Source organism: Vanellus vanellus (genome assembly GCF_965231255.1).
Source record: "Vanellus vanellus genome assembly, chromosome: 3".
NCBI lineage: Eukaryota > Metazoa > Chordata > Aves > Charadriiformes > Charadriidae > Vanellus > Vanellus vanellus.
This window is the reverse complement of record NC_138907.1, coordinates 77,611,079-77,683,167: the sequence shown is the minus strand read 5'-3', so window position 1 is coordinate 77,683,167 and position 72,089 is coordinate 77,611,079. Positions and strand designations below refer to the sequence as shown.

General features: G+C 38.8%; 1 protein-coding gene across 1 annotated transcript; it reads left to right on the top strand.

The window, feature by feature from the left end:
- Window positions 1-28,861: 28,861 nt before the first annotated feature.
- On the top strand, window positions 28,862-71,836 carry CDC40 (cell division cycle 40; the record flags this gene model as incomplete). Its single annotated transcript, XM_082481428.1, has 15 exons — window positions 28,862-29,053; window positions 39,804-39,890; window positions 41,468-41,597; window positions 52,031-52,114; window positions 54,061-54,200; window positions 54,818-54,914; window positions 56,749-56,888; window positions 58,415-58,489; window positions 59,150-59,195; window positions 60,577-60,678; window positions 61,966-62,081; window positions 62,165-62,298; window positions 67,420-67,496; window positions 69,710-69,854; window positions 70,757-71,836. The coding sequence occupies 15 exons, from the start codon at window positions 28,862-28,864 to the stop codon at window positions 70,932-70,934; spliced, it is 1,743 nt and encodes a 580-aa protein (XP_082337554.1). The 3' UTR covers window positions 70,935-71,836.
- Between the last annotated feature and the right edge of the window lie 253 nt (window positions 71,837-72,089).

Sequence of the window (72,089 nt, the reverse complement as noted above, 5' to 3'; positions counted from 1 at the left end):
AGAGACTCCAGAAGAGAGAGAAAATGGAAACAGACTGCAGCTGCCTAACTCGTCATCAACCTATTTTTGATGGTCCTCAGGAAAGAATATGGTTGGGAGCATACTACAGAAATTGCTGTGGTGCCATTTCTGGATGCTGCCTTTCCAATAGACACAAGCAGGAATCTATGTCAGTGCCTTTGCTGTACTGCACATGTACAATAAGCACTGGTCCTGTCAGAAATATACAGGTCATGTGTGTCCTAAAAGTGAGCACATGACAAGAAGGTGACTGTGAGAAACATCCTGTAAGTGCCTATATTTGAAGCTATATGGCTCATACAGAAGGCATGGAGAAAAGCCTGTCTACGATAAATTTTGAGAAAAACAGAGGTCCTGTACAGCTAAAGGAATTTGTCTTACAATTCAAACTAAAAAGTGTACTAGCTTACAGAAAGAGACCACTTCTTTTGATTTCATTGCTAATTTGTAGACTACCTCCCTTAAGGCTTCTGTCAGTAAGCAAAATGTCCATTAGATGCCCACTGTTGACTAGTAATATTATCTTTGAATTTCATCAGTGAAACACCAAAGTGATGCTCCCTGCATGCTTTTCAGTCTTTTTTGCCATTCAAACTGTAGACTATAATAATAGAACCTTCTTCTGTCAGCGAAAAAACCAAACCAAAACACCCCACAAACACAACACAGTAAAAGCTCCTCCCCTCAATTACAACTACACTAGGTTGTCAAATTTCAGTGCTAGTATCCAAGTACCTCTTGAGAAATATGATGTTTATGTCTGCACTGTTCTGTAACCTGATATTTTGCCACTGTCTAAAATTAGATTTTGAAATGAAAATCTGAATGCCAAAAAATGAAAAATAAGAATTTTGAGATTAGGGCATAAGGAGTCTGGGGAGTTGGCTCTTCTTCCAAGCTTCTCACATTATGTTAATTTTAAGTAGTCCACAAAGATTCTCCATCCCTTTAGCTTTTTGATATGAAAGAAAACAGATAGTTCCCAAGTTTCTTACATGTTTTACTAAATCCAATTAAGCCCTGAAGTACATAAATATCTTTAAACAAAAGATGCTGCACAAACAGACTTCTTGGAAGACCATACAAACTGCAGAAATATTTCACAGTAAAGAAGAAACTAAATATTCAGGTTGTACTGTGTTTGAGTTTTTCTTTATAAAATAAGTATTTGCGATATAGAAGTTGCTAATATTTTCTATATCTTATTTTGAAAACTATGTATTTCTTTCTCTGTTAGGATAAGAAATATTCTGCTCATTTAAAAAAAAATAATTGAAATTCCATAAATATCTAGTATCTCTCTGCAGCAGTTGCTAATGCATCAAAAGCTACCTTCAAAATGATGCTACCCACACATAATGGTTACTCATTTAAACCAGAAAGAGAAACTTTAAAAAGGGTGAACACTATCTTTATACCAAGAGAAATTTAAAGAAAAAAACCCCAAAGAGTTAGAGGAGGCAAATGACAAAAATCACACTTGTGGTCATAGCCTGAGAACTTCAGCTTCTATTTCCGTACTGACAATAAAAGAAAATAGACTGCAGCCTGTGTGCTAACAAAGAGGTTTGTGCACGTGAAGCTTCCAACCAAAATGATTTTTCTTTCCAAAAGGTTTTAAGTTTCTATGAAGAATAATCATGCCAGCAACAGGTTTGCGATCCCAAAACATTGACTCAAAATTAGTAAATTTTCATGCTTTAAGCTTAGGAATTTCCTCAATTCATACATGCACAGGCACCTCCCATTACAGTGCCCAGCTCTCATGCACATCAGCAGCTACTTCTTTCATGCACCAAGACCCCAAATTCAGATGCCGTTAGCTGGCCTGATTAGCCCCAACAGCACTGCCTGCTGCTTGGGATCATAGATCACAGGAGAAGCCATCAGCCTGAGCATTGGTAGTGTTTTTTATAGCTATACCAGTCCCTCAGATGTTCTCACACTAGTCCCATATGAACATCCTCTGTTCAGCTCAGTCTGCTTCTGCTTCTCAGTCAACCTGCCGCAGTTTGGCTCTGTCTGCATACACTTTAATGCTTGCCTGTATATTAAAGTCTGTCTCGACTTTTGTTTTTTAAATTTTTATTCCATGTGTATTTATGTATATATATCTTACTGTTGAATGAATCTGGAGGTACTTTTATCTTTAAATAGATTTTATGTTCCACATCCCCAAACCCCAAACATCAATTAATAGCAATTCCTTCCTGTGCAAAATACTGGAAACAGAAGAACACTGAAAGAATTGTATGTCCTCAAAGCTTTGGTATGCTTTTGCTGTGGTAATTACTATCCTTTGTATCTAACTACACATGGTAAAACTAAATTCAGACCACATGATTACAATTTCACGCATAACATAGCTTCCCCTATGCACAATGTGAAACTGAATCAATCACCTGTATCTTCAAAATAGCAAAGACTAGTTAGTGTATTTTCCATACACTTGAACTTACATGGTGAAAAAAACTGTAAATTAAATTGGCATCCAGGGAATTCCCTAAACATCCAGACTAGGGATATGTTACGTTTTCTCATCTATGTACCTATAGTACCCATCTGGTGACATTTCAAAAGGCAGAGTTGGTTTTTATCTCTTTTCTTCCCCCCACTCCCTTTGTTGTAATGCTCACTTTTGCCTTTCTCCTAATGCCCTTTAAGGTTTCATCAGGGTGATTTTGGCTAATGAGAACATCAGTAACTGGGAAAAGACACCTCCTTTCCCCAAACTTAGAACTTTGGTGTAATATTAAATAACAAAAATGGACAAGCTGATCTGAAATCCCTTTACTACAGCAATATTTGATCCGTTCTCAGAGATTTCCATAATTTGCTTTGGCTGCTAAGCAACAAATTAAATATGATTTAGTATATTTAAATGCATTATTCCTCCTACTGCTTTTCTGACTGAAAAAATACAGTTATAATAATGCTCTTGTCACAGAGCAATAGTGTTGAGGAGAGGTCCTGCACTTCAGCAGGTGTACTAATTGTGCGCAAAAGAAAATGCATTTGTGTGCCCTGCAGTAAAAATTATGAAATACAGAGAACGCAATATCCTACAATCTATTTCCAGAGTCACTGTTGTCTGGATTGTCATGACACCTACAGAGATTACAATTTTGCCTAAATTAGCCAGCTCATGGCAAATTAATAGGCAAGACAAACATAAGATGGATAAGTAACTCCACCTGGGGCTCTCTGTTTGAAATCTACTAGCATATTGGGAATTCAGCACTCCATTCCAAGACTTCACACATGTGGACACTACGTTTCCAGCTGAGAAAAACAACTGAACAAAACCAACCTTCAGTATCAATCAAAAATGCCCCCTGCCCAGAAGTCAGAAGCACCACACTTACTAGTCTCTCAGCTGCAATAAGCTAATACTGTACCAAAGCACACAAAGACCTAAAACTGAATGTGGATTTAAGAAGAAGTGCAGAGAAATCACAACAGGCCTCTGTCTTCCAATTTACATGCACTACAAATTCAGAAAGACATTTTTTCAGAATGCAAGAGACCACTCATACCTGTGCACCTTCACCTTAAAACACGAAATTAAGTGCTGTCAAAGGTGGAAAATAACCTTTGAGTTTGGAGAAGGAGCACCCAGCTTCCTTTCACATCCTTAAAGCAACCATGTTAAATATGAATTTAAAGCAAGTAATAAGCATTTGGTGCGTGGGCAGGAGGCTTGCAATGCTACTACCAGCGTTTGTCATGTGTCTACTGAATATAAGCACTTTACGTCTTAATCTTGCAGTTTTAACCAATAAAACATTAACAAAACCATCTGAATCACAGGAAAGTTCTATTTGTGTACATCTCAGTATCTATTTTCCAGACGGAAACACTCTTGCATTGTTCATCAGTCACATTAATTTTCTGTGCATGCACTATTCAAATTATTTGCTATTAACTATGTTATTACTAGATGAACATAAGCCTGTAATAACAACTCTGTGAGGAATATTTTCTTTATTTATCCACATTGCTATGACAGATGCTTTTAATTTAAGTGCAATATTAAAAAAACTAAACTACTAGATTAGGTTGTCAGAAAAACTTTCAAGTTTTTTTCTTTTAAAATTTTAATGAACAAATTAACAAAAATTAATTCCTTCACACACAAATACATCAGACCTCATTCCTCCCCTTCTGTTCACGTGATATCTTCAAATGAAATACTTAAATATAAAAGTGGTGACCTCATTATTTATGTAAAAAGAATCCCAATATTAACTGTATTAATCAAAACTACGTATGTCAATACTTGTATTTTAAATATGTGGGTATAAAGCAGGTTTTACTGCAAATACCCGCAATGTGACTGTACCATTACTTTTGAAATATCTATCTACTTTCCCTCCTTTGAAAGCTGCTGGTATTTACATCCCAAAAAAGGAGGTATTTATTCATCTATAAAACAGATTCAACACATGTAATTATGGATGGACAGTCTACTGGGGTGACATCCTTGAAGGCCAACACAGACTAATACTGTGTTAAAGTGAGCGTGTAATCACTGCTAGTACTACTACTAAGAAATTTCAGGCACACCACTATGCAACGGTTCAGTAGCAGTAACTTCTCATCACTACAAAGATGAAAATGAAAATAGAAATGTTCCTTTTCTCCTTAATTTAAAAGTTTTGAAATTTGGGCTTTTTTCCTAAGTTAAAAATCTACAGAAGCCTTTCTTTGGGGACTGGGCCTTCAAGATGTTCAGGGCCATTTTTCACTTTGATGAATCCACAGATTGTAAGCAGAGCTGTACAGAATATCTAGTTCTGATCCTGTTTTGACATGGTAAAAGAAAAACCCACAACCAAACTTACTGTATAACAGTAAAAAGAGGGACACGGAGAAACTTGAGGAGTGAGTCATCTGAAACTGTGAAGTTCAGTTATAAGTACAAGGAGGTAGAATTGCTCCACACATCAGTACAGGCAGCCCTGCTGAGAAGGACCTGAGGGTTACAATGGACCCTAAGCTGAAGACAAGTGAACAATGCTTTTTCATCACACAGGACTACATTAGGAAGAAAAAGAATAAGACAGAAACAAGAACAAACAGATCAAGAAAAGTTACCATTCCCCTCTAGCTCAGCACTAGCAAGGCAATACCTAGATTTCTGGTTTTGGGGTTCTCATTTCAAAATGACTAGTCAGAAACTGGAGAGGGACCCTCTGGATGGTAAGGGACTGAGAATTCACAGCCTTCAAGAAGACCAGGCGAGCTAGATCATTTCGGCCACAAGGACTCAGGAGTGATTTAATAACAGCAAGTGACAACTACTGGATAGGAGTTACAAAGACAATGGAGTCAAACTCTTCTTGGTAGCAGCAGACAGTTAAAAGTGAATGTCCATAAATTGCAACTCAGAAGGTTCAGGCTGGACTTCTGGAGAAAATTCCTCCACAGGAGGGTAGTATAGGGCTGAAACTGGTTGTAGAGAAGCCTGTGGAAGCTCCATCCTCACAAGTGTCCAAGACTCATCCAGCCAAAGGTACCCGGCCTGGCTTAGTGCTAGCCATAGTTCTGAGTTGAGCAGCAGTCTGGACTAGATAAAGTGAGGTCCCTAGTCATCATGTCTATGGTTTTATCTTATGAAAAGACATTAAAACTCCTAAGGGATTAAAAGAACAGGCAGAGGCAGCTACAGAAAAATGAACCTAATTTTACTAGTGTTACGCTAATTAGCTATCTCCCCTTAAAGTAGTTGGATTCAATACAAAATGAAACAGGAAGTTTGGCATTACCACTGAAATAAAATGAGTCCTTTCACCTGAAGCATATAACATACACAGAAATTATCTGAACTAAACCAGTCCTGATGCTATATTAAAGGATTATCTTGTGAGAAGGATGTAATGCAAAACAAGCTCCCTCCCCTGCCCTCGCACATTACTTTAACTTTTTAATATAAACTATGTATTTCATTCTTCTGGAAAAATAAACTGTTACAGAAGTCTATTTGACACAGCATCAGATTCCTGATAACTTATACATGCAAACTGCTTATTTGATTTCAGAACAATTTCTTTCCACTGTCTTACAGAACTGACAGCATGAAATCTCATTTCATTTTAACTGTCACCCTTATTGCCTATTGTATGCCAAAATCTCCCATACCCAAGTCCATTAATAAAGCTTCCCCATCCATAATGTTGCATTTACAATTAAGAAGTTAATTTAAGGGATTAGGGAATAGGGCATCTCCATCTTGGAATGACATATTTGCCAGAATTATTTTCTTCTGAAAAAAACAGTCTGAGTTTAAGAAGAATAAGGACCATTTACAGCTATGATTTTAGAAAGAATGCTATAAATGTGTAGAATATTCATCGTAATTATTTCTGACAAAAACCCAACTGATATGTAAAGTCCAATTCCAAATCTACATAGATGCTTTATTTTCTTACTCTGCTAGTTTAAAACTAAACATACTGTGATGAAAATGGAAAAGATGATTTGCGTCTTGAAAGAAAAACCTCAGAAACTCCCTCCAGCTACCCAGCTTCCCTAGTCTACTTCTTTTTATAAGGAGCATAGAATCATAGAATCATAGAATCATAGAATCAGTGAGGTTGGAAGGGACCTTTAAGATCATCAAGTCCAACCATTAACCTACCCTGATAAAAACATCACCACTTCTAAACCATGTCCCTAAGCACCTCATCTACCCTTTTCTTAAACACCTCCAGGGATGGTGAATCCACCATCTCTCTGGGCAGCCTATTCCAATGTTTAATAACCCTTTCAGTGAAAAAATGCTTCCTAATATCCAATCTAAACCTGCCCTGACATAATTTGAACCCGTTTCCTCTTGTCCTATCACTTGTCACCAGGGAGAAGAGGTTAGCTCCCGTCTCTTTAAAACCTCCTTTCAGGTAGTTGTAGAGGGTGATAAGGTCTCCCCTTAGCCTCCTCCAGGCTAAACAACCCCAGATCCCTCAGTCGTTCCTCATAAGGTTTTTCCTCCAGACCCTTCACCAGCTTTGTAGCCCTTCTCTGGACACACTCCAACACCTCAATGTCCTTCTTGTAGTGAGGGGCCCAAAACTGAACACAGTACTCGAGGTGAGGCCTCACCAGTGCCGAGTACAGGGGGATGATTACTTCCCTAGTCCGGCTCACCACACTATTCCTGATGCAGGCCAGGATGGTGTTGGCCTTCTTGGCTGCCTGGGCACACTGCTGGCTCATGCTCAGCCGGCTGTCCACCAACACCCCCAGGTCCTTTTCTGCCAGGCAGCTTTCGAGCCACTCCGCCCCCAGTCTGTAGCGCTGCATGGGGTTGTTGTGACCCAAGTGCAGGACCCGACACTTGGCCTTGTTGAACCTCATACCATTGGCCTCAGCCCATCTGTCCAGCCTGTCCAGATCCCTCTGCAGAGCCAATCTACCCTCAAACAGATCAACACGCCCCCCTAGTTTAGTGTCGTCTGCGAACTTACTGAGGGTGCATTCGATCCCCTCATCCAGATCATTGATAAAGATATTAAAGAGAACGGACCCCAGCACCGATCCCTGGGGGACACCACTTGTGACTGGCTTGTGACTGGACACCAACTGGATTTAACTCCATTTACCACCACTCTCTGGGTACGGCCATCCAGCCAGTTTTTTACCCAGCGAAGAGTACACCTGTCCAGGCCATGAGCAGCCAGTTTCTCCAGGAGAATGCTATGGGAAAGATAGCATGATTCTATTGAAGTCAATTGCAAAGCTCCCTTGATTTCACAAGTGCTGAAATAGATTTGAAGAAAATTCTTGGGAAAGTTTTGTATAAATCTGCAGTGAATACTTAGGTAATAATTTGATAACCATTTTTTAATCAGTGTAGACAGAAATCCCTATCTTTCTACATCCAGCATGCAGGCAAAATTGTCTTGAGAAGAACAGAAAAATAATTCAAGCAAAACATAATTCAGCAAACAAAACCAAAAAGACCTCGGATGAGTATCCAATCCTGCTTACTGTAAGACTATAAAAATGCAGGGGGACATGAACGCAAGCACCATCAGCAGGGGCTGCCCAACAAAATCGGTATCACAAGAATTCTTGACAATCTACACTCTTACAAGCACCTTTCTGAAACTGACTGAGCCTACTTAAAATATTACATCCAAATAAAATCCATACTTTTTCAAAATAAAGACATAGAAGAGACACAAAGACAGGGTTCCTGCCTCAAGTTCAGTGTCAACAGTGCAAGAATTTTATATAACATGATATTAGCCTAAGTTAGTCATGAAGTTTCAGATTGTATAATGTTCTTAAAACCAGACATTACTGAGGCCTTGTGCAGATTGTTAACATAAGGCACCGAAGCTCCATACCCACACTTAAATAACTGGCTCTGCAAAATCTTGTGTTGCTATATTTAAGGAAAAAAGCATCTGCCAGAAGGCAAGATGAAAACCTAACTGATACTCTATGATTAAAGGATGAATGGCAATGACTAACAAGATATTAGTCTGACTGTCTAGATGTTCCTTTGACTAAAACAAATATGGCCCATAAAGGAGCTCTACTAATACTTATATGCCTTTTAGATCTGCATAGGGTTTCTAACCTCAAGTTGTAGTTTAACCTAGTTTTGTATCCCATATCCCTCTTCCTCCCTCATATTTTTGTAAGACTGTTTGTAAATTCAGGTGGTTTTCTTTTCATAAATGAGCCCCTGGTTTAGGATGGATATGTGCTTTGATCCTCTGCATGCTTAGTATCTTTTGTTATCTTTCTCTGCTTGATTTTCTCCCTCTACTTTCTGTTTTCAGTCACATTTTCCACCAATTATATTTGTATACAGGATTTTGTTTCCCAGGTGGTTATTTTCCTTTCCCTTACTGCTATTTCTTCTCAAATGTACATATCGGCATGTTAGAGCTTTCTTCCAAAGTTCCTTCACCTTTTACTTTTTCCTAAATAGTTTATCTGCACACCAGATTTATCTTCCTTTCTCTCTTTTCCAGCTCCCAGATTCACTTCCTTCTACTAATCTTCTATCCTTTAATTCCTCTCCACTCTCTCATTAACTTCAACTCTTCCCCATGTATACAATCTATATATATAAAGCTCTCTATCAACATTCAATAAATCAATAAAGAAAACCTTGAGAATATTACACCAATTTTAAAAAGGTCAGGGCTTTAAATAATTTAAGAGAAAAATGGGCATTTTTTAAAGTGAATTTTCCTAAAGGAAAAAATCACACAGAAGCCTCCGGTGCCCCTCAAACTAAGTAGGTATTTGAAAAATCACAAATGCTTCTTTTTTTTTTCTATTCCATCTAACTCCTCCTTACAGTTTCTTGCTGCACTGCTTCACCCATCTTATCTTGGTGATTAACTTCTATGCCTTCACAGATAATGCCATCTATTGATCCCATTCTTCCATACATCTTGCAGCTCTATCACACCAGGATGTGATCACACACAAATGTGAACATAATCAGTCTTATTCCATACTGAAAATAATCAAAAATCTGTTTTGCACACGTGGAAGACTGACCACAACAGGAGTTTCCTCATGTTTTCAAAACTGTTGACTTCTTGATGTAAGTAGGACAAATTGGTCATACTCCCCTTCTCATAATTTGTCATGGTATAGCTCTTCTCCAAAGAGAGATAGAAATTAAGTACATAAAACACTATTTGAAAATAAAACTAAATGTCAAATAAATGGATTCAAAGCATGACTAGTTTGTGTTCTTGTTTCACCCATTCAGATGAAAGAGAGGGAAGGGGTTTGTTGTGGTTTTTTTGACTACAGGCTTTCATTCACCTCTTACTTCGTTTTTTTCCTTTCTCTTCTTTAGTAGTCACCCATTTTCTTCCCAAAGACCTTTTGCAGCAGGCTTGGTAAAAGACCTTTGAAATCTCCCCATCCCATCCCCACTCACAGCCCACCTATGCCAGAAAACTAAGTAGTTTTAATAGCACAAGAGGCCCTTAAACCAAATTTTTTCAGCTTGTGATAAAACTTCTGTATTCATAGTCTGTAATTGGAAAGTAAAGGAGTATGAGAAAGTTTAGAGTCTGACCTTCCACTTTGAAATTTTCTAATAACTGCCAAGGGAAAAACACAAGTACACTGGCAAGCAAGCAAATATTAAGCTGCATTTTACTGGAATAATTATGTATTATTTGTAAAAAGCACAAGTTTATTAAAAGACAGACAAGATTTAATTTAAACATGCCAGGTGACATATAAGGATAGAACAAATTGAGAGCAGAGAGCTTATTTTGTACACCATCTTAGTAGATTTCAAGAGAATATTTTATTTTGCTAAATCTGGCTCATTCCAAAAAACTGTAATACTTTAAAAATTGTTTCCTGAGGTGCCCATATAAATTATATGTTACAGTGGTGATTTAGCAATATCCAGAAACAAGACTATTATTGCAGACAACAACACTCAAGGTTTCCTTTAATTTGGTGGCAGAATTTTTAAGACTCAGTTGGGAGCCTGAGCAAATTTCTTTCAGAACATAACTGCCTCACATGATCCTGGAACAGCTCACTGTTCATGCGAGTAATTTCCTCCGCTTATCCACATCCTCTTTTTTTTACCTGTTAAACCTCATTCCTAGTTATTGGTTTCTTTCAGTTTTGAGACAATAACAAGATGAAAACGAGTATTTTACTTCCTCAGTAACACTGCTGCCCAGGCTTTGAAGAGAGCAGAGAAGCTCTAAAAATTCTGTTTGGCTTTCACTATAACACCTATAAAAGCCATGAACTGTTACATGATATTTATATTTATCATAGTCGTGAATGGTCACACAGAAATGCTTCAGCATTTCACACACATATCACCTATCACCAAAGATGATTGGTTTCCCTGAACTTGTGCATGTGTCTTTATTTTACTAAACTATTACAATAAAAACGTCCACTCAGGATTATGGCTTTACTCTGTTCTCACTAAACTCAGTTCAGCCTAGAATTACAATGAAAGGACAAGCAATTTTTTTTTAACAGTAACTGCAAAGTTTTTGTTTAGAAAGGTATTTTCTCAAGTCCTAGGTATACGCAAATGTATTGGGTTAGTTAAAAATTTCTCTCCTGAGCAAGCATAATGTAAAAACAAACAGCCCCCTCAAAAAAACCACATACATGAGAGGTTAATAATTTAAAAAAAAATAATAATTTAGTATGTAACATAAGGAATTCAGAATTCTGACAGTAAATTTTACCTTCTCTTCATATCCCTAGCTCTTTAAATTATACTAGTTATTACAAATAAAACAAAATGTTTGTTGTCTTTACATTCTGGAATCTACTGGTCAAAACACGATTCCGTTGCTAGCATCTTGATATTGCCACAAATTTCTAGCTTACAGTTTAAAATTCAGCTGCTATTAAATGCAGTTTTTTGCTTAGGTACATAATGATGAATTGATGTCTATGAAAATAAGCACAGTACAACACATCTTATTAGCACTCCTACCTTTAAAATATTTGAAAAAGTGGTTAAGACTTACAAGTAGAGTAACAATGGAAAGAAAATTATGTATTACAATTTATAGCAATCAGAAAAAAAAAAAATATCCAAGCAATATCTTTCATTTACGGCTCATTATTTAGGCTGTTAAAATGATTAAGCCTTCTTCCACATACTTGCATGAAAGTGACCTGCCAATGTAAACAAGCATAGCTTGACACCTGCTGTAAGAGTTTGTAATTGGAATGCATTTACTTGCCTAGCCTTGTGTAGGATATCTACACATTAAAATGAGTCCTGCACGTAATCATTCTGCTTTACCACGCAGAGAAGACTTACCTCCACCACAAGAAGAGAACAAAGCACTTAGCTACCAGTTCACTTAGCAAGGAATGAAAAGGCAACAACTGTGAACAGTAACTTATTCCACAACTGAGGCTGTTGTCTCTTGCTCAAACTAGATACTACCTCAGCAAATAAAATACAGCAACTTTGTAGAAAAGAGAAGGAAAGGAGAGGAGAACGGTGAGATGAGGAAAAAAAAAAAATCAGAAGATAAATGGAATCTAGTGTTCATATGACACACAAAACAGACAAGGATAGTGTAGCACAGCTACAACATCTACTAAGAAGAGTTTAAATTATTGTGTCGCTTACATTTTTTATCTAAAAGCTCAAAAAGCAGAAATCAACATTTTGTCAATGTCTGCTAAAACATGCTGTCAACTTACATCAATTTTTATTGTTTGGAGGAGAGTTATTTTTAGAAGGATCTAGAAGAACTATATTTAGGAGTGAGTTAAACTAGCCTGTTCACATTGCACACTACTTCTTAATACTTCTGACAGTAGCTGTTGTCTTTCTTTTATGGCCACCTTCAAAAATATCCCATTAAGAAAACTACACTCTTGAGATCAGAGAGTAGAGTTCTAGAAGTTGTTTAACGGCCAAGTGAACGCAACTGCTATCCCAAGCAGTAATGTGGATTGCAAAGGTCGGCAAGGGCTGAAGTGAAATGTTCACTTCAATTAGTTTCTAATACCCGAAGTTCAAAATGTTCTGACAAAGAGTAACTTACGAATTCCATGAAACATCCATTACCTACATGTCACAACAGAACGTTAAAGTAACTGAAGGTTCTCCTGCTCTTAAAAAGCAGCAGTCGCATAACATCTGCGGAGATCTCTTTCTCCACGACAGCAGCTGTCAATCTGAGGGGCTTTTAATGTTGGACTGCAGCATACTCTAAGGGGTGGCCCCTTCCAGACAAGGCTCTCTCCAGGGCAGGTATGACAGACCATGGATGGCAAAGCTCTCAGGTAAGAAGAAAGGCATTAGCCAGCATTGTCTAAGGGAAGCTCATCTCTGCCCTTTAGAATAAAGCAATGGTTTTAGGTACCTTCCTTTCCTCACTGAGAACAGACAGCGAACCTATTGCCTCTCTGCATTCCTCATTCTCAGATGTGTTCTGTGGGTACGCACAGAGGTACGACACGGTAGGGACAGACTAACCAAGCCGGTGTTTCTCAAACTGCAGTAAACTGACTGCTCAGGAGCTTCAAGGAAAAAGGGTTGAAAATTGCTACTTTAAGAAAATGTTCTGTTTATATTCTAATTAGCTGCCTTACAGCAGTGGAGCTTTGCAGCACAACACCAGATACAGGGAAAAGAAATAGCAGGCACTGAAAATGCTGGAACAACACTGACAGGTGTTGATTTTTCTGCTCAAAGTTTCTCTGTTGCCTATAGAAACAGATCACCTTCATAAATTCATGCTCCATTGCAATAAAAAAAAAAAAGCTGATAGCAAATCAGTATTTATAGAGATGCCGTCTTTAGAAGACTGAAAGGAAAATGGTGTGACTTTAAGCTTCACTCGTCCAAGAAAGAACATAAGGTAACTAGAGTTTGGGTGAGGAAAAGTTTGTAATCACACATGAAACATGATTCTGCATTCTAACAATTCTTATTTCTCTACCAAGCCATGATATGACAGTTACTGGTCAGCTTCATTTTTACTGTCTGTCCCCAAACAGCATTCAAGATTACTAGTCTGCTATAAAAACAAACTTAAATTACCCACAATGCATCTAACAACTTTGCTTTGTTCATTACTGAAATATTGTGAGAAGGGGAGGGAATGTAAAAAAAAAAAAAATAAAAAAAATCAGTGTTTATCTTCAAGCATACTTCGTTTTACTCAGAAATGCACTAAGAAAGAGACACTATGACCTCACATACACAGGTATGTGTGTCACCTTTTATTTAACAGATACATTTTGCAGTACTGCTTTATTCTCACACACACACAGAGGAAACCCCAACAACTTGCTTTTATTTACATGTTGTGTCAACCAACTTTGCATGATATACCATTCAGTCAAATCTGATCATACCATTAAAGCGTAGATGTAATAATACATTTAGGGTATGTCTACCTGGACAGCTGAAGACAGCTATCTGTTAAAGTGTCTGGAAATGAGCCAGCACTGCCTCAGCCCCATCCTATGTCCACGGCAGTATGGACTGCCTTTCAGAGAAAAATCTTAGAATCATAGAATCGCTGAGGTTGGAAGGGACCTTTAAGATCATCAAGTCCAACCATTAACCTACCCTGACAAAACCACTTCTAAACCATGTCCCCAAGTACCACATCTACCCTTTTTTTAAACACCTCCAGGGATGGCAAATCCACCACCTCCCTGGGCAGCCTATTCCAATGTTTAATAACCCTTTCAGTGAAAAAATGCTTCCTAATATCCGATCTAAAACTCCCCTGACACAACTTAAACCCATTTCCTCTCGTCCTATCACTTGTCACCAGGGAGAAGAGGTCAGCTCCCATCTCTCTAAAACCTCCTTTCAGGTAGTTGTAGAGGGTGATAAGGTCTCCCCTCAGCCTCCCCTTCTCCAGGCTAAACAACCCCAGTTCCCTCAGTCGTTCCTCGTAAGATTTGTCTAGACTACCCACACACAGTATGATGTGGAAAGGGTACAATCTGAAATAAATCTATGGATGACAGTAAAGACAAGTAAATTTTATATTCCACCCCTTTTCTAGATTTCATCTATCAGATTCAAACCTATAAGCCAGTATCTTTATCCACAAAAAATGAACCCAGCTGTTTACATTCATTCCTTCAAAGAATGAAATAGATGTCCTTATTTTCTCTTATAAAAGTGGCCAGGAGAGAGGGTGCACATCTTTGATATTAGGTCTATCCCCTGCAAAGAAGAAACATCTTCCTTGGCTCACTGGGAATTCAAAAGCATATCTCCTACTTCCCGTGGGCAAGAATATAAACAAATACATATTAGAAAACTCTTCACCTTCTCTTTTCAGTTGTTCCACTAACCACACAACAATTCAAGATTCACAATAGCAGAAAAAAAGCAAGCATTACTGTATGACTCAGCGGTTAGGACACACAATACATCCTCCAGAGAGCCTTTCTGTATTTCATTTAATAATTGTCTAAAATTTTCTGTTATTACAACAAAAAAATATGCTACAAACTCAGAACACAGTCAACATCCTTAAAAACTACAGAAGAAATGTATGTTCTCAGGAGGTTTGACATTGTTATTTTCATTTTATTTGTTAGAAAAAAGTAGGCTAAACAGAACAAAAATCAAGGACTGATGATTTGCCTGACAATTTTTAGCCACAGTCCAAAGCAGCAAGTAGTTCACACCTTTTTTAAACGGTAAGGTCCACCATCAGTAACATTCAGTTACAGTTCCCAGCTTAAAGCCTAACAGTCTACCACCTTCTTCTTGCAAAACAAGATCCCTGAAGTCTGTGTTTTCTATCCCAAGGTCTCATATACAGCACATACCATATCTCAGTCAGCACTAGAACAAGGCCAAATCACTTTCTTTTTCCTTTAATTTTCATGCATGTTACACAGAAGAGACAAGAATGTACCAAAGTCTCAACCAAGCTGACGGGCATTAATTTCATTCTGCAACCTTCTGACAAAACCCAAGCTGCAGCAGATGGACTGAAACACACTGTGTATTAAACAGGACAAAAATTATTATTATTTTCTATTAATACTTGATACATTATAGCTATCTAACTGAAAGTATAAATTCGAAACTTCCTGAGCTTTAGGTTGATTTTCATAGTAGGGGAAACTTCCTAAATATTAACTGACAAGTAAGGTATCGTCTTAATATTGCTGGCTGTACTAAAGATTCAGTACATTAATTTCTCCAATGCTAATCAAAATTACCAAGAATTATTTTCCCGTATAATACATACTAGTCACATGAGACTCTGGAGCGCGATTTTTTGAATCTTTAGGAAAGCCTGAAAGTGACATCCCAGCAGAAGCGCACTAAAATTATTAAGCAGGAGTCCTGTATCATGATCTAATTCTCATTTCATCAACAAAAGACAATTTGTTATATAATTGACATAGCAAAACTGAAGTAACAGTGTGTGTAGGGGGGGATTTTTTTAAAGCCCATATTTTCTAAATAGGCTTTAATGTTGATATTCTTCAAAACACACTTCCATAATAAGCTTGATATGTTAAAATAAATGCAGTTTCAAGAAAAACTGAAGCACTAGACTTTGCAAGAGTATGACTTAAATTTGTACTTTTGACATAGAAAGCCTGGAACACAAGCGGCTGGTTTATAGAAGAGTTAAACAATATAATAGAAGAAGCTAATACCCATTTAGATCCATTAACTCCTTGTTTATCTGTGGTAGTATTAATGCTAGTTCTGATTATGAGCTTTATAACGCACAAGTCCGTCCACTGAAATTACTAAGTTTTGGCTTATATTTGCCTTGGACCAGAGTCAAACTGGATGCCAATTGCTCATCTGCCCAATTCATGTACCAGCTAACTATATTTAATAGGTAAATTTCTCTCCCCAGGGTACCCACTAATTACAGAATATATTTTTAAATCCTAACAGCTGCACAACAGCAAACAGTATTAGCAATATTTTCATTTTCTAAATATGTAATAATTACAATGTATTTCATTTTTACTAATAAACTTTCACTAACTTTGGATAACAAGTGATTTTGAAGCACTTGATTGCAACTACATCTATATAACAAAAACCACAGCATTTGTAAGAAAAGAAAAATGACTACATATCAGTAATTAGAATTTTTTTGTCCAATATAGAAATTAAGTTACAATTTTATCATTTTTATATAGATCTGCATGTCACTTATTAAATCTTATTTCCAAAGCTTGCATAATTCTACCCCAACTTAATACATGCACTACAGTGAGACCACCATGTACCAGTTATAAATTTTCATTAAGAAAAAAAAAACACCACTCTGAACAACATGTTTATTATCATTATATTCAAATGTTTCATTGTCCGTTTTCTACATCCTAAAATGTCTGCACTTTTTAAAGGGCTATAACTCTGCACTGAACATGCTTTTTTTTTTTTCAATAAGATTCCAAATATTTCAACATTCCTACAATCTTACAGAAATAAGGTCCTGTCACAATATATTTTTTTCTGAAATGTATCTTCTGAATTAAAGTACTGTTCCCAAGTACAGGTGAATCAGGCTTCTCCACAACCTTTTCAACAACAATGTCCACATGGTTCCTCATGTTCCAACAGGAAATCAAAACCATTTATCATTTTGACTGCAACTCAAGCTTTGAGATAGCTGAGTATTCTAAAAATAAGGCTAACAGATATGTCTTGGGATCTAAATGGACAATAATGGCTTGAAAATTAACATAAACCGCTAACCTCCAAAAACGGTACGGCATATAGGCGAGTTGCAAGTCAGAAAAAACATACGAAAAGCTTCATGTTGCAAGTCAGACTTCTGAAAAGTTGGGAAACCAAGACTAAAAACTCTTTCAGTGCATGTTTGAAAGTGTTGCAATGCAAGCTTATGAATTCCTGAAAAGGGAGGCATAAAACAGGTAGAGAAGAATCTGTTCTTCAAAGCCTTTCTCATCCTTCTAGAAGGTTACCAACAAGCAGAGTCCTCAGCTCTCTCCGGCTAACATGCTTCAGAACAAAAGCTGATCAACAACCAGAATCAAACATCCAACGTGTTTTATGACTGCATCATACAGTTTCTATGGTTTTCTTTTCTAGCTGTTTCCGTTTTAAAATCATATCCCTATCTCTTTGCTTAATAAAGTTAATCTTTTTTCTAAAAAGATTATTTCTCTAACGATAGAGGTTTCAAAGGAAAAATAACTATGAGTAAAGGAGCTTGTTATAATCAAGGATGGACTAGAATATCTGCAACAAGCATAAGGCTTGAGATTCTGAAAAACTGAAACATTTGCAATCTACCACATAAAAAAGATTGGATGCTACATTCATGCTCAAGGATCACCTTTGGTGGCCCGTGGCCTGTATGCAAGCACTGAGCTAGGGGGAAGTGCTTACATTTCAGAAAATACTCAGACATACAAGATGACCCATTTTTGATGGTTTCTATACACAAATGGCTTTGCTTTTCAATGTATTCCCAGAAACAATGAAAGATAGAATTAAGAGACTATTCTATGTGACAGGACGAAAGTCTGAAAGTATTAAAAGTAACAAGAATTTTTCTTGACCAGTAGATTATTCTACATGAAACATCTTACACCACTAATCATGAAGTCGCTATTTCCCATGGGAACTCTCTAACATCTAGGCAGAGAGCGCATTCAGTTGCTGTCAGAAGTTCGGAGTTAAGAAAAATTTTATGCCACAAAAGTATGTACATTCATCAAGATGTCCCATCATTGAGCCACACTGAAACACCACAAGGTCATCCCAAGTATAAAATGCTATGCTCTATTAAACAAATCAACAGACACTCAAAGGAATGGTCCACAGGTTTCAAGAGAATAATCTTTTGGCTACACTGATCAGATTTCTAATGAATAAGCAGATAGTAAACTTGTGAGGAACCTACAATCTATTAGAAGACAGCCTATAAATATATTAGTGCTTCAAGAATCTCTCAAGTATGGTAGATCTTAAGAACCAATCCCATCTACCTCAATTGCAATAGAGAGTTTGGTATATAAGGCATCAGGTAAGGACTGAGGAGGCATAAGAGTCCCTTTTCCCCTTTGACATAATATTGCTACTACCAAATTTTTTCATGAATGCTGCCAGTACTTGTAAAGATTCTCTGAACTTCCTTGCAGATTGGACAGATGACTGTATAGGAGGAATACAAACCTGTCCAGAGTTTAATGACGTACATTTGTCATCCTGGAATAAAATAATGTGTTTATCAGCAGAGTAGCCACAGGTGTGGAATAAAGGTCCAATTCTCCTCTGACGAGAAAAAATAGTATAAACAAAAATCTTTCTCCTTGTTAATAAAACTTTTTCTCCTTTCCTAGACAAAGAAATCTTTTTTATAGTTAGAACGGATAAAAGTCTAGCTAGATAGGTAGACACAGATAATCCCCAATATCTGGCTTCCATTACTGGAAACATCATAGCTGGTAGAAAGTGTATTCTTTATGGACTGAATTGCACAGAACCTCTCCCTGTATCTTGGAACTTGCTGAAGGTAGATTTGTTTGAAGTTTGTTCCCATGAGAAATGAAAATTGTTAACTGCTGTGTAACTCTTATTTTTTTTAATAGACCACTCATGCTAGCTAGAGCCACAGAACGCATTCCGTTGTCCTGCCTGGGGAAGCACACGGTACTGTTTCAAGTGGGTAGCCACATCTGAAGTTTCCAGAGTACAATAGTCTTGAATCTTCAAGCTTATGGAATAACATCAGCTCATTTTTGTATATGAATGACATATGGAAGTATTCTGCCATATAACACCGTTCTTCAGCTGCAATGTAGATCCCTGTAACACCAAATACTTGTTGTATCATTTCTGACGTATCTTCATGAGACCAAATTCAGATCAGACTGCAACGGCAGAAACTTTCTTTACCACCTCTACAGCAGTCTAGGCCACCTATCACTTCTCCTGAATTATTTGTGTATTTCTTTCCTCCTGATATGAATATCATATAATCATAGAACTAGAACATTGGAGGTTGCTCAAAGCAGGATCAAGTAGAGCAGGTTGCTCAGAGTACTAAGATGTAATAAATATCACTGTCTTGTATTACCAGCAGAGACTGACATTTGCCACCAGGTTGCCGGGAAGCACAGAAGTAAGATTTTTCTCCCCACAAATGAAACAATTGTTGTAAAGCCCTTGTTCCTGAGGAACGAACTCCAAAGAAAGACTACATCTGACAAACTCAGCTTGTATTTTTGGTTGTGTTCTCAAGCCTAGTACATTTCACAACTGCACATGGAATCACAATTGGAAAAGTTTGTCAATCACAGCCTTCTCCTTTAATATCAACAAAAAGACAGAACCAGCTGGGTGTAAAAGACCTCTCTAAGCATTTCTGCACACACGTTCAGTGGCTAGTGGCTGAACAAGATTTAACAAGTTAAGCATTTCCTTTTTTTTCCCCTGAAAAGCTGACTCTGCACACCATTTTTACAAGAGCTGGTTGAACTACTTAAGTTCACACATGATATCAAGTTATAAATTACTTGTTATTTTTCCAATTATTATTTTTTTAATTACTTAAAGGTCTGTGCCAAAATCACTGTGGAGGGTGCTGTTTTGTCTTATGATAATGAGAATCTTTAGTGGAAAACTGCTGCCAGCTACCAACAATGGCTCTTCAATAGCTACTACTTATCTGGTGTAGCTGATCTGGCAGACAATCTATCCGAACCCACATCACCATCCTGAACGTGCCTGAATGTAAAAGATTCTGGTCCCTCAAACCACGAACAGTATCGTGTTGTAGAAATATAGCTGACAACTTTGATTTTGGCCACTCTATAGCCATTACTTTAGAGGTGGCAACTGGGTGCTGCTGGACAAGCCACTGTAATACATAGAGTATTTAGTGCTAAGTACTACCAGTAAAGTACCTCAGTGCAATCACTCTTCTAATTTTCTATAACCTATGCATCTACTATGCAGTGCTGATACTAAATAAAAAGGTTAATCTGAAAGAAGACTCCACACCCTCAAAAGGACCCTTATGCTCCTTTGCCATACACCTTCACTATAAGCTTGCTGGATTGGCCTAAAAAGGCTTCTCTTCAAACATCAACTTTCATCCACAGTTTGTGTTCAAACTGGCCAACCTCACACTACAAGCCATTTCCATACTTGACACATTGATGTAAAAGTTCCTCTCACTATGCCCCTGTCCTGGTTTGAACGACACAGGATTAATTTCTCTTTCAGCAATTTTACTTTTCAGTAAGGTCTCTTCTAATGCTAGGAAAACTCAATATTTACTTTATAGCCAGCTATGGTATGCAGCTTTCAAGGTCTCAGTATTTTTGAACTCGCCAGGTGCAGGGATGAGGAGGAGCAAAAACCGGGCACTTGACCCAAGCTGGTCAACAGAATTATTTCATACGATGAACATCACATACAATACGAATTAGAAAGTTTTCTGAGGAGTTTCTCCTCTTCTATGATGGCTGCAATCCTGAGAACTTCTCGCCTTGGTGCCAGACCCCTGAGGCCTTCCCTTGCTCCTGAAGCTGTAGCACTTGTAGTGTCTAACATTTGCTGTCCCCTGCTGGGAGTGCACAGCTTCCTACTGATAGAATTGGCTGAGTATAATCCTTGTATATTTCATATTGGTATCCGGATCAATATTGGTTCTTTAGTATTATTAATATTAATTATCTAGTCTTATTCTATTAAATCTGTTTATGTTTCAACCCTCGAATTTCCTTGTTTTTTCCCCGATTCCCCTTCCCAGGTGGGGAGGGGTCATTGGATGATAGAATAATTGTCTAAATGGCAATAACTTGTTGTAGATTCTTCAAACCATAACACCCCCTGATCTGGACCATTTCATTTTGTGTAAAACAGTTTATTACATCAGACAGCCAGAAAATTACTCCAAAGCCCAGAAATTACAAAATTCATTTCAGCTATAGAAGACTGAGAATATGTTACTCCAATGAATATTAATTTATTTGAACAGTCATCTCTGATGAGAAAGAGCAAAATTCAAATTATTGGTTTGAAGCAAATAAAGCAAGGAGTTTAAGCTGGTTCTGTGTATTCAAGAGAAATAGTGTAACACTGAATGACAGATAGATACATACACACACGCATGGAAAGAATCACAGGTACATTGAGTACCTGTGAAGAAGGGAAAAATTCTAAATTCCCCTCTTCTTGCAAAAGAGCACAGCTTCAATAAATTGTCTTTTATCAAATTCAGCCTTTTAATTTTACATCTGCTATTGAAGAGCCTAAATTCACATCTATTTTAGAACTTCCCACTCCTCGCTGGTTTGATCTGTATTTCATTTCCTTGGGTAAATAATTCCAATCTTTTCAATCCCTTGAAAAACTCTACCATATCCTTCATATTAAACTCTCTACAATACTGTAATTTATCTTTTTTTTTTTAACCTAATTGACAGTTAATACCACATTTTGAATAGCAGATAAGAATTAAGGAATTTGTATAGAATGGCACTTCTTTCTCTATGCTTTTTTCCCCAGTTCTGATTACAGGTATAATTGGGTAACGACATAAGGGCAAACTGCAATGATGCCCAAATTTTCTTGTTATATTAAAACTGTTAAAGTAGGAACTTTTAATTAAGACATATAAATGGTATCTTATTTTCTGCCTCCAAAAGACACTGTTTTGCATATACCAACAATCAGTTTTACCTGTCATCCTGCTGTCCTTCCACACAGCTTAAGACTTCTCTGGTGACCTTTCCAGTATTTCTGAAGTTGACTAAACATTTTGAATCCTCAGTAAATACTGCTATTTTATAAATCAAATTCTGCAGATGATTAATAAAAAATATTAACAGCTCCTGATTGAAAACAAAATGTTGAGCCTCCTAAAACTTAACATTTATTTCTGTTATCTCCTCTCGGAGATTTTTGTGACCCCTGAAAATATTTTACCTCTCATATCATGGCACTTTTATGTAATAGCCTGGTGTGAGGAACCTTCAACCTTTAAGAAGCATATGTAAATTAGAACTATATTAAAATTTTATCTGCTATGCTATTACTGCAATCAAAAAGCCCTAGTAGATTAGGGAGACACAATTGTCTCTGCAGAAGCAGTACTAACTACATTAGTAATACTAGATAGTACTACTGTCTTAGTTGTCATTGTATACTTCTACCTACAGGCAGTTGCAACTGTAAAGGATGAGAATTACACATGCATGTTTTTTCTTTAAGAGGTCCCAACAATTTTCAGACCTGTTTCCTATGCAAACAAATTTTATGAGATCACTTCTGGAGATTTGCTGGAAGCTGCCCTTCAGTAACTTAAAATCTATTGACCAATTTCTACCAAATTGGACTCAAGTACATTGAGGTTCTCCAAATTTGTGAAAACAAAAGCCAGATAGAGAACAGAGACGTTATTAATACTCCCAGTAAATGAATGGAGCTTACCACACAGCAGGAAAAAGGAGGAAGAAAAACAGTACAAATGCCCTAGCTATAAGAAATGCTTCAACAAAATTTAATGCCTTTTATTAGATGCCCAAAAAAACCACCTGGGTTTAGAAGAGATTCCTGTTTTCTAATAAGTTTTACGTGCCAGACAGTTATGGCATTCAAAATAATCTACCTCTGTGAGAAGTCTGCTGTCGGAAGACAAAATTCATGTCGCAACCATAGCATCTAAGTAAAAAGTCAATCAACAGCAATGTATAAACTCATTGAAAACTACCCATTATTTATGCTCTTCATTAAGTGTTTTGTTAACATGTAACTACCTTTGTTATTCTGTAGTTCTTTGCGAGTATAAGGTAACTTATTACACCAACACACTAACATAAGTAAGCTAGCATCCAATTTAGCTTCCCACCCCCCAAAAATATAGGCACCTAAATTAATATATATTTTTAGAAATGTATACACTTTTGATGACATTTTCTGACCTCTAACTAATTTTAAAAAAAAAAAAATCAGAGAATTAAGAAATCCAATATTAAAGATACAAGAATTTCTAATGTTGCTAATTAGTTTATTTTCCCGGAAGCCTATAATTAATGTTTTAGCTGCCTCTCCAACACATTCTTTGTTCAACTTGTGTTGTAAGATGCAGGTCACGCACTGCATAAGCACTTGAGTAGTTTGAAGAGGCTACACAAAATGCTTCTGACCGCTAGGGAGGAGGTGGCTCTACAAAAATAATTCTTTTGTTTGCAAAGTCATTTGAAGTAAGTATGACAGTGTCGGTTGTTCCAGTCTTATCCCATATCTTTTCTTCTTTGGAACCACATCTTGTAAACATGAAATATATAGCCTGTAATCTGTGTCAGCCGACCTCAAGATCCCTCCCAAAAAAACTTAAGAGACTGATTCACAGATGTACTGGAACACAGAACTCCTATTGCAATCTGGCGCCTTGGTATCTTTGAGAATCCAGGACATAGTCCAAAAAAACCAAAATACCACTTTTCCAGTTTATCAACCTTGCAGCAGTCAGGGGCTCCAAGGCAGTAAAAAAGCAGAGCAGGAGTTATAAAAGGTGCTTCGCTCTCCAAGCAGTTAAATTAAAGAGAGTACATTAAGATGCATCAGACACAGAAGCAGGTTATAAAAAGGCCCAATCCAAAAGCAGTAACAGTAACCTGATAAGACTTCCATCACGATACCTTTTCTCAGCAGCCAAAAGCATAGGAACAAAGGAAATAAAGTAATTTTCTTTTAAACTCTATATTTTCCATAGACAATACAGCTTCATATTTTAGTTTAATCCTTGGTCTGATAAGTATCTGGCTCTTTTTTTTTTCCTTCCCTCCAAACAGCAGGCTTACAGATCTTGGTGGATGAGAAGTGAGTGTATATGCAAGTGGGTTGATAGCAGTTTAAGAGTGTTAAAATATATATATATAGAAAAAAAATAGAACAAGCAGGATTATATGCATCATCTTCTGTGGGTAAGAAAAACCAACAGAAAACACAGGGTCTGAGATAAAGCACATCCATCATGTAAAGCGACAGAACTATGAAAGAGCAAGTAAAGAGAAAAGAAAGTAGGATAAAACACATTAAAAGCACAAGGAAACAGATTTCTTTATCTATTACAGGGAAGAAAAGACTCATGTGAAGGAAAAATTGTGAAATGTTGGGTTAAAACTTCATATACTTTACCCCTGCTTTTTAAGGAAAATAGTCTCATGCGGGAAGCACCGGGGAGGGGATCCCCCACTTGGAAACTGGCTGGCTGAATTCAATCAAATTTGACAAGGCTAGGGGTCTCAAAGATAATTGCCTAAGAAAATGCTAAGTTCATGAAACCAAGATGCTATGAGTGTCCTGACTGAGGGAAAGGCTGCAGTATGCATTAATACCTTATTAGACACTAGATGATCCACAAAAGGATGAGACTGTAAATGTTTCAAACAGGAAAAAAAAAAATCCATTAGAGCTTACAATCATCTGTGCGATAAAAAAAAAAAAAAAAAAAGGGTAAGAAGCCAGGCTTCTACTGCTTAAGCAACTTTCACGTGGGGAAAAATGGAAGACATGGTAATATTTGGTGTAGAATTCACCATCAGGAGTAATAACAAACAAGCGCCAAAAGGCCCTTTTTATATGCAAAAGTGCTGTACAAAGTAGGACATTTTTATCTTCCTTTGGAGAAATCAAAGCAAGAGAGGCAAAGTGACTGCAAGGAAAAACAGCAGTGGAAAAGCTGGATGGAAAGAAAAGCCAAGTAACCCAAATCACCTTCCATCCTCTACTTCAGTCTGCGTTCAGAACCAGCAGCATCCAACGCATAACATGTTTTCTGGAATCCGATTAAAACAGAACATACTTACAGCATACAATAATCAATTAGAAGACTTTTTGTTTTTTAAAGCTATATCACTCTTTTGATTTGTTTTATACCGATCAACCTCTTCTTGAATTCACAAATATTCAGTTAATAGTCACTATGTATTAACATACTAACTCAACACAAATGACAAGCATCAATTCCTATGCTTTTTCAAGAAAACCAGATTTTAGATAACCATGTATAGTATCCATCTACATTTTTATAGCATAGTCAAGTCAGTATTTCATATTCAAAAATGGCATCTGCGTGCTTGCTAAAAATTAATCTTTGCTACAATTTAAGCAAAGAGAAACTTCCAACGGCATTCCACTGAATGCCTTCTTGTGTGCTTGCTGATATACTAGCCTGATGGTACCAGAAAGGCACCTAATTTAAACCAGTAAGTGATTTTCATAGGTTCTACAATGAAAGCATCTAGAATCTCAGATGATTAAATTTTACTGGCAAGCAATCTGGGATGCTTGGACACGACATAGCTGAACGTACTTAAGCAAACTACCAAAGCTTTGTCAAACATTTCAGATTCAAGAATAACAAAGCAGAATTAGTTTAATCATTTTCAATACAATTCGCCAGATAAAATATTACAGACTGGTTGCACAAACAGATCTTGAAATATTTCACTTTTCAGGAAACACACCTTTCAACTTCAGACAATACCCAGCATCTGCATGCCAAGAGAAAAAGGAATGCAGTCATATGGAATCAGTTAACAATTACAGCCAATAAACAAATCGACTGCAGTGGAAGATCCACTTTCGATACTAATAAGCAGTGATTCATGTGAAGCATCATGTAGCTTTCCTTACTTATAGATTCATCATCCATATATTTTAAGAGAAAAACTCAACCCGTTACCATATGAAAATGCTAGCTAAATATAGTATATTTCAGCTGTTGGAGATGCAAACAAAAGAAAAGTCTTGGCATTGAAAATGTGGGACTGTTACCTAAAATCCTAATTCTAGCATACAAAGAAGAGGCATGTCCCTGTTTAATAAAACAGATCTAAATGCAGCACCTTGCTCCACTCCAGGCTATGAACACTTTCTATTCACCCTGACGCTTATTCTATCTTTTTTTTTTTTTTTTTCAAAAAGAATCCAAGTTATGTCTTCTCAAGCTGAAGTATTTGTTTAAAACCGTCACTGCTGAAAAGGGTGGGGGGAAAAAAAAAAAAAATCAAACTGGAGCATTTAATCTGATTAAATGCCACCGTGTCACAATTAGATGTCACTGTATGTTCACTTTAAATCCGAAAGCACATGCAGTATGAAAGGCAGTCACAGCAACGTACTGCTCCAGGTGCACGCGCGTGCAATGTATATATGCCCAGCATTAAAGCTCAGCCCTTCAGCGCTCCGTACTTTCCATTTATTCCGTCCGGGAGCGCAGCGGGCGCGGAGGAAGGCGCTTTTGCCGGCTGGAGAAGTTGGGACACCGCCGTGCTTTCCCCCCTGCTCGCAGCCGGCCGCGCTCTCCCCGTCAGCTTAACAATGGGCGCAGTGTTTCCCCGCCGGCAGATCTGCCCCTCCACGGCATCGGATCCCCTCGCCTCCGAGGCGGCAAAAACCGACCGCTCGTCCCCATCTCTTGCCCTCCCGAGCCCTCGGTCACCCCCAACGGCGAGGCGGCGGCCGGCCGGGAGAGAAGAGGAGAGGAACGGAGCGCACCTCGCCTCACCTCAGCCCGGCCCGGCGCCAGTACCTGGCTGCGGCTGACGTCACCCCCGCCGCCCCCCGCCCCCGCTGACCCCGGCCCCACCTTCCCCGCCGGCCGATCCCCCCCCCCCCCGCCTCCGCCGGGTTACGGGCATACGGGGGCCGAGCGGCGAGGAGATGGAGAGAGAGGGAAGCGCCGCGCTCCGCCACAAGTACGGCCCCCTCCCCTCCTCCGACTCACAACACGCCCCCCTCCTGCCCCCGCTACAGCGGGGGCGGCGGGGAGAAAGGGGCTCCGCCGCCGCGACGTGCCGCCCCCCCCCCCCCCCTTTCCCCCCCGCGCAGGCACAGGCACGGACACGAACACAGACACGGACAAAGGGGAGGGGGCCAACACCTGGCGGGGGCCGGTCCCTTTGTGGACCGGGGAAGGGGGAGCGGCGGCCGGTCCCGCCCGCCCGGGGGGCCGCGAGGGAAGGGTACAGAGTGGGGGTGAGGGGACACTTACCGGCCGGCCCGGGTTCCCCTTTGCGCTGCCCGCCCTCGCCTCACACCTTCACGCCGCTCGCCTCAGCCCCTCCCTCCGCCTCTCAGCCTCAGCGCTGCCCCCGCCGCCGTTGGGGCGCTGCAACTTCAGGCGGCGGCGGCGGCGCCTGCCATGCCGCGCGCGCGCCGCGGCCGGCGGGGGCGGGAGCGCGTGCGGCCCCGGCGGCGGCGCGGATCTTCCCCCGGAGGCTTCACAATAGACACCGGACAGCGCGCGTGTGTGTGCGTGTGTGCCTGTGCGCGCGCGGGAGGAGGGGCCTCTCCCGGCGCGCCGAGGCTGGAGGGAGGGAGGGAGAGAAGCAGGGAGGCAGGGCTGTTTACCCGGCGGCTGGACCCGGCTCTCCCCCGCCCGATACTCGGGCTGGTCCATGTGCCGCCGCGCCCCCCCCAGCCCCGCGACACCAGGCAGCCGAGCCCACCCCACCCCGCGGGCGGCAGGTGGTACAGTCCAGCCCGCCGGGCTCCCTCTCCCCAGCACGGGCGGGGCGGAGCCCGCCGGTGTGACGTATCCAAAGCCGGCTGTTGACGGCCAATCAGAGGGAGGGGGCGGAGCTCCCTGGGGCACGGTACAGCACGGCCCAGCCCAGCCCAGGGCTGCCTGGGTCGAGGCGGTGGGAGCTTCGGGGTTAGCGGCGGGCCGGGCCCGGCGCGGACGGCAGCCCTACGGTGCTGGGTTCCCCGGCTGCGCAGCGGCCCGCCCCGCTGCTGCCTCTCTGCCGAAGCGGTGGCGAAAGCCCTTTGTGTGCGGGAGGAGGCGGGCCCCTAGGAGAGGTCGGGCCCACCCTCCGTTGACTGTTTTCCCCTGCCATTACACAAAGTGCAAGCGAGCGCGGGGGGCAACCCCCAAGCGCCCGTGACGAGGCCGTAACGGGCGGGGGGTGCGGGTGAACGGCCGACGCGCGTGCCCCGGCAACGGGCAGCGGGAAGTTCCCCTGGGCGCTTGTCTCCCCAACAAGGGCAGCGCCACAAAGGTCCGCCGCCCGGGCAGCAGAACGGCAGCAACCGCGCCGCCCCCGCCATCAGAGCCCGCAGGGCCTGGGCCAGCCGGGGCCGCGTTGCATGCTGGAGATTGTAGTCCCGCCCGCGAGTCCTGAAAGGTTAAGCACCGTCACGGGTAAAGGGAGATGATTTCCCACCCAAAGGCCTCTATATCCTACAGAAAACGATAATTTATCCTTTAAAGCGTATTTTACGTTTTAGTGAGCTACATTTTAACGTAAGGCCCCACCCCGCTCGTTCTGCGGGTAAAGGGATGCGGCGAGCTCCGCGGAGCTGCCAGGACCTGCTCGTCCCGTCATCCCTCGCGCCAAGATGTCGGCGGCGATCGCCGCGCTTGCCTCCTACGGCGGCTCCGACTCGGAGCCCGACTCGGAGCCCGAGGCCGAGGGCGGCTCCCAGCGCGCCGCTGTGCTCGCCAGCCGCGATGCTGTGCTGCACCTCCGGGCGCCGCCCGCCGCCCCCCCAACCCTGGCCGTCGACGCGGCCCCGGAAGTAGCCGTGAAGGTAGGGGTCCCTCCGCCGCCTGGGGGGACCGGGGCCCGCGGCGCCCGCCCGCCCGCCTGCCTGCCTGCCCGCCTGCCTGCCTGCCCGCCTGCCTGCCCGCCTGCCTGCCCGCCTGCCTGCCCGCCTGCCTGCCCGCCTGCCTGCCCGCCTGCCTGCCTGCCCGCCTGCCTGCCCGCCTGCCTGCCCGCCTGCCTGCCTGCCTGCCTGCCTGCCTGCCTGCCTGCCTGCCGCTGCTGCTATTGCCGCACTGTCGGCCTCCAGCGCGGGGACGGACAGCCTTGGGGCAGCCTCCGGGCGGGAAGGGCAGGGTGGCGGGGCCGGCGAGGTGGACGTTGCCGCTTCCTGGCCTTGCCCTGCCCCGCGATGTGGGGGCCAGAGCTGAGGAGGGAGGGCCTGTGGCAGGGAGCTCGGCCGGCGGATCCTGCTGTGGCGGTTAAGCGTATTAAAGCCTACTATTTCTGTCTCAAAACTATGCCTTGCTTGCAGTTCCTCAGATACTCTTGTCTTCTGTTCTCCCGAGTTTAAGATGGTTTTCTGTGTGGTTTGCCTGGGTGGTGGGGTGAAATCAATACTTGGTAGGCTGAGTGCAGCTGAATCCTGTTCTAAAGAGCAGCCTGAAGGCTGATCGGTGTTTCTGTTTTCATTCCAGTGTTGCTTGGGAAACATTAGTATTCCAAGTTCAGTATCATATTGGTTCATTTTTCTGATTCCAGAAAAGGGGAGAGGAGTGTGTGTATTGGTTTGGTTTTCGGATTTTAGTATAGGCAACTAATTTCTAATCAAAATCAGGCGTTCACCATGATGACTGTCACTGTAGTAGTGTGTCACTTCGAGTTGTTCTGAAAAGTTTTCTACTTTGTGATGAAGAGGAGGATGGAATCTTTCACTTTGTTATCATTAGCTAATTCACATGATATTGCAACTGATCATATTTGCGTGTGCGTGTTATATTGTACATACTAGATGTGCATTTTCTTATCCTTTAGAGTCTTAGAAATATCTAACTTCTTGAATTACAGCCTCTGGCAGACTGTCTTGTACAGGCTTTGAGAGGAATGCTAATTAACATCTGTAGTATATCTTTAGAGTGTGAATGATGATAAATGGCAAGTAGCACTTGCTGTGCTTTTCACCACTCTCAAGGCTGTAGCAACAGGTTTTCCCTTTGCCATGCAAGCACAAACGTTTGTGCAGGTTTTCGGTGGCTGCCATCAGGAACTGATGAATTTAAAAAAAAAAAATAATTCTGATGGAGTTATTTGTACGTGGATCCATTCCTTGATCTGGTTTGCAATGTAGCTGCACAAATGAAGTGCCAGCACAGATAAATGCCCAGGGCCAGAGTAGGAACTAGGAGCTGGAGGAAGGAGTGAGGCGTCAGCAGCACATTCCCTTCAAAGCTGTTTTCCAGGCTATGCCTTGAAAGGGGTATCCACCAGTGCAGCTAGGACCGTCTCTGCCGCAGGCGTTCTGCTAACCAAGATAAAAAGGAAGTGAGGTTTCTGAGTATCAAGGTGTTCCATTAAAATGTTGTCTATCATTTTTGAGATCACAGATGAGATGCATGTAACTGAAAAGATCAATGTCTTCAAGCTGAGGCTTTCTGAATACACAGTACACTAGAGCTTCTTTTAGCGCCACAGCCTTCTTTGAGGAGTAACAGATCGTTTCCTTGTAGCGTGATATCAGGCTTTCTTTTTAGACTTTTATGATTCAAGAAAGAAGTGCTGGTCTCATAGACAACGTGCTCTCAATACCTTCTATGTCTAAAAATGATAGCGTCCCCACCAATCAGCAGTGAAAGTTTGCCAGTCACCCGCTCAGGTATTTACCCTAATTCTTTAGGATTAGAAAGCCCTTGCTGAACAAATGTAAAAGACATGATGTTTGAGTGCAGGTCACAAGAATTCTTTAAGTACAGGGTTGGAAAAACAGGAAGCTGAGTGAGGTGGAAAGCAGAGTTACAGTTCATTAGTATCACTTGACTTGTGCAAATGTTGTTTTGATGTGAATAAGGATTAAGTACTCTTAAGTGCATGGACATGTATTACACAAGGGACTAGGAATGGATAAGAAAAGATCATGGTAAGAGGGGAGGCTAGAAGAGGTAGGTAGTCATACAGTAAGTGTAAATGACAGCTGCACACAAGTGCATTTTTGGCAGTTGAGAATGTAAACCTTAAGTGGTTGGTGTTCTGCATCCTAGCTCTAATCATTGTACCTGTTTCTGGTTCAGAATTTCAGCCTGTTAACTTGCACAGTTGTTAGACTTATGTGTACTTTAAAGCCAAATAGGTTCCCCACTCTTTTTATTAGCAAAGCATAATTGTTAGCTACAGCATTTGGGGTTTTTTTGTGGTGACTTAAATGTGCATATCAAATATAGCCCTAAGATGTTCCTCCAAGATGTATTTATTCTACAGAAATCTGCTGAGTCCTTGCCTCAAAGTACATCATAGATACATAAAATGGTATTTCTGGGAAAATAATTTTTCTATAATTGAAAACTGTACTAATGATTTATAACTGTGTTTTAAAAGTTTGAGGGGATGGCTTTTGTTACACCCTCTTCTTACAGTCTGCTTGTTAAAATAGGCCTATTACTGATCTTGATGTTAAATTACTTTTAATAAATAACATTGAGTTATAATTATTGGTTTCTTCAATCCAGCAATACTTCTACTTTAATTTTAAATTGGAAAGCCGATTAAATGAAAGTGCATGTTTCTACTGCTGTTTATAGCACTGCGAAAGTGCTGAAAACATTATAGCATGTGAGGAAGAAAATGTGCACTTCTGGTCCCTTCATCCAGAAAAGGATACATTAGAACTGCAAAAAGTTCAGAGAAGGGCAGCAGGGCTGAAGGAAGGTCTTGCTTCTGTATGAGTATTGAGGAGGCCAAAACTGAAAAAGAGGTGACTCGGGTTAAAAGTATCAGAGAGACCTACAAAATCATTAAACAGCATGGAGAGGGGGTTAAATACTCACTGCCTCTTCCAGTACAGCAACTATAAGCTAACTAGTAGGAGCTGGGTTCAAAGCAAACAAAAGGATGTAGTTCTTCATGCAACGTGTAGTAGGGCTATTCCCATGCCAGGAAATATTGTGTATGCAAGAATCTTACACTGTTATAAGGTCCATTGAAGGAAGAGGTGTCAGTAAATACACAGATTTCTTCAAGCTCACAGAGTCTTCTGACCTAAAAATATTTGGCTGTTGGGATAATGCAGAAGTAGTATCGCGTACGCTTGCCCTGTTCTTACTCTCCCCTAGGCATCAAGTTATCGTAAGGTTGATGTTTTCTTTTGTGGGGAGAGTGGATAGGTTAATCAAGATATTTTCTTACTCCAAATACACCATCAGGTAGCAGGTAACCATGACAGGGTTGTTGACAGAGGCTATTCCATAAAGGGAAGTGAGCCCTCTTGCCAACAGCCAGGGCTAGGAAATGTCTTCCATCCAGCAGCGGTCATCACAAGGGGCAGTATATATGGAATGGTTTTGTGGTGTCCTTAGCACTTGCACTGTGAGAGTGGAGGTTCAGTACTTCTACTTGTCAGGTCCTGTGACTTCTGTAAGGATTTGTGTCAATTCATTGACTTGTTGACATAGATGCGGCTCTTCTCAGCTTCCTGCTTGTACTTGTGTTCTCTGTATGGAAAAAATAAAATCCTATTCCCCTTTGGTCTCTAAGATACAGTAGGTTCCTCCAGCCGTAGCAGAAGCAGATCTTCACGAAGCATAGCTCATCCATCCCATCTGACTCTGTAGTAACTACACTGTCTAAGCACACACCTTCCTGGTGCTTTCATACTGGTTTTCTATGGATGTTTTTTGCCTTAATCAGCTTCAGGGTGAAATTAAGGCAGTTAAAATAAAGAGTAAGTACAATATTTTTGTCTTTGTGATGTCTCCTATAAGCCACACATGGCTTCCAGACGAAGGGAGGTTTATCTCCCTTCTTCCCTCCTATACAGGAACACCAGTGCTTCCTGCTACTAGTCAGGCCTCACGCTGGCAGCGGCTCTTGTTGTCTGTTGCTCCAGTGTACTTTGAGGAGGGATAGAGCCCACCCAAAGTAAGGCCTTAGGCCTTTCTGCTCATAAGAGCATCTTGCTGCAGGATGGATTGCTGCAGGACAGTTATGTTAACTCTGATTATTGTGGGGTATGAACCTATGGAGAACTTGAAGCACTAGGTATGGATTGGCCATAGAGATCTCCCCAGCATGGAAGAGCCCGTGATACTGAGCTAGGCATGCTCTTCATCTCTTATACTTGTAAAGCAGTCAGTTTTGTGAACTGATAAACTATGGTTAACACGGTGAGAAGAAACCCAGAACATGTTTAAGTAATAGAAGTCTGATTAGAGCTCCTTTGCTGTTAGCTATCCAGAAACTAAGTAAGGTGTGTTTGTTAGTGGTGGCTTTTATGTGTGGAGAGAGTTAGGCTAATTAAAGTGAAAAAGTCAAATAGAGATGCTCATTTACTTGGTCCTTAACACCAGTGCATTATGAGTGTTTGTTCAGTGTTTTAATAATGCTGGCTTTGATTTGAAAGTAGAGGTGAGCATGTGTTTCAAGTCCTGTAACATAGCGGTTTCCTTTTTCACTCTAAACCTCTTATTTAAGGATTCTTTCTAAGTTATATTTTGCTAGATGTTGCCAAAACCAACTATAATTAATTTTTCCACAGCTTCTACTAATTTGAAAAAAAAAATAACTCTAAGATTGCTCATAAAGTATTTACCTTCACTATTGAATTAAAAATGCCGAAGGAAATTCAGGAAATGGCACATTCGGTGAAGAAATCACTTTCACAGGAAATGTTGCAGCTGTAAGCTTTGCTTTTGGATAGAACATTTACTGTTTGATCTCCATCAGTTCAGGGTTAGACTTGGATGGGAACGTATTTTATGATATTTATCTATAGTGTCTCCTTCGGTGGTTTTGAGTAAAGGATACTCAACTGGGTTAAAATCAGCTAGGCTGGCCTGGCCCAATACCGGAGCTGGAGGGTTTGTGTTGTCTTTAATGTGGGAAACAGTTGGAAGTCTCAGGTCTATTTCTCTATTGAGTCTAGTTTACCTTTGGCACTGTGCAAGTATCCAGAAAAATACTGCTTCAGGGGAAGAAATAGACTGTAGTCATATTTCTTAATGTTCTTTGTTAGGAGGTGTTATTTGTTAGGAATGTTTTGGCTTCTTTTAATATTGTGGGTTTTCCTGCTTTCTTTGACACAAAATATCTTGTAAAGAATAGATGGTTAGAACTTGCAATCCTGCAAGGTGCTGGGAACCTAGCCTAGTAACATACGCTTTTCTTGCTGGTTCATTTTTATTCTATTGAAGTTAGTGGGGTGGCTGTTTACTGTTAAGAGTGTATGAATGGGTAGAATGACTAAAAGCTGATAACAACTGAATTTGAATGTTGGGACTTCACTGCAAATGCCATTAATCTCTTGATAATAAATCTGAAAATCTTTAGAATGAGATAATACTGTGTATTTGACAGCCCAGGTGGTTTATGCAAGAATTGGTAGGTGACAAATTGCTTAAGCCTCTGTGGCTCATGGGATGGGGTCTTAATTTACCACATTTTAATTTAATGGATAATTAAAACTAATTAAATTTTATGCAAAGTAACCCGCCCTTTAGCTATTTGGCTAATTAGTAATAAATTTACCTGGGGAAAAGGGAACATTGTAGGTTTATTATCTAAAATGTCCAGAAAAAAACCCATATAGACATCATAACTCTTTGCTTGCATGATATGAAACTGGAAAACTCTGACTTTTGTTTTGTTCTAACAAATTTTGTGTTTAGACAAACACTTGAAATTTAAGTGTCAAATTCTGCTTCTACATGCATAAATGGCTCTCATTGAACTTGTAGGTAGCCACATATTAGCACAGTGGGGATTACAGAATTTGGCTGAAATTTAAAAATACTGTGGATTAAAAGGATTGTGAGATGCCTTAACATAAACAACTTTACATTCTAAGGAACAGAATTAGCATCCAGTGTTGCGGTCCATGCTGCAGCTAGTTTCTTTTATTTAAGGGTTTGCTTTGAAGCCTATTACAGGGTTTTGGCCTATGTTTAATTCAAAAATGTGTCTGGCATACATACAAAAGAAAACTTCTAGCAAGCTTTTTTCAGGTTTTTTTTTTTTATTATTGAACTATTTTGCATTCTATAAATCAAGTACTTTTATTAGATTGTAATGATTTTGGTGTATGGCATTCAGGTAGGGTTTTTCTGAAGAAAAACTGGACTGTGGCATGTTTAAGGAATCCGTAAGAAGGAAAGCTAATCAGATTTACTGGACATGTAGTCTAAAATCCCTTCTGTTACCTGTGTTCTTTCCTATGCTGTCTTTTAACTGGCCCAGAGGGCCTTTATGGTAGGACTCAAGCAGCACGCCTTAGTAGGAGCTAGACGCTCTGTGATCTCTGGGGAGCTACAGTGAAGCACCTGCTTGTCTATACTTAGCGTCAAAAGCTTCTTTCTGTCCCAAGGTAGATTCCTTAGGAAATGCTAATACTCCAGAGTACAGCCCCGAGTGCTGCTCCCCTACGATAGTGTGATGCTGTGTTGTAGGATGAAAGATGCAAAAGGAGACCATTTTTTTTACCTAATCAAATCACATCTGAACTGTAAATCAACCTGATAGTGCGAGTAAGTAGACAGCACATCTATTGAAAAAACAAACAAAAACCCCAACCAACACACCAAGTAGTTCTGTGACAAGACATAGTCTGCTTCTTTTTTGTCTTGCATCAAGTGATACCTGTGTCTGTCTGGACAAACACTCATTTAACCTGTCTACCAAACTTCAGTGGATCTATAGACTGAGCAATTTCAGTGTTTGGCTATCCTTATTTCTGCTAAATAGTATAATCTGAATATTTTTTAGGCTGAATTAGGTTGTTCAGTTTTTCTATACGGGTGATATATTCTTAGACCTCTGATCATTCTTGATTTTCTCTTTTGGACCCTTTTCAGTAGCATGTGTCTTAACTGATATGTGATGCCTAATGCAACCACTGGATTTCAGTGAGGCACTGGTTACCAGTGCTGAGAAAAGCAGAGAGGTGGCATGGAGAGGCAAAGTTTGCAGCTGCATTGTATTATGTCTTCCAAGAGATCCATATTCAGTAAAACATAACTTCCTGAAAACTTAATTCTTCTTTTCCAGGTTGTATCGGGTATACCACCTTTAATGATATAATGACATGCCATAAAGCCCGTATTTTTACACATTCCAAGTTGCAGCAAACACAACCTGCTTCTCTGCCAGTCCTACAGATGAACTTTTAGCTTTCTCTGGAGGAACACTGTATCTGTTTAAATTGACAGCTTCTTGAGCCCCCTTGTTGTGATTCCTGTGCTTTTGTGTCTGGGAAGTGACCTAGGGTAACACTTAGCCCATCATTGAATTCACAGGTGCCCTTCTCTTTCAGCCTAGCTACTGATAGTCTTCCATCCCGCAGGGCCACTTGTGTCACACTTGGAACATAAGCTACATGATGAATGGCTCACCTTAGGCTTTTAGATAAATCAAGACAGGTCGTGTGTGACCAAAGGAAAAACTACAGCACAGCAGAGGGACATGATCCCTTAGATTACCTTATCTCAGTCACAGCTCTGCGAGACTGCTGCTCCTGTGATCCCTTCCCTGTTCGCCGTAGCTATGGCAAATGCATCTAGAATGCATGCAAGTAAGTTCTGTTGGCTGTTGCCAGCATAAAGGGACAGAGTCATAAGACCTGTATGTTTGCTTTTTTTGGACTTTGGGTCTTGGAAAGATGAGTTCTGCTGAAATGGTTTTCTGGCAGTGCATGCAGTTATACCCAGTGATCTTCACCATGTGCAGCAGTTGCTGATGAGTTTTTTTCCCTCTCATTAAAAACCAAAACAAAATGCCCCAATGCAGATAGGTTGCCAATTTGTGAAATGATTGATGGACTATATTAATATTTTTAATGTTCCTGGTACCTACCAAAGTCTCTTAATGCTATACAATGTGGCGTTTATCGGATGTTGACCAAAGGATAATTTGTCTGCTGCAATTTGAACTCTTGCCGTAGACTAACATTTCAGAATATGTTGTTTCAATACTGTATTTTCCTATCGAGATTTCAATTTTTTAAAATACTAAGAAGGTAAAGTGGAGAGTCGGGACACATTCAAATTATTATATAGTTTAAAGCAAAATGGCAAAGTGAAAAGATAACCACGATGCGCTTCAGCATATTAACAGATCATCATTTGATGCCCAAATATATGAAAGCATGAATAAGGCTGGAGGTCTTGGGGAGTGTAGCTCTGATAAATATAACATGTGCTTCAATTTCAAGGCTCGGTGGTTTTCGCACAGCAAGACTATGCCTGTGGTGGTCTAGGAGTGAACATATTGTGTGGCTTCCAAGTGACTCAGCACTGTTCCACCAGCAGCGAAGTAGAACCAGAATTGCTATAATCGTCCAGCAGAGGATCAGCTTTCATGGCACAATCTGTTTCTTTTCTCAATTGCCGAGCAGCATATAATAGGACTTAACAAGGAAAAAAGAGGAGGAAGAATAGCAGAACTGAAAAATTCTTGGCATTTTTGCAAAACTGGATTTTTCTCACTCTTTCATTTTAAAGAGCAGGAAAGAAACTTGTGTCGTAATTTCAAGTAAATTGATAACTGTTTAATTGCTACTGACAGTTGACCAGGTATATTTTGCCGTATTATCAATGATACTAATATTTATTTTCTCAAATTATAAGGTTGGTGGATAAGATGTGAAGTCTAGTTGGCAGAGCAAGCTGTATGATATATGTGACTTGAAAACGTTGTCTTTGAAAAATGTCCCCAGGTCACGGAGCTGTGAAAGGAAATAGAAGTATGTAGGTAATACAGGTTAGGAAACGGTTTTGTTATGCTCCTATTTTAGCTGGCGATGGGAGGGGTCTGTTTTTGTTCCTGACTGACTGGATTAGGCCCGCTGTGCTGTTCCCAGGCAAGTTTGTAGTGTATGAGAGTCAGGGCTGTGAATGTACCGGTAGTCATTGTCATCCAAGCCCAGTGAATCGGAAAGGTTGTGTGATGAGAGAAATGAGGTCAGGCCAAGAATTGGCGCTGTTTAGGGCTTGAGCAAGAGCAGTGCAATGGCTGGACTTGCCTGTTAAAATAAATGATACACAGTGAGACTAAAGCTTTCTAGTTGGACTTAACAATTCTACTAAGACAGTGGTCTTAGTAGAAAAGCAATTGATGGGATTGCTGATGTCATTCTTTATTTTAAAAAAAAAAAAAAAGAAAACAAACCATAGCTGGGAGATTTTTTTGAGTCATTTTAACCAAATATAATTAATTTTTTTTTTTTAGCAGTTTTGACCAAATATAATCAGGTAACAAGTCAAAGATCTTTAGGTACTGTTTTTCTTTTCTGTGTTCTAAAAAAGCAGGTTTTAAAACCTTTTAAGTCTTGCATGCCTAAGCAAATTTGTTTGTAATTGACACACTGTTGAATTAGGGAGAAAAAAAAGCTTCTGGGCATGGCATGTCAGAGAATAGCTAAGAATATTAAATAAGTCAAGAACGTGACGTTTTGGTCTTTCAAGCTACTATAATACAAAGCATGATTGAGTTTGTTCGAGGTAATTTTCTATTAATGAAGTGACTGCTAAAATTCGATTCTCTATTGTGCCACTTCCTTCGGTGAGTTGCCAATGTTTTTGGATCCTGTTGTAGGTGAGCACTCATTAAACACTGATGCTGAGATAGCCTTTCCAGTGTAATTACCACGGATATTATCAATATACTAGCACATTGTCATTTCTTTTCAAGTGCATTTATTCTAGAATAAAGATGCAGGAAGCAATACGCATAATAATAACGCAACATAACATTTTCCGTCATAAACTGAGTCCTTAAGGGGAGGGAGATAGTGTCAATTTAGGATCAATGTAAGCAAGCCTTTGTCGAGCTCTGTGAAATTAGGTCTTTTTGGGCACTGCCACCTAATCAGCCTTTTTCTTTCCCATCTTCTGTGTCTTCTACTTCAGCTGCATATGTCCTTCTGAGTTTTTCCCTTTGAGTTGCTTGAGAAGTTATTCTTTTGGTTAGCCCCTCTTTCTTCTCCTTTTGTCTATCAGGTTAAATTTTTGTCACAACAGGCTTGGAAATGTGTATAAATGCTGAAGCTGAATTACATTTATACCTTTTGGTAAAAACTTGGAGATAAGGAATTGTTGGATTCTCTGAAACTCGTTATACGTATGTTTGCACTGATGTCTAATTTTTTTTTTCCCAACTATTTTTCAAAACAAGATACTTGTGACTTCTGCCTTCTACCTTTTGTAGAACTCTATAGTTTTCACACTTTTATATTGAATTAGTGACAATTTTAATTGGCTCTTTACACAGTCTGTTTTTCAAACATCCTCAAAAAGAAAAAGCTTGCCTCCAATCTTGCTACTGTTTTTAAAATGTGTGCATGAAATCTTTAAAAAGAAGTAATAATGCACATGTAAAATTCTGCATGTATCGTAGATAAATTTCTCAGTGAGGGCCTGACACTGATTTTGCAATCAATGTTTTTTAAAAATAGACATTTTGGCCAAGTACTCCTCTCCTTTAATAGTGCTGAAAGTGTCAACTTGAACTACAGCCCTAATCCGGTCTGAAATGGGGTAATGTCATATATTTAGAAGTCTGTATGTGAAAAATAATTTGTTAATATGTCTGTTTTATTTCAGGAAGATGTGGAAACAGGAGTCCACCTTGATCCTGCTATCAAGGAAGTTCAATACAATCCCACTTATGATACCATGTTTGCACCCGAGGTAAGAAACAATATTGATCTTTAGAGCAGAAATGCCTTTGGCTTAAAGGGCAGAGGTTATATAAATCTCGTGTGAAATTCATATAAAACATATCTTCTTTGGATGGTTGGTGTATTTTGGAATTTTGTTTGGGCAAATTGCAAAAATATTTTACACAGGTGTGTTGGTATTTTTAATGCTTGAACTTTAATATTCTGCCTAAAGCTGTTCTAAGAAGAATCTTAAAGTTTTTATCAGAATTATAGCTACAGAAATTAAAAATCAAGCTAGGAAAATAGCATTATAAAGTTCTTGAGTAAAACGTGAACTGCGTTAAAGTAGTCTCTTACTATTTTCACTTTTTCCCTATTTACTGATCATGCTAAATAGAGCAAAACGAATGGTTGTAAGTCTTGCAAATATATGGCTTTTAAGAGGAGGATTTAAAATTAAAATCTAAGTACTTTCAGTATAACTGTTCACATCAGTGTTAAGTAAATTAACAACTTAAGCTATGCTAAATGTGTATAGTGAATAACCATTTTAAGCTGAATTTGGACTGCCTGTTGCTGTGTGAACCACTTTTATTTTATTATAACTGACAGGCTATCTGAAAGATAAAAATAGCTGTTCGTTTAACTTTTTTCGGTATTTAACTTCTTTGTACAATTTGTCTTCTGGTAGACCAGGGATTAGCATTCTAGGTAGACAAAGGCTGCATCAGTCTGAAATTTCTACATTAGCTATGCATTATGTTTAGAAAACCTTTTGTGGAACCACATAAATTAGTCTTTTCATAGCAAGCTTGCATTTTGCAACACCCCAAAGCCATGAAGTGTGTAAGCAAAATTACTGTTTAAAACTTACACAAGGTAACACTGTAGTAAGTGCTTTAGTTAGGGAAGCCTATCGTGGGACAGTCTCAGGTGTCTACAAATATGTCTGACAAGCATAGGGGTTACAATTGAATTTAGTTTGATATTAGTCTCAGTGTATTGCATTTGTTTGTATTCACTGTTCTTTTCCGTAACCATGGTATGGTCAGGAAGACTAGCATTTGTCATCCCGCATGAAGAAAAGCAAGACAGGGTTTCCTAAGTGTATTTCCTGGAATAATACAGCAAGTCCTCAGTTGCTTTTTAAATGCACAGAAGCATTGTTGGCAGTGTAATTCCCGCATTAAATATGTGAGTTTAGTATGAGCTGGTATCTCTTTCTTGATATCTCCCCCTTACAAGGAATAGTATGCTGTGGTTTTGTCTTCTGAATGCTTGTGCTCATCACATACTGAATGGCAGTGTTTTGTGTCAAGTAGTTGATATTGATTTGTCTTCTGTACCAGTAATACAGGCTAGAAAGTTCAATCATGAAACGAGCTGTTCAAAGCAACTGTGTAAGGGATTGCTATGTAAAATAACAGAACAAGAAGCTTATTCAGTAGTCATAAGGAAATGTAAAGTTGAAGTAATTTTGCATTATAGGTTTTGAAAGACAAGTGTGGTTTTGTTTTTTTCCCTGTGTTTTTCCTGAAAAAGTACAGACACATAAATAAGAAATCAGTAATTCTGATATACTTTCTTTTAACATTATTGATGTAGTTTGGACCAGAAAACCCATTTAGGACTCAACAAATGGCTGCACCTAGAAATATGCTTTCTGGATATGCAGAACCAGCTCACATCAATGATTTCATGTTTGAACAACAAAGAAGAACATTTGCAACCTATGGTAAGTCCTTAACAGTAGGGTTCACCTCCACCTTTATTATGTCCAGGTTGGACAAAACAAGTTGTTCTCTATAGAACAGTTAATAGGACTGCGAGTTTGTTAAATTGCTTTTTTAAAAAAACTTACTAAAATGGGGAAAGGGCTTTGACTGAGAATCCATATGGTTGGAGAGCATAATAATATTTGGGAAATCTCATTTTGTAATCCCCTTTGAAACTGTGTATGACCTCCTACCAAACTCCTCTTAATTAATCCTTCTATTAGTTGCATCAGTGTAGAAAACACAAATCAAAATTTCACACTTTTAATATGACAAATAACTGTAGATCTGTTATGCAAATAGATTCTTTCATGTGATTCTAACTAAAGGTAGCTCTCTCAAAACCGGAAGGAAGCCTTACTGAGTTGTCAGGTTCTTTGAAGTGGTTGCCTCTAGATACAAGCTGAATTAACAGGAATCGAAGAAAGTGGAAATGCATTACTAGAATATTCTTAGCAAAGACAGACCCAAAGAATTCTATATTGGTGGTCTGTATAGTTGCTGCTTTCTTATCTTGAAGAACCTTTTCGCTTGTAAATACCTGCATTTGAAAAATGAAGCTTTTGAGTTTTTAAGAGGCTTGAGTTTCAAATAGACTTTTTATGGACTGGAAGAAAAATTAATTATTCTTTTTTAATAGGGAAAATGTCGAAGGACCATGGATTCTAAGCATTCTTTTGGACATGTTTGAAAGAACAAAACTTCCATGTATTTACATATAACAGTGGTTAATTTTTTCTTCTGTGTCTTATTGTAAGCTTTCATTTCTGTTTCAAATTTAAAACAGAAATTAAAAATTCTGTTTTCATTTTCTGTTTAAAAAGTGCTTGTATTGCAAATATGAATCTTTGAAGTATCACTTTATATTCTTCAAATTCAACCTATTAGGCATGTTCTGGTACTTCCTGTGTAAACTTAGTGTCACAACACTCAACTTTTTGCACAACAGACTTGTGTCTGGCTTTATTTGTATTTACATTCAAAATATGACTCCCTGCAAACTGTCACGCCTCAACCACTTCCCTACACACGAGTCACCTTAAATTCATTAAGGCTTTATGCCTGCATGAATTCACTTACTGCATTCTGTGATGCACAAGATTGGGACTTTATTGCTAAATCTGTGGGAGCCATGTATTATAGTGAAACCTAGAAGAAAAAATTACCTAAAATCAGAGACCTTGGTTTCTCTTCATATTTTGGTTTTATTAGAGGTTTTCTCATAGATTTAAAACCTGAAATATATTTTTTTCTTTTACACAGTTTTAGCGAATAGGTACTTTTCACTGAGTTGTTAGGATGTGGAATATCAGCAAAATGCCAATATTAAGAAATAGATGTCTAGTTCCATAGCATAACTTTAACTTACTTGACTGCAATTTTGACGTTAGAACTTGACAGGCAATGCAGGTAGGAGCCTATTCAGGATCTGAATAGACAGATTAGATTTTATTCTGTGAAATTAAATGTTGCATTGTGTGGGTTGTGGTTTTTTGTGTGTGTGTCAGTAAAATAGATATTGGAAAAAAAGAGTCTGTAGGCGTACAGTGTTTGGTTTTGGGTTTTTTTGTTTGTGAAGTTTTGCTGGGAGGTAGATAGAATTAGTAAGTTTTCTCAAAGCTCCTGCTATTGCTTTATATCATGGAGGTACAGCAGCTGCCTTGAAAGCTGTATTACAAGAGAGTATAAAAATATATTTTTAAGACTGATAACAGTGGTAACTGTGCAGCTATCATATTCAGCTTTTTAGAAATGTTCAATAGATAATGATCTGGATACAGTAAAAATGGAGCTATGGAAAGGCTGAGAGAGGCAATTTAAACTACAAGAACAAGCAGTGAGAAGCTGAAGTTCAAGCCAGAAGATGCAGTAAATGAGAGTGATATCCTGGCTTACTAGAAGGTCTATTAAAAACAGCACTTCTTTAAGTTGTCAAAAAGTTGTCTATTAAAAAATTCAATATTCTCATTTCCATTTGGAAAGAGGTGATAAGTATCTTCTCAGAAAAGCCCAAGTATAAAAACACAAGTATAATTGCTAGGCATAAATCTAAGTCATGCTTGTTTTTAATGACTAAGTCATAAAATACTGGAAGAACAGAGAGTAAACCTTACAATTAAAAGCTGGAGATCTTGAGACCTCTGGCCTCTGTTAGGCTGTTTAGCACCATTGTGCTAAGGCAGGAGGTCTCAAACAAATCTGCAATGGGTAGCACGTAGATAAGCAGTGATTATAAATGAAGGACAAATGTGGTACAAGACAGAGGGGGTGGTAAATGAGATCATGTATCCAAAACGGCTCAACTGCTACAGTCTTTAAAAAAAAAAAAAAGCCAACTTAAAAAGCTTTATATATAATGTGGTCTAGTGGAAAGTGTCCTTGCCCGTGGCAGGGGGGTTGAAACTAGATGATCTTTAAGGTCCCTTCCAACAAAACCATTCTATGATTCTATGATATCATCTTGAAGGTTAGTATGTATTCAGTGAGAAACCTATATATTAATCTCAAACAAAACCCGAGTATTTTTTGGCAAAGAGTCTTTCTCATCTACTTCTTTTGCAGTAAATATTTACTATTGAAAGTACTTTTTCCTTGTGATGCTTGGGTAGCTCAGAACATCCATGCTGTCATTTACAGAGGGTCCTTCCAGCCCTTTATCCTATTAGACAGGTGGGCAGCAATGGGTACCTAGTGAGATGTAGAAGAAAGAGGCAAGTGAATAGTGGTACATCTGAACACTTTTTTTTCAATATGCAGCCTCTCAACCAACAGAAAGGTCTCTACGTCTATTAATTTTCAGTGAATTTGAAGGTTTTGTTTGGGTTTTGTTTTTGACAAATTTGTCCAGCTGCTTCTTGAAACCAAGTAATTTTTCTGTGTATGCAGTAACCTATTGCAGGCAGTTCTGCAGCCTACCAGAACCTTGTATAAGGAAGTACCTCTGTTTTGAACTTGTCGAACTTAAGAGTCTCCTAATTTGACTTGATATCCCCTAGTCTCTTGTGTTGGAAGACACAATGAGCAATCATTTCTTATTCACCATTTCTGTGTCACTCCTAATTTTATAGATCATGGCCATAACTTCATTTCAGTCTGCTTTTTTTCCTCCTGAAAAGAGGTGGTCAGTCTTCTTGTTCCTCTGTTGCAGCCTTTCCCTGGCTATGGCTGTGCTTGTTTCTCTTCTGTGGCTCTGCTAGCTCCACTGTATCATTCCCAAGATGAACAGCAAAGCAGTGCACAGCTTTTAACGTGTCATCTCACTGTGAATTTTTCTGTGGCTTAGTAAAGTGAGAGGCTTTTTCCCTTTGGTTCTTAAGAATTCTTAACGTTGCATGTTTCTCTATGACTCTGAGTAACTTTGTAAAAGCTACTTGCTCCCTTTTTCCAGACCATTTATCAGTATGTCGAACAGCATATGTCTGAGCATGGATCATCCGGCAACTTTCCTGTCCTGTGGAAACCAACCATTTATTCTTGCCGGTATTTTAATAACTTTTAATCAATTGACCATGTAAAGACCTGTAGGTTTTTGAAAGTGTCTTTGAGGCACCCTGTAATCAGTCTAACTTGGTTTGGGAAAGGTGTCCAACATCAACCAAGCTTTGCTCAGTCACATGATTGTAACCTCAGAAATATTCTGGAGGTTTTGTTATTTACCTGTACAGAAAGCTGTGTTGTCTGCTCTGCTACAATATATAATGCTCATCCAAGTGCCTACTTGTTGTTTTATTATAGTTTCTACTGGTTGAAACTTCTAACCATACAAATGTCTGGCTGGTTGACCTGTAGTTCCCCAGATCTCCTCTGAAGCATCTTTTGAAAGTTGGCATTGTATTTGATACATTCCATTTCTGTCATATTGAGGTGATATTAGGTGAAAGTTTTTGCACTGTAGTTCAGCTTTAGATCTCTTGGATGACTACCATCTGGTCCCAGTGTTCTGCTACTACTTATTTGACTCTTCAGTCTTCTGAGGTTTCACTTTGAGGTAGATATTTTGTCATGGTACCCATAAAGGAAGGTTCTGGCACAGGAGCTTCTCCATAATGAACGTGTGTTTAAAAAAAGCCTCACTGATGCTGCCTTCTCATCCCTTGATCATCTGTTGGCCTACATGCTGTCTGGTATGCTTTCTGCCCCTGCAGTTTGTGACAAAGGACAAGTGTCAGTTTTTATAGCTTATGTGATTTGCTCCTTGCTTTTTTGTGTGTGTGGTGTGTGTGCTGCCTTACTGTAGTATTTACTTTGTCTGCTATAATTTGGTTCTTTGTATTGTTCACATTTAGATGCAACTTTAGCTCTTTGAAGAATAGTTCCGTATTTCTAATAGTTTCTTTTTACATACTGTTCAACTGTGCTCACTTCCTTCTGGTCTCTTTAAAGTCGTCTTTTAATAGCTGGTAGGCATTAGTTCTTTTTCTCCTACATGGTGTCTTTGAAGTGTCCCTGCATTTGGAAAGGGCTTTACCCTTTGGTGCTCACTTTCTGTTCCGTTTTAAAATCTTCTTTACTTAATATAGCCCTCCTGTTTTATGGCTGAGATCATTGCAGTAAATGTTTTTATGGCTTTCTTTGCTTCCTCAATGATATTGGTTTATACTGCACTATGGTCATTGTTAAAATGTGTATCCTCAGAAAAAAATCTTAAAATCAAGTTTCCTGTGCTGCTTAATTGGCTTTTTTTCATGTGAGTCTCTAACATGACTGCTTCATGATACAAGTACCTCGTGTAAAAATGCTGTTTTCATCACATCTTGGTGTGAGATTTGCCCAGTCAACTACAAGGAGGTGACTCAAATATGTCATTATTACTGTGCTTCTTTCCCTAGCACCTGTTTAATCTCTATTACCATTTCATGGTTATTGCATCTTCTGGCTGAGCAGTCAGTAAGGGAGTCCTGGCAGCTGTACTTGCCACTACTTAAATCTGGAATTTCAATCCAAAGGATCCTTTAATGCTTGTTAACACCATTAACTTCTTAATCTGATCTGTCATTAAGCTATCTGTAGCGTATAGCATGTTTTTCCCCCACTGGTATCACCATCTTATTTCTGTATGCTTTCTACCTGGTAAAGAGTGTATTCTATCCAATTATGTCAGTATTGTCCTACCAATTACATTAGTTTATGAATTTAAAACAATATATTCTAATTTCACCATGTATTATTTTTAGCCTCTGCCATTTGGTAAGCATGCTTGGGTTTTCCATTTCCCTGCCCTCAGTTTAAATAGGATTCTGTGTTTATTGCTATCCCTGTGTCCTGGTTTGAGGTAAAACAGAACCAATTTTGTTCAGTAACTTCGCTTCTTAGCTGGGCCTCTTCTAACAACTGAAACCTGAGGTTTCAGTTTTCTACGCTACCTTTACTTAAGGATACAGCTTTTTTAAGATTGTGTGTCATTCCAGATTTCTTATTTTTCTTTAACTATTGGCTGTCCCCAACTATTTAATCAAAAAGCATTCTTTGAACTTTCTCAGTACCAACAGCCTTTTAAATCTTGACGAGACCTACCCATCTCGGTAAGGTTCCCTTCATTCCAGGAGTTTGGGGAGGTGAACTTGACACAGGCACCGGAGATGTTTTCGACATTGGTGTTAAGACTTGTAGCTTCTCTTTGCAGTAAACAACCTCTTGAGAACGAGCTGCCCTTTCAGAGTGTATTTTATACAAATTCAAAAATACCATAGCATAATTGAGTCGCTTCTATACTGTCCTTTGGTCCATGGAAAGCTGAGGAAGAACATGCCAAATGCAAACCTCAAATTTCTGGCAGATCAACCAGACCTCAGCTCCTTTATCAAGATCGTCTGTGATACCAGCATTTGGAAGTAGTCAGATATCTGCTGCTCTCTTTATTCTTTAGGATACAAAACATTGTAGTTCAGGCATATAATGCACAAAAGGAAAAGCCAAATCTTAGACTACTCTAGTCGTTCTCCTTTTATTTTTTTTCCTGGACACTGGATTCTTAAGCTGTCATTGCATCCCTGACCCCCAAGAGCTTGTGAACCCTTGTTACTGTGAAGGCAAATCTGCATCTCTTGTCTTTCAGACTCCCCAGCAGGAGTCAGGGCGTATTCAGGTCCTGTATCCACAGACAACAGTTTGAAACCAGTAATCTAGTCAGATCCCTTGAGTCAGAATTGCTTCAAGGTCATTCCTATTTTTATACTATTTTGCATGGTTTTAAAATCTACATAAATATTGCAGTTGTAGTTTTTTCACGAGTGTAATAGTTGAGATTTTATTGATACCACCCTGAACCTTCTGTGCTGCAAATTTAAACTATTTCTCATCTTCGCTTCGGCAGCCGTATCAAGTCGTAGGTCATTGTTGTCTCTAATGTTTCACGTATTGAAACTACCTTTGGGTCCATCAGTTTTTCAGCTTCTGTCCTTTGTCTCTCCTTAGACTGACAAGCATGTTTCTTCAATCTTTTCTAGGCCTTTCCATCACCCCCAATATTTTATTGTTCTTGTTACTCTCAATTTTTATCTAAATTTTTCTTTAAAATACATTACTTCAAACTGGACTTGCTAATCTAGATTGGGCTTTGCCAGTGCGGTTCCATGTTTTATATAGTTTTTCCTTTGCAATAAATCTCAGATTAGGTTTGTTGGCTTTTGGGGTTTTTTCCTCATTGGTGTCAGATAGACTTATTAAGTGTATCAACACCACTGCCCTTGCAGGCTGTATTTTTTCCCCTATACCTAATCAGTTATTTTCTTTTTTTCGTATTTGTCATTCAGCAAGTCTTTCAAGTGAGGTATTTCACACTTGTCTTTGATGTCAGCTGCGGGTTTTACAGGTATGTGATGCTTTGCTCATGGCATAATCCATAGAAGTATTGAATAAAATAGTCCAGGCAGGCCATTTTATAATCTTGTATAAGATCTTCTCCCAGTTTGATGGAAAGCCATTAATAATTGCTCTGTGAGAGTCTGACCTTTTTTAATTGGCAGCCGTCATAGGTAATTTACCCTGTTTTGAATCCGTTGATGTAAGGCAATCTTCTTATTCAGCTATTAAAGAGAAGGCTTTCTCTCTAGAAAAACTAATTTCTCTTCACAAACCATTATGATGTAAATGGCCATAAACTTAACAAGTGTTATTTTTCCAATGTTGTATTCCTTGGAGCATGGCTAAAAAGCCTAGGAAGTCCTAAAATACAAACACTTGCTTATTCTTCTGTATCTGTACCCTCAGCAGAAGCAGTCTCTTTTCTTGCAAAATTCCCTTTTGAGCTCTTTAAAAAAAGGGCAATATATTCTCCTTAATTATATGGGCATATATAAATTTTCAGTGTGAAGCAGAATTACAGATTTTTTTACATGCTGTACACAAACTGTTCATGAATATGGTAGAAAAATAATTTCATAGCTATTTCAGGCATCAGTACTCATCATCAGTGGACTGCTTCATTCATGTAGCATTTAGTATTTTAAAATCTCCCCTTCACAAGATATTAATGTCTTATTAAATAAGAAACAGTATTCTGTCCGTGAATCTCAAAGCTCTTTATGAGTATTCAGTAACTTGGTTATAACAGGATTACTTCATCAGTAAGACTGATATTTTAAGAGCTTAAAATGACTCTGACTTAGAAATAATACTTCTGATTTTTTTCATCTACTCATGTTACATGCAACACCTACAGTCGCTATTACCTCTTACAGTTGCAGGCGCTTTATTCTCTGATTACTTGGATCCTGCGGAGAGGCCAGTACAGTCAGAATGGGTCAGTCCAGCTGTATTGTTCCGCGTACCTGAACTACCTTGGGTCTTTGTATACTGCATTGCACAGTACGGTGTAAACATACTTTAATTAGCCATCTTTCTGGAATGCACATCAAAGTCTGCTTATTTAACCCACCATTTCCAGGTGCTCTGAAATTATGGATGTAGGTGGAATTGTACCTTTCCTTGCTAAAAAGTAGCATGAAATATCTACCTCCTAAATAAAACTGAAGGAGACGTAGGAGTCGGGGCACATTATATGGCATACCAGCTGAGCAGGATAAAAGCAAGCTGTCCTCTGCAGCTGCGTTTAGGAGTCCCAGCCAGAAAGAAAAGATTCTCTTTCACATATCCACTAGAAAGTAGAAATTGTTCAGAGCTTTGTGATGAGAATGATGCTGGACCAAATTCAACCCAGCTATAAGAAGTCTCCGCTTCCACGGGAAGCTGTGCTTGGCCCTGGGGCCCTATTCATTAGAATACTGTCCCTCTTTTACAAGTACCGAGCAAATAGAGTCCCAGAGACTGTGTCAATACAGTTGGAGGACAAGTAAACCACTGTATTGATTTTGACATAGCTTGGAAAATAACTCATTGAAATAGTGGCTTAATAAAAGCAGGCAGTTAAATTAGGGAAAGTCTAATTGCAGCGTCTGCTCAGTTTGGTTATGTGTGGAAGTTAATGCTAATAATAGCCTAGAATACCTAAGCCAAACAACAAAAAAAGGTTATAGTGGGAATTTGTATTTCATAAGAGGTCATTAGTGTATATTTCTCTCCCTATCTTGTATTCACGGAGCATCTGAGCATATGTTGTTCCACAATTGGGTCTTACCAGGTTTGAAGCTCCAGAGTTGGTCTGCAGGTGAATTGCTCCATTTGTATAGGAACACTTGCTGTGTTCTTGGAATGGCTCTTCTACTACTTTCAATAACTTATTTTTTTTCAGCATCTAAAAATAAATGAACTGGGCCGTCTTCTAGGACAGTAGTCTTTCTGAGAAATAGCTGGGGAGATCTCCTTTGGCTATTGGGATGATGTTCATAGGTTCTCAACTTGTGCGAACCCAAGTGCTTTCACGGACCATTGGTCTCTGGGGTAGACTGGGTAATCTCTCACTGTTCATGATCATCTCTATGAATCAACAGAAATACAAGAATGAGATTGTATGATGTAAGATTTCTTTGATTTTGTGTATGTGGTAACTTTTACCGGTGGTTTCGTATCTTCATTGCTTCTGTTTTGTGTCCATCCATCCGTCCCCTTTTTTTTTTTACCTTCCTGATACAAAGAAATTCTCATTGGGTCTTCAAGAGACCTTTTGTCACTTGAATAATATTTAATAAAAATTGGTGATATGTCCACCAGGGTGCAGTCTTTCCAAAAAAAAAAAAAAGCCATGGTGGTCAGTAACTGTTCGGTGCACCTGTTCCTTGGAAACTAGATGAGTTTATTTGTCTATCTTATTCTCATAAGATCATGCTATTCGTTTCAGGAGAAATGGAGAAAAACTGTAAGATATGCATATTAAAATGAGAATCTCAGTATCAAAAATTGTAAATATCCTGAATATCTATGAAATGCTGATACATTTTATAAATTATTTATAAGAGTAAATGCAGCAGGTTTTATATGTTGGTTGTTTGTGGGTTTTTTTAACAAGACTCAATAGCTGTAATCAGGAAATGAAGATGTGAATACTTAATTCTTTTAAAAATTAAAGGCCATTGCTGCTGCCTTTGATACCATCCATGTTAGTTAAAGCAACTGCATTCAAGTTGAGGGAACAAGCTTTCCCAACTCTGGCAGGAGGGGGATGAAATAATTTCTGCCGGGGGAGACAGAATATGCACAAAGCCCTAGAAAACTTCATTTGCTTTCATTTTTTCCGCATCTCTGTCCTCTTTCTTCCAGCTGCTGCCGTCCCCAGGACTGCCAGAGATGAGTAGCACTCACTTTGACCCAGCGGAGGTAGTGGGCAGGGCAGGGGGCTGCGGGGCCAGAGGCTGCTGCTGCAGCCGGAGGGCTCTCGGTGTGCGGCAGCAACCGGTTGGTTTCAGTGTGACTTAATGCCTTCGCAAACTAAGGAACAGCACCCCGAACTAAAGCAGCATCTGTTTAAAATCACGTGTCACTCCGCTAACATAAGATTTTGAGCTAGTCTTTCCTTATGTCATGTTACAAGAAGTAGAGGTTGCTATGGCATTTCAAAATCTAATGTTTGTATTACAGTAAACTGATCTGAATTCAGTGTTGACCTCGCTTGGAGCAGGGCGTTGGGCCAGGGGCCCCTGGAGGTCCCTTCCCACCAGAAAGATTCTGTGACTTTGCTCCCTGTGACTATGCTCCCTTTGCATCTTACATTAACTGTTGCCTAAAATATTTATTTACTTTTCTATCTTGCGCAAACTTAAGCATTCTGGCAGTGATGCATACTCAAGGACCTCATGGTAATATTTTCTAGTAATCCTAGCACCCAGGGCAAGTGAAAAGTGGATGGGATTTCAAAGTGTCAAGCTTTCCTCACCCTAGCTCCTTGAGACCCAACAGGAAAAAAAAAAAATCATGGAACATTGTGGGGAAGAGAGTAATAAAAGTTGTACCAAACTAAAAAACTTGAAATAACAGTATTTTATTTCTCCTCTTGTTCTAGGTTATGCATTAGATCCTTCTATAGATAACCCTGAAGTTGCTACCAAATATATTGGTTCTGTGGAAGAAGCTGAAAAAAATCAAGGTAAATAATTCAGAATCTCATGTAAATTACTTGCAACTGATGATTTTTTTCTGTTTCTTCTTCACTAAGAAATGGAGTAGGTATTGGCAAAGAAAGGAATCATGAGACTTACCCATGACCAAAGACACAATAAATGAAGATGTGTTGCAATTGTAATATGAAGAGGAAAGACAGATACTGGGGGGCTTTGTTTTCCTGAAGTAGCAAATATTTCAGGCTGTCATTATGTCAAATTTCAAATCAGGATTTGTAATCGGAACCTAGCATGTGCAATGACACAAATTGCACATGAATTGATCTGTGTGTTTGAAACAGAGCTTTTTGGTCCTCTTAAATTCTGTCTTAGCTAAAATTGTCATATGTCTGCATTAGGATACTTGTATGTTGGGCTTAATCGCCTTAACTGTGGTACTCAGTAGCAAACTGATCGCTCTGTATGCAACCTTTGGCATTCTGTTGGGAACCGCGTGTTATCTCTGTTTAGCAGAGTTAAGCTGTTTGGGTTATTTGGAAAAGAAAAACCATTGGAAGGTTGCCAAATGGTAAAGGCATAGCGTGCCACTGGGAGGACTGACTACCAGAGGCATGGGGTTTGTAATTAATACTTTGATACAAGATATTTAACACTCAAAGTGACTTATTTGCATTGGAAAACTCTACCTGTGTAAGCTTTACAGTTATGCTTTCCTTTGCATGTCTTTTTCTAGCATCTTATTCACATGTGTATACAGAGGTTCTTTATTTCTGTGTCCTCTCCCACAGAATATACCCCAGGTTATTTCACTCTTTCCTTCCAAAGTAGGATAAAGAAGAGAGACTTATTTTGGTATAGCAGCTACAGGTATTAGTCAGAAATGGCTAAGATGAAGTAATTTCAAAAATAAAAACCTAACCTTTTCATAAAGGAATTATTAGTAATTTATTTTAAGAAAACTTCATTAATGTACAATTCTATCATATGATCTGTAATTTTTACATTGCCTATTTCCCCGTGCTTATACAAAGCTCTTTTTTGGCTCCTTTGCACTAAGTGAATACTACTGATGCTGTAGGAAAACATTGTTTGAAAATTGTGTGTATACAACCTTTGGAAAAACTTTTAAGTCATTACTTCAATATCTTTTAACTTTAATTTTTTTTTTATCCCATATTTATACTTAATGGTTTTGAGAAAAGTCTGTCAATGGGGACAGACTTTTAAATAGGGCCTGTAGCTATAGGACAAGGGATGATGGTTTTAAACTAAAAGAGGGGAGATTCAGACTGAAAATAAGGAAAAAAAAATTTACAACGAGGGTGGTGAAACACAGGAACAGGTTGCCCAGAGAGGTGGTAGGTGCCCCATCCCTGGAAACATTCAAGGTCAGGTTGGACGGGGCTCTGAGCAACCTGATCTGGTTGAAGATGTCCCTTCTCATTGCAGGGGGGTTGGACTAGATGACCTTTAAACCTCCCTTTCAAGCCAAACCATTGATTCCATGACTTTTTACTAAATTAAAATACAGGGTTGGGGTTTTGGGAGACTTGTCTTATTTTGGGTTTGGGGTTGTTTTTTTTTTTTATAAACTGAGAGAGGTGGGAGGGATCAAAAGCCAATTGTTAGGACTCTTTCAAACACTGCACTGTTTAAAGTATGAAAATTGATGCATTCATACAGTCTGCAGACTTATTGTAAAAAAATGCATGGGTACATGCATGGTTAAATACTCGAACAAACCATGACACACAGTTTAAGTGGTTCCTCTGTTACTGTACATAGTTAGCAGTGTTCATAGTTAGAAAAGTCAGTGATACTTTGGCCAATTTTGCTCAAATGTTTTTTCTGTTTTGCTGTGTGTATTAGAAGGAGTGGTGGTGGTGTTTTTTTCTTTTAAACTGACTATGGTATGACCTATGATGTTGTATTCTGTGTTGGCAGCTAGGCAGTGTATTGTTTCTTTCTTCAGGTTTAACAGTGTTTGAAACAGGACAAAAGAAAATTGAAAAAAGGAAGAAATTCAAGGAGAATGACGCATCTAATATTGATGGTTTTCTGGGACCATGGGCAAAGTATGTTGATGAAAAAGAAGTAGCCAAACCATCAGAAGTAAGTACTACTTTAATGCAATAGGTACAAATTGTTAGTACATTGCAGTGGTTTTAATAGAGATTCAGCTGCAGTAGTAGTTTTTCCAAGCAGAAGGTACGTGCTATGTTTTAGGGTGATAGAAACGTTTCAGGTAATTTGTCCAAATAAGGTGTTCTGAATATTCTCCATTCAATTATTTGCAAGGATGTTTGGAAATAAAATTAATTGTATCTGTGTGTAGAGTCTAATTAAAAGATGTTTATAAACAGTAGCTGCTTGAAAAGAACTGAAAGTAAAACTTTTTTAAAAAAAATAAACTAAATAAAAAAAAAAACCAAACAGAAAAACCTCAAGAAAACCCCTCTCCAAGCAACAAACATCCTTTTTCTTCAGTCAGTGATGCTTAGCTGTAGTCTGTGAATAAAAAGATAATATTCCATGCTTTTCAGCATACATCACTTTTTACGTTATTCTGGTTTTGATAAGGTATTACTGATGCTTAGAAATATTTCTAATCTCATTCAGCAAATAAATGTATTCTTAATAGTAACTAAACAGTAGGGCAGTTCTGGACTTTGTTACGTGATTCTGAACGCTGAATTTTTAAAAGTCAAGATCGTGTTTTATTTTTCCAGGAAGAACAGAAAGAGTTGGATGAAATAACAGCTAAGAGGCAGAAGAGAGGAAAACTAGAAGATGATAAACCTGGAGAGGAGAAGACTATATTACACGGTAATGGCATCTTCCTGCCTGTTCTCATTTTCTTGCTCACTGTGTTTTCTTGCCTGCTGTGTTAATTAGTAAGGATGGCACACAGCCTCAGCAGTTTTGCTGAGGCACCTTGATGTTTCTGTATTAGAGATAATAGCGCTCACAGGCATAAGAATAAAGGACAGGGAAAGAGATAAACTTGGACTAGTTCCACTTCATACTGTGAAGAGCAGTGTGGAAATGTCATCTTTCAGGGTACTGGTTTTATTTATTTATTTTTAATGGTACTAGACACATATATCCCTTTCCTATTTTACAGAGCAAACATTGTAAAGCTATGAGTTTGGCTTAGTTTCAACTTCAGAATTACTGCCGGCTTATGTGTTGGTAATTTCATCAGCAGGTAGTGCTTTGAGTTATGGCTTACTCACAATTTAGAAAATCACTTGGACTTTATACTTCCTCAATTCTTAATGGAAATGTTCTTGCTGTCATACTATGAATAATTGTGTATCAAATAATTACCCTATGGAAACCTATAGCGTGTGGTACCTGCAAAGAAAATGGTTTGGTTAGTAAGTAAAATTAAGTGATTTTTTTGAAACTATTATTTCAACTCTGCATGCAAAACAGTCCTGCCTTATATTGCTTGGCACAGATAGGTAAATCCACTCTCTCTTTTTACAGGCAGGCTTACACGCACAAGCTGGAGCATCCTTTCTTATACGCATTAAAGAAGTGGCTATGAGATATACATTGCTGACATTAGTACTTCATGCTGTTTATATATAGTAGATCACAACAATATTTTTATTGAATAGCAATGAGCATAACAAACCTGAAATATTAGCCACCGAGCCTGCTTATAGAATAATTATTTTGTATCCAACTTTTCATGGTCTCTACGTAAAATTTCACAGTGATAAACTTTAATCTTCTCAAACACAAACATTCCTGAAATATGCCATTTTGTAGACGATGTGTAAACAGGGATACTTTGCAGGAGATCACTTGTACAACCAAAACTGCTATAACAATATCCCAGAAACTGAGAAATTAATCCATGCACAGGTTAATGTCATGATTTTCCAACACAAGTCTACTGTGAAGTATCCGTTTCCATGCACAATGCATCCCTGCATGTCTGACTGTCCAGTCACTTCTTAAATCTCATTAAAGAGCAGCTGTTGGCTACTGCTGACCAATAATTGGATCCATTGGCCAAATGGATCTATTTTTCTCTAGTTTGTAATTCTGTTTATGTGACTGACCCAGCACAGACCTGGCTGGAATGTGAATTGCAAGCAAATGCCAGGGTTAGAGTTGCACATTATTGGCATTGGAATAGACTGCCCAGGGAGGTGGTTGAGTCACCATCCCTGGATGTGTTTAAGAGACGTTTAGATGTGGTGTTGGGGGATATGGTGTAGGGGAGAACTTTGTAGAGTAGGGTAGATGGTTGGACTCAATGATCCCAAGGGTCTCTTCCAACCTAGACAATTCTATGATTATAATCCGTACAGAGTTAGTGTAAGCAAACTCTTATTGGCCTGAGGAACTCTCTTGCTCTTTGATGATGATAAGATGTGCAGGGGAGAGATTGTCTTAATATTGATATTATCATATTCCAAGCAGATTTTGCTGAAATTACTTAATTTGGGCCCAACTGATGTCAAATAAGATTTCACATCTGTGCCCTATGAAGTGGGGTTTTCTCCCACACACACACACTTCACAGCAGAGCAGCTGTGTTGAGAAAAATCTTAATTGTGTGTGGCTGTTGAGCCTTTTGAAGATTATAACCTCTTAAAATACAGGCTCTTGGATTCTCAGGATTCTGTGTTTACCTTTTCAGTTAAGGAAATGTATGACTATCAGGGGAGATCTTATCTTCACGTCCCGCAAGATGTTGGAGTTAATCTCCGTTCTACAGTGCCACCTGAGAAGTGCTATCTTCCAAAGAAACAAATCCATGTGTGGTCTGGACATACAAAGGTAGGAAGTCGTGTTTGTGAGTGTGCACTTCACTGTGTGTCTGGAGTGAGTAACTTCTATAAAACTTTACCACATTATGCGTGTAATTGGATGCATTAGGTGCTCACACAAGGTATTTGCCTGCATATACTTTTTCGTGAATGTAGTGACTTCCTGACCTCCATTAGAGGGACAAATATTCAGTGACTTCTGTGGAATTTGGAGTTATTTCCTAAACTACCACGTGAATAAAAGTAAGGCTAATTCTAGAGATCCCTGAAAATGCTTTTTTTTTTTTCACAGTATAAGTACTTAAGAGCTATTTCTTATCAAACTTATGAAAAGTTACATTAGTTTTGTGATGCATCAGCATTACAGGATTCACAAATACAGCTATTACCTTTGAGAGGCGTGCCTTCTTAACAGTTTTCTTTGATGATGCTACTTAACATTTACAGTTTCTTCTTGTGCCAGAGCCCATAACTATGTCCATAATTTTGGTATTAAAAAAGTGTTTCACTGATCAGATCTGTAAAGTTTATACTCAATTTCCTGCTTCTTTTGTCTCTAATTTTCAGTATTGCTTGAGGGAATATGCTGTGCTGCAATGGACAGCATCTTAATGATATCTGAAAGATGGAAGAAAGGAGGACACGGGGAACACTTTTAGCTTTTACCCTTTTTTAGTTGAGTCACAACTGAATTCTTCTTTAATGATTGCTGCATCAAAGAGCTTGTAGCTGCAACTATCAGTGCTTTCCAGAATAACATCTCCTCCCCAAAGCTCTAGTCATTCCTCTGCTTATTATCCTATTAAAACAGACTGATGCATGAAAGAGCCTTTTCCTTCAAACAAGAGATGAGTAACAGTATCAATAAGAGATGCAAAAGAAAGATGGGCTAACAAATCTAGAAAAGCTGGGGGATATAAGTAGACAATAATAGAGAGGATAAAGCACCCCACTCTCACTGGGAGGGGGGGGGGGGAACTGGATGGAATATGAATAGAGTAATTGACATGAAATTGAAAGAAGGCACATCACACTATGAGTACATCCTGATTCTTTGGAATTCCTCTGGTACTCTGGTACCTGAAATGCAGATAGATGGGAAGATGCTGAGCCCAGGGAATCTTGAGTGCAGTGGGTAGAAGCCACTGGTAGTATATGTAAGAAATGGAGCTGGCCAGAAACTTTTTTTTTGTGGAAAAATTCCTCACCTGCCCCAGCTGGAAAGGCTCGCTATACAGAAACAGTCACCCAAACCCATAATTTGTATTTCTGTGTTGTTTACCACAATAATGGTGTGAGTGTTGAAGGAGGGTATAAATACAGCTGTTGAAGCAAATCAGTTTGTTGCCAATGACAATTGTTCAGAAGGCATCGCTGTTTCTAAAATGGAATGTGGATAGGTTATTTCTTTTCAAGATACAGTATTTGTATATTTTATGAAGATAAGCTTTAGCTTTTTGCTTAGAAAAGAGGGCAAGTGAACTGAGCAAATATCTAGATGCTCCACTTACTGTTTAATTATGTCCTTATTTACAGGGTGTCAGTGCAGTTAGATTGTTTCCTCTCTCTGGGCATATACTGTTGTCTTGCTCTATGGATTGCAAAATTAAGGTGAGTTATTTTTTCTGGTTTCGTGTATGGATTTTATACCATAATTGAATACAGAAAATGCATTTTAGAATACTTAAACATTTGATACTTCTAGCAAGTACCTTTTTTCTGTTACTTTTTTTTCTCACTTGATTTTTAAATTATAAATTTGTTGGAAGAAAGAAAGAAAAAATACGCAATACTGTGGGTGTTAGAACAGTGTTAATCATTTAGTAATAGCATTTAGAAAGTCACAAGTTCCTCAGGTTATCGCCTCTGTTATTATAATAAGTCATTTTCTGAGAAGCCTAGTTTTACAAATAGCAATTGGTTTCTGCTAAAGTGTCTTACCAAAGCATGTGTGGTCTTGAACTAATCTCATTTTAGTCCAGCATACATCATATTAGAAAGCTGATGATTTATTTTTTTTAACTAGCAAAACCTTAGGGCTTTAAAGTGGACTATGGTATGGGGGTTTTTGTTGTTTTAAGGGGGTTTTGCTAACAAGAAGCTGACAGCATTCTTCTGAATTCTTGGGTAGATAGTTGTGATTAATCGGTAGATGTCATATGTTTGTAATTAGTTTCTTAAAAGATGTTGGCATATATGTTTGCACTTAATTTCAACATCATTATTGTTTGACAATTGACATCTTTTCTCCCCATCCCTTTTTTTTCCAAGCTATGGGAAGTATACGGTGATCGAAGATGTCTGCGAACATTTATTGGTAATAGTCTTTTTTTTTTTTTTTTAAACTGATGTATATTTAAAACAACTTCATGGAAGGATATACTTTAAGTTAGCTTATTAATTTATCATAGAGAGGACCTGTAGGCATCCAAGGCAAATGGTATTCAGTATGATCTCGGCAATAAGAATTGAAAAAGGTGCACGTTTTTAGTGAACCTTTGTCATTATTCCAAGCAACTTAATGTTGACGACCCCTTAAACAAAATCATTAGTGTACTGCAGTCATCAACACTTTATGCAAGACTCCTTTCCAAAGGCAAAGTTGTGAAATTAAATTGCCCCATCTTCATGTTGAGAACGGCAGCCCTCTGTATTTATGCAGTGAGGGCATCTCATGATGTGATGATGGCACCTTAAATAGGTGGTCTTTTCTGTGATGAGTTTCTAGTGCAAAAGCATGGGGATTTTTTTTTTTAGGTTCAGGTGCCATCTTTGTTCATGTAACAGGTGCTTTATAAAGCAGATAGCTGAGAGAGAGAGAAATATAAACTTCTTAGCAGCCTTGAATACTGAACAAAAGCAGCTGATTCTCCTTTTGAAATGGGAACATTTCTAGAACACTGAGTGAATATATGTTGAGCAACAACAAAGAAGTCTTTTTTTCACCTAATACTTCTGATGACAGCAGTGTGGCAAAGATGATGGCTCAAAAGAGGTTCTCTTTCAATAGACTGTTCTTTCTGAACAGTTTGACAGTTTTACTTAAAAGGTCCTTATTATCAACCAGATTCACCAGCTATTTTGCTATATTTAAGTTACTGTGCCAATATTTTAACTAAAGAGATCTCCTACAAGTCTGATGCAGTGGTCAGATTGAGGTTGAGGGGTAACAAGGTTAACAAGAGATAAAAGCATTCTTAATTTTCTGATCTGATATTTCCTATAATTCATACCTGTTTTCCGATTTTACATTTAAAGGAGAAACATTTATCGCCTGTACTGTTTGTCTCTCTTCTTTTTCATTAGATGTTGGCTTTTATTAGTGTTTTAAACTTGCAACTCTTAGCTGTGACCAGAACAATCTTTGAAGCCAACAGTACTTAAAGTTCTGCTTGTGTAACAATTTATGAATGATGCACAGTGGTTGGTTCTGTGCAATGCTATTGTTTCTCTCTCCAGTGCTTTAGAGGTGTGGGGATTTGGGGGTTTTGCTCTCATCATTCTTTAGGAGTTACTTTTTCTTTCTCCCTTGAATCATTCTTTGCTAGTGCTCATGAAGAACTTCAATAAGTGATTTCCTTGTTCTCTTTGCAATGCTAAAGACTGGAGCATTTAACTTGAATAACGTTTCAAAAAAAAAAACCCCTTAATGCATGAATGGATTAAAGTTTTTAATCACATTTTTTTCTATCTTGTAGGACATAGCAAAGCTGTTCGAGACATCTGTTTTAATAATGCTGGCACTCGGTTTCTTAGTGCTGCATATGACCGCTATCTTAAACTCTGGGACACTGAAACAGGTAGGCTTGTGTTTGCAGATGCTGTTATTTGGCACTATGTTTAATTAATAGTAAATATCAAGATACGTTATCAGTCCGGGTGTTTCCAGTTATCCTCAATTTTGTCTCGTAGTTCAGTGTTCAGGCTTTCATTATAGGATGAATAGTCTTTTTTTCCTAAATGTTTTGTTGTCTGTAATGGTGCAAGTGACACTACCTCTATACCTGTATTTCATGTACTTTTTTATTTGAGATGTTTGATAATTATTTGTAATGCTAGAACAATTTTCAGCAAAAAGACAAGATTTTACCAAATCAGTTAATTGCATGTTTACATTTACAGGCATAAAATTAAGTAATGAAATCACACTTTAGACCTAAATATGCCTAATTTTGAAGAATTACATTGCTTGATCTTTTGGTTAACCTGAACTTGAAGAGCACTTCAAATAAGAAAAGGTGGTGGAAATTGAGCTGCTGGTATAGGTAGTGAAGGGTAGGGCTGATGCTGTCACAGAACTGCCTGGGAGATGCTCTGTAACATTCCGCTCCAAATAGCTTCTTAAGCTAAAAAGATACAGGATTTCAGTATTCTCTTAAACTTAAGTCTATTCCTAAGACAGGAAGTTTCCACGTTTGAAAAAGACATTAGCTTTTTTGGTTAGCAGTGTCACTAGTCTCATACAGGTGACAGCCAGAAAGGTGTAAGTCAAATTCTCTGGACTTAAGTCTGAACTCAGTTATTTAGACAGCTGAAAAATGTATTGAGCTTTTGGATTAAAACAGGCTCCTGTAAATTACGGATAACAGGTAATTGGGGTATTTACGGCTGAGGCTTAAGAAGAGGTCAGTGGTTTGGTTTGCAGTTGGATTACTGTTATCCTTTTCTAGTTTAGGATTGAGGAATTCTTGCCCAAGTTTGTCTTTTGTCAAGAAGACCTCTGATCCTAAGGAGGTTATGCTTTGCAAAGACAGTGGTCAGCTCGTGATAGCCTGACCAGTCCTGATGTCCTTGATGACGTACAGGGTATTGAGTAGTTATATTGTTTGGAAACCTGTAATAAAGGTATGGAACAATTTGTAGGTGTATGTGTTTATACAGGTGCATGCATACAAACATGTGGAAGAAAGAATAATCAAAGAGCAGGGTAAATTCTATCCTAATCCTCTCACAGACCTTTAAAACAAGTATTTCCTTCTGTTAGTGAAGTATAACTAAAATGAACGGGTTTTATCAATATCTGCAAAGAACTAATCATCTCATAGAACTTCCAACCTGATGCACTATGAATGGCTTGTCTGTTGCAGGGCAATGTATTTCAAGATTCACAAACAGGAAGGTTCCTTACTGTGTCAAGTTCAATCCTGATGAAGATAAACAAAATCTCTTTGTTGCAGGAATGTCAGATAAGAAAATTGTGCAGGTATGTCTACTTAATGTCTCTTCCTCTAAAAATTGTGATCATTAGTAACAAACAAGGTCTTATTCTGACATTTTTATTTGTAGTGGGATATTCGAAGTGGTGAGATTGTGCAGGAATACGATAGGCATTTGGGAGCTGTCAACACCATTGTGTTTGTGGATGAAAATAGGAGGTTTGTGAGTACATCTGATGACAAGAGTTTAAGAGTCTGGGAATGGTAAGTTTAAAAATTTGAATTTTAACTTGAAGTATATTATGAGGAAACTTGAGAAGAGAGTTTATTTTTAAAAGTATACATAGCACACTGAAGTGTTCTGAGTTCTAGATAGCTGAGGAAGAGCTGAATTTAAATTTCTACAAATTTTTATGTAATTACATATGCAGTAGCTAAAACATTTCACAATAAAGTAGAACCAGAACAGTCCAGATGTTGATGTTGCTAATTTCTGATAACTGTTGAAGTTGGGCATATACTCTGCAAACTCCTGCATACTGCCACTCAGTCTAGCGTGGGTCATAGTTCTTAAACATTTTTGTCCAGTGAAAGGAAACATCCCTTCCAAAATCTTAGTATAATACTATCAATGTGTTTGAAATCATTCTTAATGTCTAATAGCGAATTACCATCCCTAGCTTACTGCCCTACTGCACTGCAATATTTGAAAAGTGTTTTTAAAGCCTAAAAAACCTAAATCACTGTATGCAAAATAAAATGATTTAAATAGCATCTGGTTTATTAGCGCAGATTTTATATGTGCATTGGGGTGTACTTATTTTTAGTATCAATTATTAATAATTTATCTTAATATTGTATCTTTTAGAATAATTTCTCTAGAGATTTTAATCTTTAAAACTAGTTGCTTCCAATCACATTCCTGAATACTAACCAACCCGTCCTGGCTTAGTGCTTGAGACACTTCACAGATTTCCTTCTCCCCAAAGAAAAGCATAAGCCCTGTCAGCCTGAAGCACACTGCACTCTATTAATGATCTCTGTTCTCTCTCCTTTCCTCTAGGGTGTATTAGCCCTTCAATTAACCTTTAAAAGAAATGTTTGCTCTGTTACATTAGTGTGTGTCGGCTTTGAAAGCTTTGAATTTGGATATGCATAGCATTATATAATATTTGGCCCATGTATGAAATAGCTAGTTTAGTATAGCTTCGTTTCTGGTTTTCTGGTAGTCTGGGGTTTGGGGCAATCATTGATACCCACAGTATGATTAAGTGAAAGTCTATCTAAGAAATTCATAAAAACATCATTTTAAATGGCTTCCAATTGTTAACATATCTGGGTAGAAACCAAATCTCTCCTATCTGAAATGTTTTCCTTGAGGTTCTAGGTACTAAGATTTTCAGCTTAGGACTTTTAAGATTTCTCTAGGATTTCAAATTTCTTTTTGAAATAATCACTCCTGTTTCTTTAGGTATCCATTTCATTTTGCCATTCACACATGCAAAGCTGTTGCACAATATGGATACTAGTTCAACCACTCTGTGACTAATCAGTTTCTTCCTAGCTTTTTTTTTTTTTCTTTTTTCTAAACCTAGACAAGAGACTCCAATCTGTGGTATTGGAACGTTACCCAAGCAGCCAGCAAAACCTTCAGAATGTCTGTGATCGGCTGCTATCATTGCCAGTAGCAGCAGTGGTAATGACCAAAGTCTGGGAACCCAAACTTAGGCTAGACAAGTAATGCTGTCACCATATGTCACTCCAAGAGGGCCTCTGTTCAGTATTTCATAATTAGACCCGTGTATTTACTGAGCTCCAAAAAAGAAAAAATCTTTACAATATCATATCTGGTAAGGAGTGTCTCCTCTCTGGCAAGTGGGTCGAGGATCTCACTTGCACAAATCTGTTATTTCCTTGAGATTGAACTGCCCTTGTTTTGTGAGCTTTGTGTTGATGGCTGAAATAAATAGCAAAGTGGGTGGATTTAGTCACTCAGTGGGGAAGAGCAGGAAAGGCAAAAAGGTTCTGGCATGGGAACATCGCAACCCAATTGTTCCAGTAGCAGAAGTTTTTTCCATCTGAAGAAAAAAATATGTACTGAAGAAAAAAAATGTATATTACGGTAACACTGAATGAAGAAAGACCTCCCTTGTTCAGATAATAGGGAACTCGACTGTAGGCAATATTCTGTAATACAGTCATCGGGGATTTTTTTTGGTTTTATAAAAAGCAAATGTAATGCTGTCTTCCTAGGCATGACTTGAAAACCTTTCTCCACAGCCTGCCATGATATATGTTAATTGGTCTGTAGGCATATTTCTATAATTTCAAGATCCGGATTTTTACAATGCGCTAAAACTAAGTTAATATATTAACTACGGAAGCTTTTGGAGCTTGAAAGCTTCCATGGCAAATTATTTCATGCTGCATCTCAAATCCTTTTTTCTTAAGTTCATCAGGAAAATTATTTGCAACTTAGAGTGATTTGGCTACTTCACCTTTTGGCATGTTTCTTCATATGTTCTTCAGCACAATATTTCTTCAGTATCCTACAGAAACAAAGCAGAAGTAATTAAGACTTGAGTATGGCCTTAAAAGCCAGTAATTAAAGCTGGTCTAATTGCTTAGTTGCAATTGTCTAGAGGAATTTTGTAGTATGTTTTGTAAACGCTTTGACTTGGCCAGAGCTGGTAATGGGATGCCTTGTCAGACTTCATCACAGTGAGGACCTTCTCCCCTGAGAATTTAAATTTCCTTTCCCCAAGAGTTCATCCCGTGCATAGATTTCACTGTGCTGTGCGCTGAATTGCTGTTGGTTGGTTGCTGAAAGTTCAGACTGCAAGTATAGCACAGACACTTGCAGATTAAATGGTTTCTTTAGGAATCCTAATCGGAGCACTTTAACATTTGTCTGCTTTCATGTTTCATGTGATTGTATCGTTACAGCAGGGATATTAAAGTTGGCATGGGTATCATATTCTGCGTTCTTTCTTCTAGAAATGCAAAATGTTATTTTGTCTTTGTCTGCCTCTGATCCTAGTTGGATAAACAGGGAAATTATTTGGGCAATTGACCTTGGAGGCTTTTATTTCCTTTTACCTTCAAGTCAGCTAGCAAAGCAAGAACTGTACAGCGGTAGCTTAGTTTTGTCATCTCTGTAAAGCTATGACCTCCAGCAGGCCTTTTCTCTCCATCATTCCTGGTAAAGATCCTGTAGTCTCCTGAGGGAAGCTCTTCATGCTGTGTAGATCCCAAAATTGGATTGGATTGGGTTTGGGGTTTATGGGTTGTTTTTTTTTCCTCTTCTTTCTTTAAAAGGATTTTTCTCTCTCCTGCTTGGGGAAGAAGTTGTATTAGAACCCCAGAGTACCACATTTCTAAATCTTGGCTAGCAGCTAGTACTTCTGATATTTAAAATTTTTCAGCCCTTGAAATACTATGAATTGGGGAAAGGACTTGAAGATCTTTAAATTGAAAAATTTGAACAAAAAATATATCGCATGAGTTTTGAGGTCAGGCAACCATCACAGCATCTTTCTTGGTAATTTTTCTTTTTTGAGGTTTTTTTTTAGGGAGCAGGTTGATATTACTTATTTAGCAATTTGACTGGAAGCAAATGTGAAACATAAATGTATCTCTCTATTCTGCCTAATAGTTTAATGCAGTGTATCCTGCCGCTGTCCTAAGTGTGTCTGGTAGGTTTCAACATAAAGCAGAGCTGTCTTGAATAAATTGTGGTAGATGAGCCTGCCTTCATATGTAAAGGGAGAGAAGGCAGGACAACCTGCGCTGCATTTAAATTCCTCACTGCAGTACAACTCAGCATTGGAGATGTATCTTCTGCGATGAGACCTTTTTTTAACGGAGCTTCCTGTGGGATTGCTTTTACCTGGCACTGAGGACTCCAGGTGGCCACTGTGGGCTGAAGGGGTTGTTGGATGGTGGGAGCTGATCAGGATCTGGCCTTACCACAGTGATGACCTTAGGTCCTGTTGCAGGTGGGCTTTGAAGCTGTTTGGGTATTGATGCAAAAGGGTGGAATGGGGCACGGGGGGGCTGCACTACCTGTACTGTCATGTTGGTCAGCCTCAGAGATTATGTGGACTTTGTTATTCCTTTGCAGGTTTACTGTCCAACAGTTGTCTTAGGTGTGCCTGTTTGGAAGCCACATATCCCTGTGCATGCTCTTATCCACAGAGTGTATTAACAGGGTTGTCCTTCTTATTCTGAAGGGTAGATGCTATTAACATTTAACTCTCAGGGGCATTTGTGTTGCTTCCTGACAACAGAGCAGCTTCTCACCCTGCTGTCCATGTGCACATTGCTTAACATGATGACAGGAAATAACTTACTCCACAATAAAACAGAATTGTAATTACCTTGCTAATGTCAACTGTATTGCCATCCAACAAAGCTCCATCAACTAGTACAAGGCAGCCACCCACGCTCTCTGCTCCGATTGTGTCCCAGCAGCTCTTCTACAGTGTGAATTAAACAATGAAGTCATAACCATCCCCTTTGTATTAATTAATGTTGCTACAGAACATTTTGCATGCGTTTTCTGCTGAATACATTAATCAAATCTATGTTCTGCTGGAGATTTCTTCTGCTTAATGAGAAAGACATGCGCATGCCTTCCCTTTTTAGCAGTCTTCTAGTGTAGGGTATGAGGAATACTATGAATACGCACAACCCGTTAGTAATTCAATTTATATACTGTTTGGCAGTTCTGCAGGGTAAGGCTTAGACTGTACTTGTTTTTTCCCTGGGCCTTTGTACATACCAGTGTCTGTTTTTAACATACACTGGCACAGTCCTGTATGCAATCAAGACCAGGGAGTTCAAGGTTCAGTTCAGCAGTGTACATTTGGAATTGGTTGGTATCCCGTTTGGGGAGATCGGGAAGAAGAGGGCATTGTCAGAGAGAGAGAGAATCCTATTTTCTTTTTTTTTCTTTTTAAAGAAAAGGCAGAAATATTCTAGTTAAAACTCAAGCCAGTAAGACATTCCAATAACGTAGATGCATATATCAGTCTATTCTTGCTACCTATATAAGAATTTTTTAGGAGCTGCAGTTAAACTGGAGGCAATAGAGTGTCTTTGTGTTACAGTTTTACTCTTAACAATTGGAATTGTGATTCTGCTTTAGACTCTAGGTCATGTGATTAGGGTAAATGTACTCTATCAGAGGTTATCCTGTAGATGGCTCCACAGCTGGAGCTCCCTAGATGGGCGTTCATAATATTTTTAAGCTTTTGCACATTCTTCCTTTGGACACCAGCATACGCTCTCTGTGGTTCAGTGACGGAGTAAATCAGCTGACTGGAGGCAGCTCTTTGGAACATCTCCACGTCTTTGTAAAACACATACTTCTTCCTTTTGCAGGGACATTCCTGTAGACTTCAAGTACATAGCTGAGCCAAGTATGCATTCAATGCCAGCCGTGACTTTGTCTCCAAATGGTAGGTTTAACACTTTACTGCCTTCCTAGGCCTAGTTTGCATAGTCATGTCTTACTGACTATATCTCTGTAATGTTGCCGTGTTGCATCCCGCTGTCACCCCACACTCCCCCCCCCAAACCAGTGTGTGCATTTATTCCAAGATGGGACTGGATCTGGTTTTGATACTAAAGATCAAGAAGTATGTCAAAATGAAGGGCTATATCAGGATAACTATATCAATTTAATTTTACATCTTCATCCTGACAGGGCAAAAGGACTCTTTCTTTTCATAGAGCTACCATGTGCTCTTTGCTGTATTTAAAAGACTAAGATAAACAATGGTGGGAACTGACGATGGCTGCAAAGTTCTAAGCAAGTTCAGCAGTCTTTGTGGTGCCACCGTTAAAGCAGAAAGTGCTGTTGTACGTGATCCTGTTAATGCTGTTCCTTTCTGTTCCGTATATAGCTCAAATAACTCCTGTACAAGAGAAATCCCAAATTATGTCAGTGTGTCTGTATATTAATGTTTCACTGGTGTTTATGTTCTTCAATTAGAATCAAACTGAAAGAGGATAAGGATTTAGTGCCTCTAGTAATCAGTGAAAATCCTTCTATCAGAACAAAAATCTCTTATCTTTTTTGGCCAAAATGAAATAGATTTAATGTCAACATTATAAAAGTGTTGCCAGATTTACAGTTAACTGTCCCATTACGCTGAGTAGTGGCTGATCAACTTGTTGCACACCTAACGTTTTCAGCCAGCTATCGGCATCAAATTGTATTTGCTTTGCAGTATATATTTTTTAATCATAACAATAGAAGTGGGTTTCTAATATAAAAGGAAGATTCTGGAGAAAGACAGCTGCATTTAAAAATGTTAGCTCCCCAAGCTGGCCTATGTCAACCTCTCTTTCTGAAATTGCACATCTTGCTGTATTCTGATCCAGTTTTTCAGTTCATCTTGTTCTTCCACGTTGAAATACTGGATTTCTCATTCTTTTTCCAGTTCTGGCTGGCCAGTGTTTGAGTATTTGATTTCTGAGATGTGACAGTAAATGATGTTAGGGATGAAGCAGTCATCTCTTCAGCTCAAGACATCACCTGTCACATTTACTAAGATTATCTTGACCTAAAATAATCCAATATCACATAAAACAACTTCTTTCGGAATAGTTATGCTGCAGATTGTGCCAGGCACATCATGCATCATTTTGGAGTTGAATGATTCCTTTAAAGAAAAGTAAATTGAAAATTTTACAGATGTGGAACTTTTGTGCTTAGGGGCATTCATTTATGAATCTCATCAATTAAAATTTTCCTCCTGAGTGATGCAGGAAACAGACCTTTTAAAAAATAGAAGAGGAGAATAACATGCATCGGCTACACACTTGATTTGTTTCTTGGGGAGGCTGAAGAATACCCTGAAATTCCAAGCTAGTGGCTGGAAGTGTGGTCAGATTTACAGTCACGTCACCACATTCTATGATTCTATGTTATCACTGTTTACATAAAACAATATAAAGGCAGTGACGATATACAGAGTTCAGGACAGAAGTCTCTGTTCTATGATGTTCTGTAGCACATCATCTTCAGTAGATTCTCAGGCAGGAGTTAATGCACTGCCAAGACACAAAAAGAAATAGACAGATGTAAGATTAGAAAAACCTGGGGTTTTTTCTTTCACTAAAATGTCTTTATTAAATTGTATTCCATTAGGGCAGAGAATACTAAATATTTGCAAAAATTTATGAGAATTTTAAAACTCCTGAGCCTACCTTAGACCAGTTCTTTCCATAAAGAAAATAAAAGGTCAGGATCATGGAGTACCCACAAAACAGGTAATGAAATAGATTGCAGCTAGATGGTTTTTTTTTCGCCTCATCTGGATGACTTGATTATGTGCACCAGCAAGCTTACTCAGTATCTTGAAAACTTATCAGTAAGTCAATGGGGTTGATGCAGCACATTGTTATAACAGCCAGAGCTTTTCTACAGTCCTGAGCGCATTTTGTAGGAATAGGCATCCCAAATCCTGTCAAACATACGGTTTTGCCTCTTGGCTTTTGTACCAGGTAGAAGCAGTATCAGCTGCTACCTAGAACCCTGATACATAATGAAAATCTGGAGTAAGATAGTGCAAGAAAAGTTATAAAGATCTCTTAAAACTTTCCAGTCAAGTCTGTTTCTTCGGATGCGGCACTCTGATACCACCTTTGTTTATTGCATTTGTAGGGAAGTGGTTGGCTTGCCAGTCGATGGATAACCAAATTCTGATATTTGGAGCTCAGAACAGATTCAGATTAAACAAAAAGAAAGTTTTCAAAGGTCACATGGTAGCTGGCTACGCTTGTCAAGTGGACTTTTCGCCTGACATGAGGTAAGTTTTTGTGGGAATGACCTTCGTCTTAAAACTTGCCAGCACGGACACTAAATTTTTTTATAAATCCTCTGCAACATTCATTGATGCGGAGCCACCGTATTAACTCAGCATCGGACAGAGTTCTCTAGCCAAGCAGCAGGATGGAAAGTTTGCTCTTGTCATTCAGTAGGACTAAGTTATACTCAGCTCTGAGCGACATTTAGAAAACAGTCCGTGTAGTTCAGATTCCCCGTTCTGCAAATATGATTTACACTGCTGTTAAAGCATCCAGAGACTCTTCTTGTTTTGCCCTGCCCTGGTGCAGCACAGGAGGCTTCCACTTCTGACTTGCCTCTGGCTCTTTTTGCACATGGTCTGCAGCACAGAGTCTGTTCCCACAATAATGCACTTGTCCAGGATACCTGGGATTTGGACTTGCCCAGTTTTCCCAATTTGCAGGTATGGTGTGGGTATCCTCATTTATCGTGCAGAGAACCATCTTTTTCATTCTATTTACATAGTAATATGCCCATACATTTACCACTGCATATATATGATACTCATTACTTTAAAAACTGGAGAACAACCTTGGCAAAACTGGAAGAAAAAGTGGAGAGCAGTGTCTATAAATTTTAGAAAAACTTCTGGCACTTTCTCTTTTGCTGATGTATTCTCTTTAGTTCCAGTAACACAGTGTATGGTATAATTGCATTGCTTAGCACATTTACCTCACAGTTGATGAATCACCTTCCGCAGGACTTGTGCGCTTTAGAGCACAGCATGAATGCTAATTCTTTGGTAGGTGTGTTTGCAGCCTGTCAGACAGGGTGAAGCTCTTTCCCATTGCTCAATGTAAAAGTATTATAATACATGCAGTCTTCACACATGATACAGCATTTATTTTAATCCTGTTAATATAGCTATGTGATATCTGGAGATGCAGATGGAAAACTTAACATCTGGGACTGGAAGACAACAAAACTCTACAGCAGGTTAAAAGCACACGATAAAGTCTGCATCGGTGCAGTGTGGCATCCACACGAAACATCTAAAGTTATTACATGCGGCTGGGATGGTCTTATTAAACTATGGGACTAAAGAGGATGCTACGAAGATCTAAAGATGTAAGTCCTGCATACATCTGAGATTAGAATGAATTCTGCTGTAAGGATGGGTAATTTACAATTTACAATTTGTAATTACAATTACATTTGTAATACCACACTTCTCAGCTAGCTGTATATATGCATTAAAAAACGGGAAATCTTCAGGAGAAACAACTGAAAGGATGTAGTTCTAAATAAGACCTCTGAGTATGAGAAGCTGAGGTCATCTGAAGCATGCAGAATCAAGTGTTAGTTTGTCGTGTCTCTTTTTGTGCAAAACATTCTTGTAAAATAAAATAATTTTAAGAAAACTATTTTTGTGGTTCTGGCTGTTAGAGATGTGGGGAGTTAAAGGAGAAAACTAGCAATTGTGTAACTGTTTTCCTAAGAAGAAATCTTTGATATCTACTGCAGCAGAGCTGGAAAAAGAGGCATTTGTTTACCTGGTTTTGGGTGGTATTTTGTTGTCCCCAAAATACTTCTGTCTTTATAGAACACAAAGCCACTTGCTAAGATCTGTTAATTCACAGTAGAAATGAAGCTAGCAGTTGTCAGGTAAACCGTGTCAACTGAAGGCTATTCATAAACTCTTGGTTTCTGTGTCTGTATTTAACAATAGCATCATGCTGATCACTGAGTTTCGTCTTTACAAGTACTCCTCAGTTTCAAGATTTTGCTTGTAATGGTTGTGTGTTAAGTGTTTTTTTTTCTTCTTCTTCCCATATGCTGTTACCTTCCAATAAGCATGAAATACTAAAAAAAAAAAAAAGTGAATGTCTCTTGTTCAGTTTGGAATACACTGTATTATAAGCCCCATAAAGTTTTTGACAATTTTATGTATATACATGTCACACTTTTTCTCTTTGAAGAACTTATTTTTAATAAATCTTTTTATAAAAATTCTGCTTATCTTCATTCAATTCTTCTGTCTAGCAGTGTCCATATAAAATATTTCTTACCCTTTTTGTATCTTAATTTGCGGTTGTACCAGCATTCACATAAACTCATTCTCTTGGACTGTTCATACAAACCTCATGCAAGCTGGAGGCAAGAGAAAAAAGTCCTTTTAACTTCCTATACACTCTTTTTGAGCACATCATGGAAATAAAAATATGTAACAAATTTATCCCATTGATCAGTCTTTAAT